The 72089-nt window shown below is 43.1% G+C and overlaps 1 protein-coding gene across 1 annotated transcript; it reads right to left on the bottom strand.

Moving 5' to 3' along the window:
* Positions 1–12811: 12811 nt before the first annotated feature.
* GPR149 (G protein-coupled receptor 149) lies at positions 12812–55098 on the bottom strand. The gene is made up of 4 exons (XM_030576605.1): positions 54133–55098; positions 52883–53075; positions 48668–49140; positions 12812–13704 (listed from the first exon to the last, which is right to left on the bottom strand). The coding sequence occupies exons 1-4, from the start codon at positions 55096–55098 to the stop codon at positions 13132–13134; spliced, it is 2205 nt and encodes a 734-aa protein (XP_030432465.1). The 3' UTR covers positions 12812–13131.
* Positions 55099–72089: the final 16991 nt, after the last annotated feature.

Below are 72089 nucleotides of genomic sequence, written 5' to 3'. Positions count from 1 at the left end.
CTCTGGGAATTAGCTCAGTCCAGTGGAGTGCCCTCTCCTGGTAGTGTCCCGCCTGTTGTCTTGCCCTTGGTTGGCATCTGAGCCCATGTAGCTCCCCAGCTCACGGCGTCCTCTTCCAGACCACTGCCCTCCAGTAGTGCCCCTCAGTCCATCCACACCCCCTTCTGCAGGGGGGGGAGGGGGGTGACTAGCAGTCCTTCTACACCCCAGCCACCATGTCCAATCATGCCCCCAAAGTCTAATCCCTCTTGTCAGGGATCTGGCATAATCTATGATGGCCACTCCCCACGGCCGATGGCTGGGTGTACTGCAAGGAGGGGGGGGAAAGGGGAACCGACCCAGGGACCGTCCGGTATCAGCCTCACTGTCCTCCTCCTCTTCTCTCGTCTGTCCACTTCCCTGGGCTGCTTCCCCTATAGCCCCTTGCACCCACTAGGCCCTTTCCTTCAGGGCCTGTAGCCTGGCAGACTTTGGGCTACAGCTCCCTTCTGCTCCGCGAGCCCAGCCAGCACTGCTCTGTCCACAGTGCAGTCTCCCAGCTCTGGAGACATACTTTCCCCATTGAAGATCTGGGATAGACTGCCTGCTTCCTTCCAGGGCAGCCTTTATATAGGCCTGAGCCTGGCTCTGATTGCCTCCCAACAAGCCCTTTTCTAATTGGCAGTCCATCTGCGCAGGCGCACTGGCCTGCTGCAGCCTACACTCTCAGGGAGTGGGGCAGCTGCCCCAGTACAACAGGAAATAAATGTTAAAATAATGTGAAATAGTAAAAATACCTTACATCATTATGATGTAAAAAACCCAAACATATTCCTCTGAGCTATGTCATACAGGATCTGGTTCTGGTCTTACATGCATCAACTTTACCTTTGCTGTTAACTTACAGTTACTCCCGTTTTAGGCTGGTGTTGTTGGAGAAGAACCTGGCCCAATGGATATACTGTTTATCAGAAATTGCCCTGCATATTCTTTCCTCAGCTTCCAATGCAATGTGCTTTGCATTATTCAATACTTAAAGTTACAAACAGATGCTCAGGAGCTAGACACACGTCATATTCTCCAAGGGATTTTTTTTTCTGTTTCAACTTATTGGGTTTCTGTACAGAGATGGAGCTCTTTGAAGTCACTTTCAAAAGGTCACTTTGACAACCATCCCTCTGCCCACAAATGTCAAGCTGTTGTTGAAACAAGCACGAAAGGTCAGCCGGAAAAAATAATTCAAAGGGAAAGGGGATATGAATATTTTTTACTAGTTATTACAAGAGGGTTTTAAAAAATTAAATCCAACTAGGTTTCTAGAAGTGATAAGTGAGCCCAGTTTACAGTGTTTACTAGGCCATGTCTACGCTACAACCTTTGGTCGATGCACGTGACATCGGCATAAAGCCACCACAGTTAGTATATATACCTTGGGAGCATATATATTTGGTTCCTGACATCACTGCTGTGCATACTCCCTAGGAGTGCTTGTGTCAATGCACAGTGTGGTCCACCATGGGTAGATATCCCATTGTGAAACGCAGCACCATCCAACACACTGTCTTTTGGGAAGTTTTGGCACTACATGGTGAGGCAGAAATGAGTTGTACTGGGATGACTGGGAGCAAGGGGGCCAACTTCCCAGTATGCAACCCATTATGTCATCTATATGCCATAATTTTCATGCCTTTTTTCAAAATCCCATGAACCTGCACAGCCCTCTTCGCTGTCCACCATCCCTGGCAGAAGCATGGTGCCTGCAGAGCTCTCCACTATTGTAATAAGCATTACAAGCACAGGACACATGATCCTCTGGTATTTGCAGAGCCATAAGAAGAACTGACTCAGTGCGTAATGTGATCATTTCTTGGAGGACAGATTCCTTTGGGACATAGGGGGAATCAAGTCAGGGTTGTTGATGGCATTCACAGAGCAGTTGCAGATAGTGGCGCACCACTTCTGGGCCCAAGAAACAAGCACTGATTGGTGGGATAGAATTGTAATGCAGGTTTGGGATGATGAGCAGAGACTGCAGAACTTTCCTGCCATGTTCCTGGATCTGTGTACCGAGTGCACCACATCCCTCCAGCGCAGGGACATCAGAATGAGAGCTGCCATGACAGTGGACAAGCAAGTGGTGAATCACTGTGTGGAAACTTGCAATGCCAGACTGCTACTGGTCAGTGAGAAATCATTTTAGAGCTGGAAAATCTCTTGTGGAATCACCATCATGCAAGTGTGCAGGGGCATTAATTGCCTTCTGATCTGCAGCACTGTGACTCTCAGCAATGTGCAGGACACACTGGACAGATTTGCAGCAATGGGGTTCCCAAACTGTGGTGGAGCAATAGATGTCACATATATCCCTATTTTGGCACAAGACAATCTTGGGACAAAGTACATCAACAGAATGAGCTACTTTTTTATGGTTTTGCACGTGTTGGTGGATCACTGGGGATGCTTCATTGACATCAGTGTTGGCTGGTCAGGGAAGGTGCATGACTCTCACAGCTTTAAGAACACAGGACTGTTCAGAAAACTAAAAGCAGAGACTTTCTTTCCCAACTGGCAGATTACCACTGATGATGTTGAAATGCCAATAGTGATCCTGGGGGAACCTGCCTACTCCCTGCTTCCCTGCTCAAGAAGCTGTACACTGACCACCTTGACATCCCCAAGGAAAGATTCAGCTACTCGTTCAGCAGGTGCAGAATGACAGTTCAATGCACTTTTGGTTGATAGAAGGGACGCTGGCATGGCTTACTCACAAGATTGGATCTCACTGAAAAGAAAACCCATCCTAATGGTTATAGCTCTCTGCTGTGTCCTGCATAATATATATGAAGCAAATGGGGAAAAATTGCTGCTGGGGTGGAGTTGGAATGATTGTCTAAGATTGAACAGCCAGACACAAGTGCTATTAGAAGAGCTCAACTTGGAGCTCAGGGAAACTTTGAAAGAGCATTTTGACAGTGAGCGACAGTACTGCATTGTTGTGGTCTGTGCTCTACCTGGCCCTGCTGTTTTGGGGCCAGTTAGGAACTGTGTGGTGCTTGATGTACATCTATAAACATAACACTGTCAATGCATCTATTAATTTTGTATGCTTGCTGTACATTTATGATTACTACACTGTTTTTTCACTGAGCCGATGAGTTGTCACATTGTACAATAACAAGTGAGTGTTTTCACAACTGCTAAGCACCTTCAGCGTATGTTGTAAACTAATAAAGATGAATTATTTTCCAAATAATAGAATTTCATTCATAATAAAACCAGTGCAAAGAAAAAATGGTATAATTTAAAAGCAAATGCATAAAAAATTTAATATATTAATTTAACAGAAATTTACAAGGAGAGAGAACATTTTACCTACTCATACTGTAACTGTGGCTTTCCTTGGTCAGCGTATGTGAAGCTGTGGTTGTCCTTATTGTCCTCTGGGATGGAGTGGCAGGGGAAGGGATGTGGCCCCTGATGCCATGTGGAATGTTGGGTGGGATGTAGGGAGATGCTATGCTGGAGTTTTCTATGGATTGCCAAGGGAGGCGAGTCCATGATTGTAGAACCTGCAGGTCCACAAGTGTCTGCAGCATCTATATTTGCTGCCGGAGAAGCCCCCTTATGCTCTGGTGTGTCTCCCTCTCCTTTTTCTGCTGGGACTCCTGGGCCTCTCTCCTGTCCACTCTTTCCCTCTCCAGGTTGTCTGCAGTGTTCACCCTCCAGATCTATTTCTCACAGTCTAAGGCAGCACTGGCTTGCACAGTTTCATTGAACATGTCACCCCCAGTCTTCTTCTTTCTCCTTCCCTCCTCCCTCCCCCCGGCTCAGGCGTTCCGTGGTGTGGAGGAGTACCACTCAAGGCTGCAATGAAAGCGGATGCAGATAAAACAGAGGTACCAATGTCGTTATAGACCCATTGGAAAGCAAAAGTTAAGATTCAGAACTCTCTTCCCTTGCTCCTCTATACTGGCACTGTTTACACAGGTGGTGGTGATTTTAGCTGATATCTCACTCTTAAGAGTAACAAAAGCACAGATAGCACAGCTGCTACTCGCATTCCACAGCCATCCAGGCCTATGTGCTGTTAGCCCGTTTATTGCAATGATGTCACCTGAAGTTATCGCTGACTGGCATGGGGAAGTGTCCTACCACAGAGGAAGAAATAAGGTTGCCATTCCTAAAACCCTGAGGGAGAGGATTGCTGAGTAATGAAAGGCTCATTGTGATCTCTCAGGAGGATTCCAGGGACATTTCTGTGCACGTAAACAAAACTCTCCATATGACCTCCCCTGCCTAACTCTATAGAGGCATGAAAAGTGGATAACTCCACCCCTCATTGTTGTATTGCTACCTCTTCTACTATGAGTAAATTAATGAAAAGTCAGCTGTGTCCTGTTGAGTTGGGGGAGATGGGGTTGCACAGTTGCACAGAACAATGGAGACCTGCTATGCTTGCCAGGCTGGAGAATCAGAAAAGGCATTTCAAAAATTCACAGGGCTTTAAAGGAGAGGGAGGGACTTTCAGTGTCAGTGATCTTCTAAGCAGTGGAGTTAACAATTGTGACCAGAGTGATCAGTGTTGGGCATTGTGGGGCAGCTGCTGGAGACTGCTAGGGTCGACAAAGGTAACACCGTATCTACATTTATGCTGTGTCAACCTCACTACATCAACCATTGCTCACTGCTGCACAGGGAGGTGATGTTACTGTAACAGGGAACCTGTATCGATGGCAGACAAATTAAGTGTAGACACATGCACAATGAGGTGTATGCAACGCCGCTTACAGCAACCTAACTTTGTAGTGTAGACCAGTCCTAATACATGAACCAGGAGAAAATGAAGCAAGTTTTCTGGAGCACTTTGCAAATGGCTCGTATCTGTTGAATAATTAAGACATGGGTATTCACGCTGTTTCAAATGTTTAATTGTAGCAACTGTTTTAAAACAAAACATAAAATAGACGTTTAATACATTACCAAATTATTTACAGAATCATCATAAAAGAAAACATATTTATTATAGACCAGTATGACAGTACTTTACAATTAGGTCAAGTTGAGGGCTGCATCTAGATTGCATTTTATTCTCTCCTAAATATAATCAGATGTTAACACACCATCAGTTAATATTCTTCCTACACACAATACTAATCTCTCTTTGGGAGGGGTGGAGGAGGTGGTGAAAACCAACCAATCAACAAAGAAGACTCCAAGGTAATGATGGATTAAGCCTTTTTGGTGCCCTCGGGGAAAAATGTTGCCCCTCTAGCCCACTCCCCCTATGGGTATGTTGCTCCAGTTGGGGTGCTACCTAGGGTATCGGTGCTGAATTTAGCAAAAAAACAAAACTTATATCCAGGAACACATTGGACACATGTTCAAGTAATCAGATGGCATTCAGTGGGCAATAGCAAAACATACCATCAAGTCAAAGCAAAAGGAAAGTAGAGCCACTTTAAGAGGACTCCATCTGTGTATTGCTTTTCAATCTTGGCTACTGGATTTCACCCTTCATTTCCTGTTGTCCTGGGCGTGGGGTAAGTGGCCCATAGATTAATACATCGCTTCTCTGAGGAAAGCGCTTGCTTAAACTTAGTTGGGATTTTTTTCCTGCGCTGAACAAGGCTGTGAGAAAAGTTGCCACCTCATTTTTGAGCCAAGCATTCCAGTTTTAAAGAGTGCCAAGTATTCTTGCTGGGCCCCAAGATTTGTATCTAACAAGATGTTTACAATCCTTTGATCTGGTGCTTTAGACTGGAATTCAACTGAGAAGGGCTTATCAGATCAAGCTGTGCTCCTACACTGCCTTCTACCTGCTTTCTGTAGAAGACAGCAGAAAGCAGTAACTTCAGATATAACAGGGTGCCCATTTACGATTTGTTGAAAAAATATAGATTTTTTTTTTAATGGAATAGATCTTAGAATAGATTTTTCTTGACAATATAGTTTCTAGTTCAATTTGAAATGCAGAAGCAGCTATAGTGTTACCACCCTCAATTTCAGTGCAGAAGAGTGGCACATTAAACCACAACTCCTAGCACAATGTGATCCATCTCCATCTTAGCAACCTCCAGTCTTCGGGCCTCATTCTCCTCAGATTTACACCAGTGTAACCCCAGTGATTTCAATGGAATTATTTCTGATTTACAAACTGAGAGGTGAAACAGGTCATTTGTGTTCACACCTCCATATTAAGGGTTAACTGCAAAGCAAAATAAAGTCAGCCCCGTGTTTTGTTTTGCTTCTTTGTGATCTCTAAAGAAGGGCTGAAAGGGTTTCTGCTTATTTCCCCCCATCCCTTAGAAATTCAGGCCTTTTCTATACTTCTCTCCTTGAAAATTTGGGATCATTATAGCTCTGCAAGAGATTAGGGCATCACATAAACCATGACAATGAAAGCTGATTGACAGGTAATGTGATTTTTGTTTAAAACTCTTAATTTTTTTCATCCCTATTTAACTCAAATGCCTGACAAATAGTTGGAAGAAAAGGGCTTGATGCATCATTTTGCTACAGTCCTTTTGCTAGACTGATACAAAGGGGTCAAGGAACAAGTGTAATCCCTCCCTTCTGGCTCTACCAGCTCGGCAGCAGGCTCCTCCCTCCCATAGCCCTGGGGGTATTCTCAGGCAGGTTGTGGAGGAGAGAGATAACGGATCCCTTGAAGGAGGTTGTGTGGCTGGGACAGACCTGCACCTCAGCCATACTGTGACCCTGCAATGGCATGTAGGGGCTATTGCAATAATGGTGCAAGATAGGGCCACTCTCAGGGTTGTGCCTTGGGTTGCACCATCCCTGGAAGCCTCTGAAGAGGTGGGGTGCACGTCACCCACACTTTCTATGCTAGTGCTTGCATGGGGATGACTCTGGCCTTGATAACCTTTAAAGATGAAGACAGCTGCATTTTATGCAAATTAAGCATGATGGTGTTGTTCCTGGCATGTTCCCAACATGACTTGTTTGGATCAAGTATGGACACCCTGTAAGGTTGGAAAGCTTCTTTTGCTTACATGGAAAGAGAAGGTGGGGGCAGGAAGTGGGTTCCTTAGATTCCATGGGATAAGTAAAGTGAACATTGATACATGTGTACAAAGGAATGTTGAGCGATTAGAACTTTGTTGAAATACATGTTACCATATTTACAGAATGTGCATGCTTACATGTCAGCTACCCAGATTCAAAGTTGATATTATAATGGTTAGTTACTTATGTGGTACATAGGAATTGTGTACATAACAGTGGAAACTTAAAGCACTTAGGCCTCTTTTATCCTGTATTCAGCTTCTGGCTTTAGCTATTTTTTCTGATAAATACTTCAGGCACAAGACAACAGTCATAGCAGAATTGTGACAGAAGGCCAAAAAATGTTAATAATCTTTCCTTAGGTGGGAATGGTTTGATCATTCAGTTTCCACAGGTTTCCATGGGTAGATTGCCCAGTGCCAACAAGCAGCCAAAGCAGCTTCTAAGCTTCTATTCAGAAAAGGTTTTAGAAATTATAGTAACAAAAAACAAAAGGTAAAACACAACAACCACCATCAGTGATGCAATTCTCTAATCAATTGTGACAAAGTTCTTCTTCTACCTTGGTGGGTCCTGCGCTTATTGGCAGATTTGCTCACCTTAGTGATCTTCCCCACAGTCTGGGTCAACTCCTCCTGTGTCTGATCAGGAGTTGGGAGGTTTGGGGGGAACCCGGGCCCGCCCTCTACTCTGGGTTCAGCCCAGGGCCTTGTGGATTGCAGCTGTCTATAATACCTCCTGTAGCAGCTGCATGACAGCTACAACTCCCTGGGCTACTTCCCCATGGCCTCCTCCAAACACCTTCTTTATCCTCACCACAGGATCTTCCTCCTGGTGTCTGATAATGCTTGTACTCCTTAGTCCTCCAGCAGCACACCCTCTCACTCTCAGCTCCTTGTGCCTCTTGCTCCCAGCTCCTCACATGCACTTCCTCTCCTCTGGCTCCTCCTCGCCTGATTGGACTGAGCTCCTTTTAAAACCCAGGTGCCCTGATTAGCCTGCCTTGATTGGCTGCAGGTGTTCTGATTACTCTAGTGCAGCCCCTGCTCTGATCACTCAGGGAACAGAAAACTACTCATCCAGTGACCAGTATATCTGCCCTCTACCAGACTCCTGTACCCCACTGGCCTGGGTCTGTCAGATATCCCTCCCCCCCGCTCAACACCAAGGGGTTGGGCAGCTTGGGATGCCAGACAATGCACACGTGACAAGCCATCAGCATTGCCGTGACAGCTCCCTGCCCTGTGTTGCACACAGAACTGGAAAGGTTGGAGGGATAAGAACCACCTGGTCACCCTTGTGTTTTTCTCCTTGTTCCGCTGCATCCATTGAAGAGGGGCATGGTCGGTAATGAGGACAAATCTGCGCCCGAGCAAGTAGTAGCGCAATGCTTCCATGGCCCATTTTACAGTGAGACACACTCTCTCCACCACTGCATATTTTTGTTCCCTTGGAAGGCGTTTCCTACTGAGGTAGAGAATTGGGTGTTCCTCCTCCCCGACCATCTGTGATAGAACGGCCCCCAACCCTACTTCGGATGCATCTGGCTGCAGGATAAATTCCTTGGTGAAATCAGGGGCTATCAGTACAGGGTACTGCAGAGGGCAGTCCTTAGGTCTGTGAATGCTTCCTCTGCTGCGTCAGACCATCTTACCAGATCAGGTCCACGGGCTTTTACTAGGTCTGTCAGGGGGCTTGCCCTTGTGGCAAAGTGGGGGATAAATCGTCGGTAATACCTCACTACACCTAGGAATGCCCAGACTTGTTTCTTGCGATGTGGACAGGGCCAATTTTAGATGGCCTCCAACTTGTTCACTTGGGGTTTTACCAGATCTTTTTCCCATAATATAGCCAAGATGTTTTGCCTCCGTAAGCTCTACAGTGCACTTGGCAGGGTTTGCTGTAAGACCAGCTCGCCTGAAGGTATCAAGGACTGCCTCCACCTTCTCTAGGTGGGTTTCCCAGTCTGGGGTATGAATGACCACATCGTCCAAGTAGGCAGCAGCATAACTGTTATGCGGGCATAATAGCTTGTCCATGAGGTGATGCTAAGTAGCTGGGGCCCCATATAGTCCAAAAGGGAGAATAGTATATTGAAAAAGACCATTTGGTGTAGAGAATGCAATCTTTTCCTTTGCATCTTCCGCAAGGGGAATCTGCCAGTACCCCTTTGTCAAGTCTAGAGTAGTCAAGTACCGTGCATTACCCAGACGGTCCACTAGTTCATCTATGCGAGGTATGGGGTACGCGTAGAACTGAGATACTTCGTTAAGTCGCCAGAAGTCATTGCAAAACCTTGTGGTGCCATCAGGTTTGGGCACCAGCACGATTGGGCTGGACCACTGACTGGGATTCTTCGATGATCCCCAAGTCCAGCATTTTTTTTACTTCTGTTTTTATTTCCTCCCTTTTTGCTGCTGGCACCCGATAGGGCCTCATTGTTATTCTGGCCCCAGGGTTCGTGACGATGTGGTGATGTGTCTCAGTTGTTCGACCCGGTTTTGTCGAGAACACATCTTGGTTCCAGAAGATCATCTCAGACACCTCATTCTTCTGGTCTGGTGTTAAATCGGGAGACACTATCACCTGTCTGGAAGGCATGTTTTCCTGAGTTAGGTCTTTTTGGACAGTTATGCACGCCTCTTGTGCATGCTAGGGTTTCAGAAGGTTGATGTGATAAATCTGTTCTTGTTTTCGGCGTCCTGGCTGCCGCACCTTGTAGGTTACTTCCCCCACGGGTTCAACCACCTCATAGGGCCTCTGCCATTGGGCCAGAAGCTTGCTTTCTGCTGTGGGTACCAATACCATCACCCGATCCCCTGGTTGGAACTGTCGGACTTTTGCCTGGTGATTGTAATAGGTTCTCTGGGCCTGCTGTGCTTTTTCCAAATGTTCCCATACAACAGAGGTGACACGAGCTATCCGGTCTCGCATCTGTATTACATGTTCTATTATATTTCTCCTCTCATTGGGTTCCTCTTCTCAGATCTCTTTGGCGATATCTAGTATGCCACAGGGGTGACACCTGTATAATAACTCGAAGGGGGAAAACCCAGTTGAGGCCTGAGGTACCTCCTGGATAGCGAACATAAGGTAGGGTAGTAGGGTGTCCCAAGCCTTCCCATCCCGACTTACCACCTTCCTTATCATAGCCTTGAGGGTTGGTTAAACCTTTCTACCAACCCATCAGTCTGCGGATGGTAGACTGAAGTTCTCAGGGTATGTATATGGAGCAGAGTACACAGGTCCTTCATTAGCTTTGACATAAATGGGGTTATTTGGTCTGTTAATATCTCCTTTGGTAGCCCCACTCGGGAAAAGATCCCCACCAGCTCTTTGGCTATCGTTTTAGAGGCTGTGTTCCGAAGGGGAACGGCTTCTGGGTAACGAGTAGCATAGTCCAAAACAACAAGAATATATTGGTGGCTCCAAGCCGTCTTCTCCAGGGGTCCCACTAGGTCCATGGCTATTCGCCCAAAGGGGACCTCTTTGATGGGAAGGGGTACTAAAGGTGCCCTCAGGTGGGGATGGGGACTGTGCAACTGACACTCTGGGCAGGACGCACAGTACCTCCGCACTTCTTCATGTACTCCTGGCCAGAAAAACTGTAGTAGAACTCATGCCAGGGTCTTCTCTACCCCCAAATGCCCCCCAAAAAGATGACTATGAGCAAGACTTAATACAGCGTTCTGGTGTTTTTGATGTACTAGGATCCGCTGTACCTTCTGCCCTTGTACTGGTGCAACCCGGTATAAGAGATTCTTTTTCATTATGAAGTAAGGTCCTGGTCCCTGGGTTTTCCCTTCCATGGGGACCCCATCTATTTCAGTCACCTCCTTCCTAATGTTGTCGTACCTTGGGTCTTCGGCCTGGTCCCATCCAAAATTTCCTCTCCCGGAGCTAATCTGCCCAAGATCTAGGGGCCGAGTCTCTGTTGCCTCTACTGGTTCAGAAGCGTTAGAGTGAGGGTCAGACTCAGGTGCTTCTCCCTCCTGGATGGCCTCCTTTTCAGCTGCTCAGGTCCACCTACCTAAGAGAGCAACCCGCTGGCTTTGAGTCAGTATTCGGGTTCCCAAGGCTTTAGCTGCCCTCCTTTCCCTTTTCGACTTTCTACCCTGTCTGGGAATGGAAAATAAATCTGGGGATATTTCAGAGAAGACAGGGGGTTGACAGTCTACTGTGGAGGCGTCACTAACTTCAGGGTTCCCCTCTTTCTCCAATCCTCCTACTGAGAGTAAGTCTCCAAACCCTGGGAAGTCCCTCCCTATGAGCACCAGGTATGGGAGTTTAGGGACTACATCTGCTGCTAGTTTAACCCGGGATACCTCTTCCTTAACTGGTTGGGTCAGCTCCCTTGCCATCCTTCGCCTCTCTACCAGTGCAACGTAGGTGGAGGGTTCGTTCTGGCTTACCCAGGCATGAAGGTCTGGCAGTAGTCCCCTTATGTATCAGTTGATGACCAGAACCCCTAATATCTCCTTCTGGACTCCAGGACTCCATTCGCAACCACTTTCATGCGAGATGGATGAGGTCATACGACTGGGACCACGGGGTTTTGTTTTCCTGGTACCTCCACTCGTGATACCATGGGGCCCGCACTGCGGTCGTTACCCCAGATTTGGCCAGGATCTCTGCTTTCAGCTGGGGGTAGTCTGCTGCAGCCTCTTCAGGCAGATCATAGTAGGCCTTCTGGGCCTCCCCACACAGGAAGGGGGCAAGGATGCCAGATCACTGATCTCGAGGCCAGGCCTCCCGTAGGGCTGTCCTCTCAAAGGCCAGAAGGTATGCCTCTACATCATCCTCCCGCGTCATTTTCTGCAGCCAATGGCTAGCCAGTATGATCTACGTCCCATCATGGCCACGGTTCAGCTCTGTAAGGGTCTTTACCTGGTTTACCAGTTCCCGCAACAGAGCTCGGTCTTGAGAAGCCTGGTCCATAAGCAGGTGATTAGTCTCTTGCTGCAGAAGCACTGCCTCTTGTTGGGCAGCTGCCTGGACACGGGTAGCCTCCTGCTGGGCCACTGTGGCTTGTATCAATGCCTGAACTAAGTCATCCATTGTGGTGAAAAAAATATAAACCCTCTATCTTTCTTTTTTTTTTTTAAATCACCCTCCTTCTTCTGCCGCACTGTGCACACCAAATCCCAACCCTGGCACCAGTTGTGACAAAGTTCCTCCTCTACCTTGGTGGGTCCTGTGCTTATTGGCAGATTTGCTCACCTCAGTGATCTTCCCCACAGTCTGGATCAACTCCTCCTGTGTCTGATCAGGAGTTGGGAGGTTTGGGGGGAACCTGGGCCCGCCCTCTACTCCGGGTTCCAGCCCAGGGCCCTGTGGATTGTAGCTGTCTATAGTGCCTCTTGTAACAGCTGCATGACAGCTACAACTCCCTGGGCTACTTCCCCATGGCCTCCTCCAAACACCTTCTTTATCCTCACCACAGGATCTTCCTCCTGGTGTCTGATAACACTTGTACTCCTTAGTCCTCCAGCAGCACAGCCTCTTACTCTCAGCTCCTTGTGCCTCTTGCTCCCAGTTCCTCCCATGCACTTCCTCTCCTTTGGCTCCCCCCAGCCTGACTGGAGTGAGCTCCTTTTTAAATCCAGGTGCCCTGATTAGCCTGCCTTGATTGGCTGCAGGTGTTCTGATTACTCTAGTGCAGCCCCTGCTCTGGTCACTCAGGGAACAGAAAACTACTCATCCCGTGACCAGTATATTTGCCCTCTACCAGACTCCTGTACCCCACTGGTTTGGGTCTGTCACACAATATTATAAAAAACTATTAACTATTTGGTGTTTTCCCATCCATACATTTTAAAAAAACCTACTTATTGGTATAGTCCAGTGGTTCTCAGCCTTTTAGCTATTGTGGGCCATGTATGCAGCTCCTTGTTATGTGGGCCAAAACCACACAATGTACCTGTATGGCCCTGAGGATGTCACATGTGCCGCAGCTATGTGTTGATTGAGCCGCAAGTGGCCCATGGGTCGCATGTTGAGAACCATTGCTATAGCCAAACAAAACAAAATTACTTGTTACAGAAGAGAAAAGTCATTGTGTTTGATAGATCAGTTGAAGCAGAAGAGGAGTGTCAGTCAAATCATATTTACTACTCTAAGTGTCTTTTAATTGCTTTTGCCATCTTCTTCCCTTTTTCTGTATGCTTTATTTAACAGTTGTATTTCTTCCTGATAACCATCTCTCTCCATATGCTGCTTTTTACTATTCCGCCTATGAGCTTCAACAGTATCTGGAATTGATATGTTAATATCGCTGTCAGGATTGTTTGATGGTATAAAGAGAGAGTAGGAAGCAGTTTCTCCTAAATCACATGAAACAAACCTGTTTTCTTTCCGTGAATAACGCAAAGATGGGGATCTGACCTGGGTAGACGACTGACTGATATTACTGATGATTGATACAGTATCCATGGCCTCTTCATTGTCGCAAATTTCAAGAACTTCTAAATGAATTTTAACATTTGTGTCTGCAAATGTAGTAGGAGAATCCCCAGGGTTTGGCTCATGACCAACACTCTTTGATCGATATACTTCAATTTTCTTTGATGTGGGTGTTATTTTTTGACCTTCAGTGCTTACCTCGTAGGTAGATAAAGAGAGAGTTTTTCCCGTGGGTGCATGGAGAGATACAGTCCCTTGAAATGCACATAAAGGAATAGCTAAGGCCCCACCTGAGCGCTGGAAAGAAACAGAATTGCCATTATTTAATGTTCATTTCTGAAGTCAGAATCCATTATAAACAAGCCAATTATGCCTAGTTCATTAGCTTGCTTTCACTATTGTACATTTTCTCTAGGAACATTAGAAGCCCGGTATTTAAATCAACAGTATGATTTTTTAAAAGGGTTTAAAGCACCTATTGTTTTCAGTGAGCAAGGCTCTTTATGATGCATTTTAATATAAAAGGCAAGGTTATTATCACAAGAGTGACTATGACTCAGTTATATGCATGGACACAAAGCGACTTTTTTATAAGAATTCATAGGATTTAAATGTAATAAAAGCCTGGCCACATGGGGATCAGGACTGTGCTAGCTATGAACATATTTAAGCACAGTTGGTAATGGGAGATTCTGTCAGTTTCCCAAGCCAGTATGGGATGGGGTGGGACAGGAAGAAGAGGGAATGGTGAAAAGGGTGCTAGATAAACTATGCCAACTGGCACTCTATAGGACAGATTTATCACAGAACTAACTTGGTTGCACAGAAATGGTGTTAGAACCCCGCTAGCAACTACCATGCTTCAATGTGGTTGTATGGTAGCAAGCACTGTTCTGCTCCCAGAGCAAGTCAGGATTTTAAAGGGTTGCAGTCCCCCCTGCAACAGAGGAACAGTCACTATATTAAAACCATTGGAAAGTGAACTCCATTGCAGTCCTGAACTGCCTTGTGTAATGCTGCAGCCAGGAATTCTTAGCATTCGCATTTGAGTTTATACAGAGAAAAGTCTTTCCAAAAGTCACATTTCTCCCCAAAAACACGTTACTAAAGGTACAGGCATTACAAAGACAGTCATTGAAAGGATCTGCGTGAGAAGGACTAGAAGAAATTGAGCACTTCTATATGGACTGCAGTAGCATAACCTCCTGGGGTTAGTCTGTATATTTTGTGTCTCTCCTCGGTGCCTGATCCACAGAGGAGGATTATCGATTACAGCCCCTTGCTACTGAGCTTGGGTCTTTAGCTCAAACTGTGAAGACTCAGTTTTTTAACTCTGGAGGTCTCCAGTTCAATCGCTGGTATTGGCTATGCTGGCAGCTGTTACAATAGTAACTGCAGTCCTTGCAAAACTACAAATGGCTGAGCTACCTGGCACACAGGGATTGGAGAGTTGACCCTGCAGGGCTTCTCTACCTCCTGCTCCCCAGCAGATCTGCTACAGTTTGGGCCTTGAGTGTCCCCAGGGCGGCAGCGGTCAGCATCTCTAATTAGCCTTATTCCAAGGCAGGAGGAGCCTTGCCTAAGGCAGACAAATACTTGCCACCTTTGCAGTGAGCCACCCTGGGAGGAGGTGCCAGAATAGTTAAGAGGAGGGATGCAGGGCAGAGGAGAAAATCACTATGACTTTGGAAAGCTGCACAGCCCAAATCCACACCCCCAGACACTTAGTACATCTACATTGGAGCTGGAAGATACAATTTCCAGCCTAAGCAGATGTACCTGCATCAGCTTTGATGGAGCAAGCACCCTAAAAATAGAAGTATAACCCTGGTGGCATGAGCAGTGGGAGGAACTAGTCACACTGAGTATGTACCTAGTGTCCAGGATGGGATCGTACTTGGGGTGGCTAGTCCCTCTCGCTACAATGGCTACTCCTTCTATTTTTAGCATGCTAGCTCAGTCAGAACCAGTACAGGTATTTTACACCTTCCAGTTGCAGTGCAGACAGACCTTAAGTGTCTGCCACCTCTGCAGGCAAGGCCTCAGGCAGCAATTTGAGAGTCACCCAGATTTCCTCCCTGCTCATGTTATGGATCCAACATATACGGCTACGGGAGCAGCTGCTGTTAAGGTACCAGACAGCAAGTTTGAAAACTTGGGACAGGGGATTGGGGGTCATAGGAGCCTATATAAGAAGAAGTCCCAAATATTGGGACTGTCCCTATAAAATCAGGACATCTGGTCACTCTAGCTGCTGTATACAGGGCTGAAGGTTCAGGAAGCAACCCCCAGCCCCAGTTACTCTTCTCTGGACCCATCTGCTGCTTCCCCATCTGCTGCTTCCCCATCTGCTGCTTCAACACAGTAGTCTTAGCTTTCTGGTAAACTGGGGAATGAAGTAACCAGAAGAGGAAGGGAGAGGAGAAGAATCAGCCAAAAGAGGGCTGGGAATAAACAGAAAGAAAAAGGATGACAAGCAGGGAAAAACCCACAGAAAATCAGGATTGGAGAGAGAAAATGGACAGAAAAAAATAGACAAAAAAAGAGAGACATCAGCAAATTTGTAAAGACACGGTACAAGTTTATAAGGCCGGCAGAGTGGGAGCAGCACCTATTTGCCCTCTAACCCCTCCCAAGAGAGGGCTTTAAAAAGAGGCAAGATGGAAAGTATTTAAGGTCAGCAAAATTTCCCCGATTTGTGATACAACTGTGATGAAGCCACATACAGCTGACAGACATGAATATTGGATAAATCCTACACTGTGGAGAGCTCAGAGTAGAACCCTAGTTCCTCAGTTCCAAAAACTACAGGCCTTCACTGCTTGAGTCAAAGGGACACTCTCTCAGCTAATGCTAGCAGAGGGACCATATTCTCTCTAATGGCTAACTACTAGAAGGGAACCAGGTAAAATAACTGGAAGCAGGGATGTATATTGGGATTACTTGGGAACTGAAAGATGGTTCCTCCATTTTGACTGGCCCTGATTTTCATCTCCTTTCACAGTCAAGCTGAGCAAATCTTTAGTATCAGAGCAGTTTAGCCCACTGACGTGAAAGGTAAATTTGTTCTTGAGAGGGCAAGGAAGGCCATTATTTGCGGGTTATTAAGGAAAAGATCTTGTGATGGAACCTGGTAGAATAAGTCAGGAGTTTTACAGGATTGCCATTCTGCTAATCAAGTTGTATGAATCCTTAACACAGATACTTGCAAAGAAAAGTGGGATCTTATTGTGCAAGAGAATCTTATTAGACTCAGGCCTGTTCAAGCTTGGACAAAGCAACTAGCCTGAAAAGAAGTTGATTAGCCCTGCCAGAAATTGGCCTGCTTTGCTGGAAGGAAATAAAAACAAAATTTGCCTTCTTTACAGATTTGTCAGAGAAAGAATTTGTCAAGAATTCCCCCAGTTTACATTAAGTAACAGAGGCAGCTGATGTTCTGTGTCTGGATCCAACTTTTAGTTCTGTTTATAAGTGTGTGAAAGCCCAATTTAATTCACAGTGTAGCACTGAATTCATACGAAGGGCAGGAATGGTGTGGCTTGCAGCAGTGGAGGATAGTGGGCCAGAGAATGAAGTAGTTCAGAAATTCATTTCCAAGTAAGTGATAAGACCTAGGACTCAATTCTCAGCCCTGGCTCTAGCTGCTTTCTTTGTGCTGTGCAGGCTCCTAGTCTACACCGTTTGAAGTTCTCTGTTCAAGGGTCAGTTAGTGTCCGCATTTCTGGCAGCTAATCTGGTTCAGCGTCTGGAGTACTTCCTAAAAAACACACTTAGGTTCTGAAGGACATCTAGAGTCTATGAAAAAACAAGATCAATAAGGACTGAACATTCTAGCACCTATTAAGCGCAAGGTTAGATTCTTGTTTAAGATATTACAGATTTGTAAAATTGGATGTTTAAAAGACAGAGTATATCCGAGGCCATCAGAGTGAATTCTTTCTTGAACAGAATAAGTAATTGCCACTGCCATAGTTCTCACTGCTCTTTCTGCATCGTTTATTTTTGAGTAAGAGATCAACATCCATCTTAAGTAGCCAAATGTTCATGCCAAATTTATACTTTTCCCAGTGTTCAGTGAACTATCTAATTTCAATAGTTACATTATAATTTAGCTGTGTATTGATGGAAAATAAATATTATTTATCCTCATAGCCATTATAGCTGTAGCAGACACAGAATTTAAAGCATACACTCACAAGTTGCCACTTAAATGTCCAGTAATCTATCCCCTACATGCCTTACAGAGCAAATGTTAATTAAACAAACATGTTAAACAATGCAAAATATTATGACAAAAATCCAAATCAACCTAATACTAAATAAAGATAATGGGCCTTATATTGTCCCATGGTGTTTACTAATAGAGCTGGGGAGAAAATGATTCTCCTGTCCCAGGAACATTTTTGAGATTTCAAACTTTTTTCCCTTTCCCAAATTGGGAAGAAATATTGAAATCTCAAAAATTTTGTAAAGTGAAAAAACTTTAAAATAAATTGGGTTTTGGTCAATTGAAAATATTTCATTTTGATAATTTTGAAACATTTAATTTTGATGTTGACGTTAATTCACTCTATAATTCACTCAAATTTCAAAGTGAAAAGCTATTGTGAACCAAAATCCAGAATTTATTTTGAAATGTTGAAGTGGGATGTTTTGACAGTTTCAAAACTTTTTTCACAATTTTTTCAAAACTGACTCTTTCTCATGAAGTTTCAGTTTTGACAAATTGTCATTTTTTCCCAACAGAACGTAGAAAAATTCTCAGTCAGCTCTGGTTACTAACTGCATCCCAAAGCATTCTGGGCTCTCTCTCCCCCTCTATAATAACACCTGTTATTGCACTAGGAGATGAAGTGAGAGCCAGGACAGAGATCTGAGTATTGATATTCCATGTTCATACTGGCTGACCACATTAAAGAGTCGTGCTTCTGCACTCTACACTAGTGAAACTCGGTCAGCAAGTGTAGCTCTAATCAGAATGTATTACTATAGTCTTGCCTGGAAGGTGCAGGGCCATGAAGGAGAATTGAGTGGTCCCCTGGAGTGGTAGCAGCCTCCTCCTGACTAGCCAGAGATGATGAAAGCTCCCTAAACAGTTGACCTTCTTTGAACACTTGTGGAATCAAGTACTGTTTTAACCTACTGAGTTAGCACAAGGCCATTAGTCCCAGGGTGGCGAAAAATCAATGATTTAATTTTTTTTTTAAAGATTGGATTTTTTTTTAATTTAAATTGGACTTTGATAAAATGCTTTTTGAGGGAAAAAAACCTATCTAAAGACAGTTTTAATTAAGATACATTATAGCTCAAAGATATCTCATCATGGAATAGTGATTCTAATTCTATAGTATGAGACAATATATTCATGTAATGTTTAAGAAAAGTTTTCTAAATGAGTTCCAATAGTTCATGGATTAGGGACCCGATCTTATGGGATTCCAGGGGTTTCTGTACTGATTATTTAGGTTAATATTTCTATCTATCCAATGAGACTCAGTGCTCAGTGTAGAAGATACCATCAGAGATGCTTAGTTTTGTGGTTCTCAAACTGTAGATTTGTGTCTCCAGAGATAACATGCTTGTTAACAGCAAAAATGTTTTAAAATAAATAATATAGAGAGAGAGGTGAGAAATAAGAGACCTCAACCCTATTGTCTCTCTGCAAATTTGTGTACATGGAGTCAATCCCTTACTTCTCTCTAAAAGTGCAAAGTTTCAAAAAGTTAAATGAATAGAAGATTGTTGGGGGCGCAATAGAGCTGGACAAGGAGAAGTCTGGAGATAAATGTGAGAAGGGAGGGACAGGCAGTAGAAACAAAAGTGAAACTGTTTGAGCAGCATATTCCAGAAGTCTTGAGGTCTTTCTGAGTATAGCCTTCATTGATTTGAGACCTACCATAGCATTCTCTCACTAGAAGGGAAAACCTATAATGGCAGCAGGCCACAAAAGAGACCCAGTTTGGGAATATTTTAATGAAGTTCCTCTACCCGTGGGTAAGACAGGCATGTGTGCAAAATGCAAACAGTGCAACAAAGAAATACAAGGCCTGGTTGCCCACATGAAACAACATCATGAGAAGCATTCCTTCTCAGGAGGAAGCTGCATTGAAGATGATTAAAGGAACATGTCTGATCATGTAGGATCTTCAGGTTGGTAAAGTTTTTTATTTCATACTTCTTTCTTAAGGACTGCCTGTCTTCCTTCTGAACTATTCTTCAATTCTCATGTTTAAGCAAAAAATATAGTTGTGACTCTATGGTACTATCATTTAGATGCAGTTGTGATAAAAAATAACTAGCTGAAATAGGTAGATTTTCCTTTTACAATTTCACCTTTAAAGTAGTACTGAGTGTCAGTGAATGCAATGAGTAATACTAAATGAGCAGTATGGTAATAATAATTAAATAACTGCATTGACTTATTTTGTTTAGGAGAATCCATCTTCAACATACAGGACTCTGAAGACTATCCACCTTCAAGATCACCATCATTTTCTATAGTTTCAGAGTTATCTGCCAATGATAGTGTTTCAGTCACATCATGCATGTCACATAGCCACAGTATATCACCTCTTGCAAAAAGAAAAAAAAACTCCACCATTCAGAAACAACCATTGATAAGTTTGTGATAAGAACCAGCAGATTACAAAAGAGATAATTAATGAAAAAAATTGCCTGGTTTGTTTATGCAACAAACTCTCCTTTCCATACGATTGAGAACCCACACTTTATTAACATGGTTCAATTATTAAGACCAGGATACAGTCCACCCAACAGAGCAGATATCACAGGCAAATTGCTGGATAAAGTGTATGAAAAAGAAATTGAGCAGTGTGCAAAAGATCTAGAGGGTGAAATTGTTAACCTGAGTCTTGATGGGTGGAGCAGTGTCCACAATGATCCTGTTGTATGTGCTTGCGTGACAACAGAAGAAGGGAATGTCTTCCTTTCAGAAACAATTGATACATCAGGAAATGCACACACAACAGAATACTTACAAGAAGTAGCAGTAAAAGCTATAACAAACTGGGAAAAAAATGTCAAATGTCTAGTATGCAGCTTGGTCACACTGCAAATGTATCCAGGATGAGAAGAAATTTAGAAGAGAGAGTGAAGAGCATCCCAAGCTAATAACATACAGTTGCAGTGCCCATTTGATGCACCTCCTAGCCAAAGACTTCAGTGTTCCAGAAATAAAGGCTAATGTTGTTGAAATTGCAAAATACTTCCACAACAACCACTTTGCAGCAGCTGCTCTGAAAAAAGTGGGAGGAACCAAGCTAACTCTCCCACAAGATGTGTGATGGAACTCAGCAGTGGACTGTTTTGAGCACTATATCAAGAACTGGCGAAATCTGATGATAGTTTGTGAGCAAAATCATGAAAAAATAGATGGCACTGTCACAGCCAAAGTTCTCAACATTGGGCTTAAGAGAAATGTTGTGCACATGCTGAGTACCCTGAAGCCTATGTCTGTAGCCTTGAACAAAATGCAGAGAAATAGCTGTTTTATTACTGACGCTATTGAAATTTGGAAGGAACTGAATGAGACCTTAAAAAGAGAAATATGCAATGACAGAGTTAAATTACAAGCATTAAAAAAACGAATGAGAGAAGCACCATCTCCAGCTCATTTTCTTGCAAATATTTTCAGAACTCGGTACCAGGGTCAAACTTTAACGCCTGAAGAAGAGGCGTTGACTATGACATGGACATCTAGAATCATAGAATATTAGGGTTGGAAGGGACCTCAGGAGGTCATCTAGTCCAACCCCCTGCTCAAACCAGGACCAATCCCTAACTAAATCATCCCAGCCAGGGCTTTGTCAAGCCTGACCTTTAAACCTTCAAGGAAGGAGATTCTACCACCTCCCTAGGTAACCCATTCCAGTGCTTCACCACCCTCCTAGTTAAAAAGTTTTCCTAATATCCAACCTAAACCTCCCCCATTGCAACTTGAGACCATTACTGCTTGTTCTGTCATCTGCTACCACTGAGAACAGTGGTAGCAGATCTAGCAATCATCTCTCCATAATGCCAACTATAATAAACTTCAGAGCTAAGGGTGAATCATTCAAGAAATATATGTTTGCTGATGATGTTTTAAAGAAAGTCACACCAGTTTACTAGTGGAAGTCACTTAAGCATTTGGATTCAGAGACTGTTGAAGTGATAATCTCACTTTTAACAGCAGTAGCTTCTTCAGCCGGTGTAGAAAGAATATTTTCTTCCTTTGGACTAATTCATTCCAAATTGAGAAATCATTTGGGACCTGAAAAAGTAGGAAAGCTTGTTTTTCTTTTCCAGATTATGAACAAACAGAAAAATGAAGGTGAAGACTACTGAGTTTTTCTGCAGAAGCCAATATTTTAAGTTTCTCATGTTGACCTGGCTGACATAGTCAATTTAATTTATTTTTTAAAATTTCATTTAACTATTTTAGTAAAATAATGTTAACAAAAACAAACTTGATTTTTAAAAATTTGAATGTTTAACTAAATTCAGAAATTCATATGCTTGTTTGTTAAAATATTATATGTTTGCTGTTGAAGAAAAAAATCCAGAAAACATAACGTTGCTGTTTTAGTTAAATAAAACGATTTAAATGTCTGTCTAGTGATTTTCTCCTCCTAATACAAAATGGCAAGAAAATCCTCCAAATATAAATGATTAACCTGTTGCATTAGAAATAGTTCACCTCCCAGTGACTTCATAAATATCTGCTTCAATTACCTTTGGTAAATGAAATAACCAAACAATCATTCATTTTCTGATATAGCTCTAAAACTAATCTGAAAAGTTTTCAAAATAAATCACTTAAAATAATGTATAGCGTGTACTTTCTAGAAATGAAACCTACATCTATCTTTGAGTTGTGAAGAATATGTATTAAGGTCATACCAACCAACAAGAATGCACTTTTATGTATAAATCCATGATTAAATTGAGTCTTTCTGACTAGTTATTTAAATCAAATCCTCCGTGATTAGTCCTCTACTTAGGTAATGGAATAAGATCTGACACTCATTCATGTAGACTTGTTAGTAACTGAAAATGAACAGAACAATGTGAGCCAAAGGTTAAAGTCTATTGTGGATTCACATCTCTTACCTAGGCTGGTTTGCTTGTGTTGCAAATCTCATGCATGAATGAAATAGCCTAAGTAGGAACTGTATCTCACATATCGTATTTAATATAAGGGAGAATAGATATGGAACAGGAAGAACTTTGTTAATTCTGCAAGAGAGAAGACTAGATACTGGTCTTGTCTATACCCATGTAAACTTGAGTAACTCCATTGACTTCTGTGGAGTTACTTTGGATGTAAACTGGTATGAATAAGAGCAAAGTGTGACCTTAGAGTCTATTAAGCTTGATTATCTTTATAAAATAAGGTATTGTTTGCCTACAAGTATGTAACATTAAATAGTGTGTCTTGTCACTGTATGTCTACAAGGTGGTGGTGTTTCAGAGCTGGCTGTTCATTTTATTTATTTAAAGATTTCCATTATGGGTCTACAATTTCTACTTCAGCACCTCTAACTAATCCAATATTAAGTACAGCATTTGGAGTATGACTTCTGTCCCAAAACAAGCCTGATTCTGGTACATTCTGTGAGGCAGAATTTTGCCTTCTATTTCTTTGTAAACCTAATTTTATGTTTTGATTATAAATCTTTTAATGCAATTTTAATTTAAGAACATTAAAAACAGGAAGCTGTCTGAGTAATTCAGTGATGGACTCCCATTTATTCTAGTCAGGTTCATTTACCACTCTCATTGTGTTCTCTAAGTGAAACAATGGTATCTGCAATTGTAGCAGGGATATGATTCTTTTTTAATACAATTAAATTAGAAAGCAAGCCACTGTTCTCTTTTTGAATAATCTACAATGGCACTCTTCACAAGCCCAAAATGTTTTTGGAGGAAGACTCCATCTCTTTGTCTCTTCCAACATTTCTTCCTTCCTGCCCCTTACGTTACAATAGTACACTTAAAAAAAAAGTATGATTTCTAAAATAAATTTAAAATTCAGACTCCTCCCACACAGTATATACTACATCTCCTCTTTTAAAAGCATAATTATAAAGGTTCTTTAACTAAGGAACAGGAAGCCTACTGATAGTCCGATTCTCTAGATCATCTTCAGAGAGGCAGAATTTTATGTCTTGACTTAATGCATCATCCATTTGAATGCAGCAGGGAATTATGCATTTGCATAGGGGCGAACAGCTATTAGAAATAAAAAAAAGCTTCCTCTTTCTAGTGAAAATGCTTTTTAGTATCCAAGATATATAGGCAGTCTAGTTGCATATTAGATTCACATATTAAAGAGCATAATCTGCTAGAGTAAGATTTAGAAAATTACTTACAAATTCTTTAAGTCTAACATTGTGTTGGTTCTACCATGAGTTGTTATAGTTTCATGGAGGCAGGCCACAGAAGTCTGATCTGCATGTGTTCTTAACAAAATGCTGCCACTACCAGTTTTTTTTTATTGTAACTCTTCAGGCCAAATGGACACTTGAATTCATTTTAGAAAACCTAGTCCTGTGTGGTAACGAGTAGCTCTTTCACCTTCAGCTCCCACTGTAACTGGTGGGAGCAAAGAATGCTCAGGCCTTTGAGGATCAGACACATACAGCGTAGTGTCTCATGAGAGCTGTAGAATGGGCCCTAGGATCTGGTCCTTGCTTCACAAAGAACAATTTAACTAGCAGTATGTACAGTGCACCTTACATCGGTCAAGTTTGTTTTCCACTAAAATGTAAGTGCTTCAATCTGAAAAAAATAAAAAATTGTTCATATTTTAAAAGCTGTTTAAATGTATTATTTCTGCATCTGTGATGCCATGCCAGAATTGCAATTTAGTAAAAAGTAAAGATTTGGGTCCCAATTCCATGTGCACAAGTTGCACTAACTTCCCTAAGAGTTCCTTGCACACAGTGTGTATGCAGAATCAAGCCCTTTATTTTCTATTTTTACAGTGTGAACAGTGTGCATTTCCATCATGTCTCACCACAGGGCTTTTCATCTGCATGAATTCCTGTCTGGATAGCTGTAGGCAATCCTGTCTGTTGGAATCTAGGACATTGTTTTCACTGGAGGACTACATATATCAGTACATTCATTTTTTAACAAGAAGAAACGAAAAGTTACAGTGGAATAAATGACAGTTATATTCATACCTCACATACATCATTCATACCTCGGTGGCAAGGTCATTCCAAGCAAAGGAATCTCTGCAGAATCACTGCAGCAAATCCTTTTTTGTTACTGTAAGCAGGGCCGGCCTTAGGATTTATGGTGCTCTAGGCAAGATTATTAAACTGGTGCCCCTGTGCCTGATCTGCTCTTAGCAACACAAACATAAGCTTATAGTATTGGAAAACTTGCCACATTCACATTATTAAAACCAGTTTAACTTAGTTAAGCACACTGTAATGCTGATGGACTAGCACTAAAGAAGCAGCACTATAGAAAAAATTCTGATATGACAGAATGATGCAAATAATATATATTTTTTAATTTATCAAAATTTTATTGGAAATTTATATGAAGAGGTATTGAAACAAAGATTTGTTTTTAATTAAAAGCAATCTTTCTGGCTTTTTTGGCTGCAAAATCAATAATAATGTCATCATATGACAAAGACAAAGTCGTGTCTTGTTCGATCGCAAGAATAGCAAGACCAGTCAAGCGTTCCTGACTCATTGTAGAGCGGAGATAGTTTTTAATGAGCTTTAGTTTTGAGAAACTCCGTTCCTCTGATGCTACTGTTACAGGAATTGTCAGTAGAATACGAGTGGCAATGTACACATTAGGATATATGTCAACAAGTTTGCGGGTATGAATAAACTGTACAATGTCCATCACCGATTTTGCATGTGGCAACATTGATGACAGTGTACTCAATTCTTCGTACAGTTCAAGTCCATTTAAATCAAAAGTATCACCGTGCTTCAGGAGGCTCTCTAGATTCTTGCACTTTGTCATTAGTTGCTCTTGTTTTCCTATTTCGTTGAATTTAGTTATGTCATACAAAAATCCAAACTGTTCATGGTGTACTTGCAAGGTATTAAACCTTTCATCAACAGCAGATACTGCTTTATCAATCACAACATTAAAAAATTCAACCTCAAATTTCTTTTCTGGATCATCTATGGGTATGATCTGCTGTACAGATTCTTCATAAAGAAGTGTTCCTGGCCTTTTTAACTCATATTAACTATGTATTTACTTTATGAAAGTTGGAGAAAACATTGTGAAAATGTAAAACATTGGCTGCCCAACTTCTGGGCTGGCAAAAGTTATACTGACTCACAGGGAAAAAAAAAAAGCAGGAGAATCTTAGTACAACATATGGTCACTGTATACCAGGGGTTGGCAACCTTTCAGAAGTGGTGTGCCAAGTTCACTGTAATTTAAGGTTTCTCGTGCCAGTAATACATTTTAATGTTTGCAGAAGGTTTCTCTCTATGTCTATATTATATAAATAAACTATTGTTATGATCTGAGGTCTTGGCCACTGGTCCTGCTCAGGCCACTGCCAGCTGAGTAAATGAAACCCCAAACCGGCAGCGGGCTGGTGGCTGGAACCCTAGACAAGGATCCCAGGCCCTGCTCAGCCCGCTGCTGGTCTGGGGTTCTGACCACCAACTCCTGCCAGCCAGGATCCCGGCCGCCAACCCCCCCTCAGCCCGCTACCAGCCTGGGATTCTGCTCACCCAGGCTGGCAGGAGGAAGAGTGGGGCTGGCGGCTGAGCTCCTGACTGGCAAGGGGCCGGCAGCCGGAACCCCGGAGTAGCAGTAGGCTGAGTGCTGCTGGCACCCCAGACTGGCAGCAGACTGAGCCACTCAACCCCCCACCGGCCCTGCTCAGCCCGCCACCAGCCCGCTCAGCCCACCACCAGCCCACTCAGCCCGCTGCTGGCTGAGTGAATGGAACCCCAGGCTGACAGCAGGTTGAGTGGTTCAACTGGCCTGCTCAGCCCACTGCCAGCCTGGGGTTCTTTGGGGGTCCCCAGGCCAGCAGCAGGTGCTTAGTGGGGCCGATGGCTGGTATTCCAGCTGGCAATAGGGCAGCAGCCGGAACCCCAGAGCAGTGATGGGCTGAGCCACTCAGCCTGCTGCTGCATACCATCAAAAATCAGCTCACCTGCCATCTTTGACACGTGTGCCGTAGGTTGCCGACCCCTGCTTTATACACTAGTAAGGAGATGAGCATATTACAGTTGTTGGAGGGCTCTTATCAGGAGTAACAGGCTATAGGAAAGTCAGTCAACATTTTTTGTTTCTCTGATGAAAACTGACCCACTCCCTGCCTCAAACCAAACCTGTCACTAATAATTGTCAACAACTTAATTTTCTGTTTTTGGCTAAGATATTGATTTTTAAAAAAAAATATTGAAATTGGATTCAGGATTGTTAGCAAGAATTTTTGGCAAATGAAGTTGTTAAATGACAATCTAAATGGCAACACAGTACTGCTTTCATGCTTGGCTCACCCCCCAGCCTGCTGGTCCAACAGCTGCAGTAGAGGAGGAGATAGGTGGAAAACTGCAGGACCCCAAAATCCACCTCTTGGGGTGCAGAGTGGCAACAGCAGCAGCAAACCCTCAGGTCCAATCACACGCCAATGGGCACCGCCGCCAGCTCAACAGACCATGGTGAAGTTAGCACGGCATCTGATCTCAGGGACAGGGCACCCATGCAGCCACAGCAGCTCGTCCTGCCCTGTGCAGCTCCCCCCGGATGAGATCGCTGGCAGCTGCCAGCCCGGGGAAGAGGCGCTCCCCAGCTAGGGTGGCCAGATCCAGATGTCCTGATTTTATAGGGCCAGTCCTGATATTTGGGGCTTTGTCTTATATAGGCACCAATTACCCCCACCTAGAGTGACCAGACAGCAAGTGTGTAAAATCAGGACAGGGATGGGTGGGTGGGTGGTGGGGTGAAAGAAGCCTATATAAGAAAAAGACCCCAAAATTGGGACTGTCCCTATAAAATAGGGATATCTGCTCACCCTACCCCAATCCCCTATCCTGATTTTTCACACATCTGGCTAACCCCAGCCAAGCCCTGTGTGACATTCCAATTCTGGCTGCCTGCCGAGGAAGTGAGTTACTTTCACTTTCATTCCTCAGCAGGCAGCCAGCCAGCCCTCCCCCCACCTATCCCCCAGCACCTCACCCAACCCAGCCCTGACGGAGGGGAGGGAGGAGAGAGAGAGGGGTGCTGCTGGGGAGGAGGGAGAAAGGAGGGGGTGCTCCGTGGGGCGGAGGGGAGGTGAGCTCCTTTCCCAATCTCTACCCCCTTCCCTTCCCAGAGACCCCAGCAGCCAATCCCATTCCTCAGACTGTGCTGCTTTCGGCTCTCTCTAGGACCCAGCAGCCCTGCTTCTACACTGTCTGGGCTGCCTGGAGAGTGGTGCCCCCAGGGAGAGTGAGGCCCTAGGCGGCTGCCTATTCTGCCTATGCCTAAGGAGGGCCCTGACTTTAAGTCTCACACTGTAGCCTATTATGTTTGTGGAGAATTGAAAATACTTATCCCTGTATGAGGTAGTATGACCCTCCCCCCACTCATACATACAGAGTGAGCTAGATTCTCCCTCCTCTTCTGGCTACTTTGTGCTGCTTAGGCAGAATCTGAGCCCAGCTCACTAGCTGAGAATTCCCCCATGTTGTGGAGCTCTTAGCTGGTGCAGAGAGGCATAGCCAGCTCCTATGCCCACCTGGCCAAGGAGCCATGGCAGAGGGAGCGAAAAAGCAGGGCAGCTGTGGTCTATCGATATAGTCAACTGGCACATGGCCAAGCTGTTGGTGTAAGTTAGAGCTGCTGTAACACCAACAGTGTAGGACTGCTTCAGATTCACCATGAGAAACACAGAGGCATAGCTCGCTCTCTGATGGCTTCCTCTTGCTCCTGTGCAAGCAGATCACAGTGCAGGAAAGAGTCCAGGGCCGTGTCTTATCTGTAAGATTTCATATCCAAGGGAGGCCAAGATAGAAAGAATGCTGGTTGTGTGCAGCATATAGCTTGTTTACAGTAAAGTAAAATGGGAAGTTCTGCTGCCAGACACATAAGTAACTTCACTGAAATCAATGGCACTGCTCACAAGAGAAAGGGCTGCAGTGTAAGCCCCAGAGTCTCAGATTGTTTGAATGCATCCGGATGCGTAAACTGCAATTCTTGTTATAATCAAGCTCTATTTATGGAGCCTAATCTGGTAGTCTCTCTGCAGTCCGAACTCACTAGAAATGTTGCCTGAGTAGAAACTGACGGATCTGACCCATAATAAAGGTGTTTTGTGGGGGGAAAAAGTTTTAGAATCTTCTTCTGCATTTCCCTTTGTAAACTGGCAAAAACTTCTTGATCTAGTTTTGCAAGAAATGTTGGTTATGCACCCATGAAAGAATAATAAAGTGATTGTAACTTGCAAGTACATAGTTAAGGGAAGTCATAACATCACCACCTGCTGAAATAGGGCTTGCTCCTGCAAAGTGTCAGGCGCCAGCTAAAAAGGTACCGTATGCCTTTAACTCCCATTGATTTCAATAGGTGTTGCTGAGCACCCTCATAGTGAAGCAATTAATGTGCTCCTCAGTTAAATCTCACTATAATCAATTATGTATTCTGCTTCTTGTGGGAATTATATTGCAGGTGCAAAATATTTTTGTTTAGAAGTGTGGGCTGGGAGGAGATGAAGTATTTATTTCGCTAGCGGGAGCCTAGAAAATGAGGCAAAAAGTGTTGTTTGAGAAGGATTTATTAGTATACCTTAATTTCACCAGGGAAACTTTTCTATGCATATTTGACATTTTGTACGGAACACAACTGACCTTTTTCTGTTCACACATGAGGAACACGAACTCAGTGGTTATGAGTCTCCAATGCCTTGCACCCTGTGCAGTCATTTAAGCACATGTTTAACTCCTACTAAGAAGCATTTAAGGAAAGATTTGTTAGCAGGAACCACATAGTGGCAAAGGAAGAAATCCAGCTCCAATCTCTGAATGTCCTTATTGATTATTAATAGGGCCGGTGCAAGGAAGTTTCGTGCCCTAGGTGAAACTTCCACCTTGCACCCCCCCACAGCTAACCCTACCCCCCCCCCCAGCAGCTAACTCAGCCCCCTATGTGGGGAGACCCCCCCGCAGCATCTATCCCCACCACCACGACAGCTAACTCCGTTCGCCCATGGCAGCTAACCCCGCCTGGAGGGACTCCCCCCCCAGCAGCTAACCCTGCCTGGGGAGACTTCCCTCCCCCCCGGCAGCTAACCCTGCCTGGGGAGACTTCCCTCCCCCCTGGACGCTAACCCTGCCTGGGGAGACTTCCCCACCACCCGGCAGCTAACCCTGCCCGGGGAGACTTCTCTCCCCCCTGGACGCTAACCCTGCCTGGGGAGACTTCCTCCCTTCCCCCCCACCCGGCAGCTAACCCTGCCTGGGGAGACTTCCCCCTTCCCCCGGCAGCTAACCCTGCCTGGGGAGACCTCTTGCGGAACCAAACCCTGCCCCAGCTCACCTCGGCTCCACCTCCTCCACTGAGCACACGGTGTCGCTCTAATTCTCCACCCCGCCCAGACTTGCGGGGCTAATTGGAGGAGACTTAGAGCTGGGCTGTGTAGTCAGCGGAGGAGGCAGAGTGGAGGTGAGCTGGAGCAGGGAGTAGTTCCCCTGTGTGCCCCCCTCCCCGTTATTGCGGGCAACCATCTCCACGCGCCCTCCCACTCAGCTCACCTCCACCTCCTCACCTGAGAGGGCTTTTAGGCGCCCCCAACCACTAGGTGCCCTAGGCGGCTGCCTAGTTTGCCTAAATGGTTGCACCGGCCCTGATTATTAATATACTCTATCCAGAGAACAGAATCAAATCTGCTCCCAGAGTATGTCTTCAGCCTGATAATACTTGTGTTAGCATCTGCCTTGTGCTAAAAGTAGAGAAAAAGTGCTCTGCAACAAAACAGAGGTTGAACGATAGTTCAAGTAATTTCCGACACAGTGAAATAGTGAGACAAAAATGACTGCAGCTATATTGCCAGCCCCAAGCATTCAAAAAATCATGAATTATTCCTCCCTCCAATCATGATGTTTGCATAAGAATCTGAGATTAAGAAAAATACTTTCTGGATTCTTCTTATTTTTCTTCTGGTTTGGGAACCTTTAGGTTCATGTTTTCAAGCTTTTTCTCTACAACCTTGAGGGCTGCAATTTGTTTAGAAACAGAAGAAGACATCAAAATATTAAAGGCAAAAATTATTCAGCATTAAGAATGAAATTGTTTTATCCTCATTATGTACTGTGCATCTATGGTCTGCATTTATCATCTTCATTCTGAGGACCTTTGCACATCTACGCACAATAGGAGGTGAGAAGGCCTGGCTACCATAAATATTTATTCACACAACTGTAAACACTGGGGAACCAGGGACATTGCTTCACACTGGATCAGAGATCACATCACAGTTTGTCAGTCCAGTGTTTGATTTCTGCAGAAAGCAGGAGCACTGCAAGTATGAAGATTCTCAACCCGGAGAGGTGGGAGTGCTCTGTACCATACTTATCAGCATGGGTGTGAATAACTGTTTCTGACTGGAGAATCATGCAATGAGACAGGAGGATACCAAACAGGGTATCCTCTTTAGAAGTGGCTTCATGTAGAACTAGACTAAGATCTCAGTTACACAAATGTAAATCTACAGCAACTCCACCAACTTCAGCTAAATTAGAATGGTTTCTCATCAATACTTTATCACATTACAAACCAACATTCTCCTCTGGAGAAGGCCACATATGAGCCATTTCTTGTGATCTACCCTGTTCTTTGACATCCTAGTCTCATATCTAAATAGCCCCTGGGATTTGTTTCCTACAAGATCACTTCCTCTCTCTCTTCAAAGCCACATGAACAGAGTAAAGTTTGTAGCTAGCCTGCAGACAGCCACAGTCAAAATAACGTAGGAAGATTTTCACCTATGGCCAGCATTAAGTAACTTGGGAATAGCAAGATGCTAGAAAACAGCCTGGTAGAGATCCTTTATTCCTCAAAACAAAAAATAAAGCCAGACTTCAAAGCACACTTGTTAGGAACACTTCTCTGGTGTTCCTTCTCCTCCTTCAAGAAAAGATCTGAGGCATGCTACAAGAAACTCAAAATCTTTTAACTGTGGAAGTAAATTAGGCTTAATTGAATTTAATGCCACTTTAATTCTGAATAAGAACAACCACACAAACACTTAATGCAGTTTAAGTAATCCACTTTAAATTTGCACCCTTAATTTATTCGGATTAATTTTCTGACTAACCCTGTGTAGACAAGTCCATAGAAGCAGTATCCTTGTGAGAAATAGAGCTCAGCTTGGCCTGTCATCCCAAATTGCTTCCTCACTTTCAACAGCTGTTGTTGACTTGTACTTCCTTGTATACAGTTGTTTCCTAGCTCTGCTGGTTAACCCTTGCTTTGCTGGTCTGGAGCACCAGGGCTTTCTGACCCTGTCACCTTTGCTCCTCTTCGGACCTAGACAGGTACTATACCCTGACAGAGGGCTAAAAAGAGGTTTTCAACAAAAAGCTAGTTCTAAACTTAAACACAGAGGGTGAAATCCTTGCCCCATTGAAGTCCATAGCAAAACCCAAAGAGTCTACTCCTTAATAATAAAAGCTATGTAGTGCTTTTTCTTCCTGGATGTCAGAACACTTTATAAAGGAGATCACTCTTATCCCCATTTTACAGATGGAAAAACTGAGGCACACAAAGGTGAAGCGACACACCCAACATTACCCAGCAGCAAAGCCAGGAATAGAACCCTGATCTCCTAGGCCAGTGCCCTGTCTGCTTCCCCTAGTGGCAAAATAACAATAAAATTGAGTAAACCTCTAAGACAGGGGCAGGCAAACTTTTTGGCCTGAGAGCCACATCAGGTTTCCGAAATTGTATGGAGGGCCAGTTAGTGGAGGCTGTGCCTTCCCAAACAGCCAGGCGTGGCCTGGCCCCTGCCCCCTATCCGCCCCCCCCGCTTCTCACCTGACGGCCCCCGTGGGACTTCTGCCCCATCCAACTCCCCCGTTCCTTGATGACCCTCCTGGGACCCCTACCCCATCCACCCCCATTCCTTGTCCCCTGACGGCCCCAGAACCCTACCCCCATTCAACTCCCCTGTTCCCCACCCCGACCCCTATCCACACCCCCACCCCCGACCACCACCCCTGAACTCCCCTGCCCTCTATCCACCCCACCTCTTTCCTGCACTGCCTGGAGCACCGGTGGCTTGCGCCGCCTGGCTGGAGCCAAAGCCACGCTGCCTGGCTGGAGCCAGCTATGCCACCGCACAGCACAGAGCACCGTATCAGGCTGAGCTCTGCAGCTGCAGTGCCCCAGGAGCTCGCAGCCCCGCTGCCCAGAGCATTGCGCTGGCAGCAGGGTGAGCTGAGGCTGTGGAGAAGGAGGAACAGTGGAGGATGGGCCGGGGGCGAGCCTCCCGGGCCAGGAGCTCGGGGGTCGGGCAGGAGGGTCCCGCAGGCCGGATGGCCTGTGGGCCGTAGTTTTGCCCATCTCTGCTCTAAGGGGTTTGTGCGCCTAATAACTTTAAAGGAATGCAGACTATAGCTGAACTATATTTTTAGAATGTTTCCACTGATGCCTTCATTGTTGCTTTTCATGGACAATGTTTTTTCTGTTTACTTTAAAATAGACAGTCTTCAAATCCCCTAAAATAAAAATTAACTGCAGTAACATATATTACTGAAGTAATTTGGCCTTTGGAAGGCTGACTGCAGTAAATTTAGAGGCTGGTAGTTAAAGGAAGAGATGAGGTCACCCCAAGTGACTTGGAAACCAGTAATTGGGTAGGACAATGGCAATTTGTCCAGATCTATACTTGGAGCAAATTCATACAAAAAGGAGCAACAGATACTGTTCAAAAGAAGTGCCTTGCATGGTGTCAGGTTTCAGACTGGTAGTTGTGTTAGTCTGTATCTGCAAAAATGACAAGCAGTCCTTGTGGCATCTTAACAAATGTATTTGGGCATAAGTTTTTGTGGGCTAGAACCCACTTCATCAGATGCATGGAGTGAAAATACAGGAGCAGGTATAAATACATGAAAGGATAGGGGTGATTTACCAAGTGTGAGGTCAGTCTAACAAGATAAATCAATTAACAGAAGGATACCCAGGGAGGAAAAATAACTATTGAAGTGGTACGAGAATGGCCCATTACAGACAGTTGACAAGAAGGTGTGAGTAACAGTAGGGAGAAATCAGTATTGGGGAAATTAGGTTTAGGTTTTGTAATGACACTTCCAGTCTTTATTCAGGCCTAATCTGATGGTATCCAGTTTGCAAATTAATTCCAGTTCTGCAGCTTCAAGTTGGCATCTGTTTTCGAAGATTTTTTGTTGAAGAATTGCCACTTTTAGGTCTGTTATTGAGTGACCAGAGACAGGGCCGGCTCCAGGGTTTTTGCCACCCCAAACGGCGAAAAAAAAAAAGCAAAAAAATAAAAGTCGCGATCTCGATCGGTGGCAGCTCCACCACGCTGTTTTCTTCTTCGACGGTAATTCGGCGGCAGGTCCCTCCCTCTGAGAGGGACCGAGGGACCTGTCCCCAAAGAGCCCGACGTGCCACCCCTTCCCCTTGGCTGTCCCACGCACCTGCTTGCTGAGCTGGTGCCTGGAGCCAGCCCTGACCAGAGAGGTTGAAGTGTTCTCCTACTGGTTTTTGAATGTTATGATTCCTGATGTCAGAGCTGTGTCCATTTATTCTTTTGCTTAGACACTGTTCGGTTTGGCCAATGTACATGGCAGAGGGGCATTGCTGGCACATGATGGCATATATCACATTGTGAGATGTGCAGGTGAACAAGCCCCTGATGGTGTGGCTGATGTGGTTAGGTCCTACAATACGTGGACAGAGTTGGCACCGGGGTTTGTAGCAGGGCTTGGTTCTTGGGTTGGTGTTTTTGTTGTGTAGTTGCTGGTGAGTATTTGCTTCAGGTTAGGGAGCTGTCTGGCAGCAAGGACAGGCCTGTCTCCCAAGGTCTGTGAGAGTGAGGGATCGTCCTTCAGGATAGGTTGTAGAACCTTGATGATGCGCTGGAGAGGTTTTAGTTGGGGGCTAGTCATAACGGTTAGTGGCATTCTATTACTTTCTTTGTTGGGCCTGTCTTGTAGTTGGTGACTTCTGGGAATCCTCCTGTCTCTGTCAATCTGTTTCTTCACTTCACCAGGTGGGTATTGTAGTTTTAAGAATGCTTGATAGAGATCCTGTAGGTGTTTGTCTCTGTCTTAGGGATCAGAGCAAATGCAGTTGTCTTAGAGCTTGGCTGTAGACCAGGGGTAGGCAACCTATGGCACGTGTGATTCTATGCAGAGATCACTATCTAATTCTGTATTTATCACCATGAACAGGGCTGGCTCCAGGCATCAGCAAAGAAAGCAGGTGCTTGGGGCAGCCAATGGATAGGGGTGGCACGTCTGGGTCTTTGGCAGAAATTCGGTGGCAGGTCCCTCAGCCCCTTGGGGCGGTAAAAAAGTTGGAGCCAGCCCTGACTATGAGTCAGTGTGAAACATCTTCAACTGTAAACAGGTGAGCTGATATAACATTCAGTCCAGCTAAGCAAAATAAACTACAAATCCTTTCATTCCTTCTATTTGCAGTGCACATAAATGAGACCTATATATGTAAGAGCCTCTTGAAAGAGTTTGCTTCAGGCAGCCAGTACATGAGATATCAAGTCAGGAGAAAAATCAGTAAAGCCAATAAAGTAATATATTAGATTCTCAGGGTTCTGACAGATTTCTGCTGCCTAAAGGCACCTAGCTGGAGGGAAAAGTGATACATTATCACATAGGCACCCACTGTGCTTTCTAAGAGAGAAAAAAAACTACAAGGTTTCATAAAATGTTAAAGATATTTCTTTTAATTGCAGCTGAGAAGTTAGCAAGTGACAAATAAAATTTTTCTAAGCCTTTTTTGTTTTGAGCACTTCTCTTTTCCAATACCCATTTACAGGAGCTAGTGTGTGAGTATATAAGACAGAGGGCCTCATTACCCTATGACTCCAGTTTTATAGTGGAGTAACTCAGGGTTGCCCAAAAGATTCAGGGGGCTTGGGGCAAAGCAGTTTCAGGGGCCGCTTCCATAAAAAAATTCCAATACTATAGAATACTATATTCCCATGGGGGCCCCTGCGGGCCTGGGGCAAATTGCCCCACTTGCCCCCCCGGCCCAGGCAGCCCTGGAGTAACTCGTTGACATCAGTGGAGTTATTTTTGATTCATTACATTTAAAAAGTGAGAAAACAATCAGGCAACAGACTCCTACATATCCAAGGCTCCAACATACTGTCTAGACGTCCAACATACAGACTCTTGGAACCTATTTCTTGAAAACGTTAAATGAAAATGATTGGTGCCCTTTAAATTTTTCTTTAAGGGTCTTAAAATAACAAAAAAGGACAATGCTGCTTTCTAAGATACAAATTAAAATGGGCACCCTTACATGTGCATCGCTGGATAATGAAGAGTGAGTCAGCAAGCAAGGTGAGGAGGCAGTTGTAAGAGAGGATTATTCATGCCTTTCCTATTTTCTTGAATTATTGCAGGTAAGTGAGCATTACACACAGTCTGAGACCCTACCCCGGAATGATCTACCTTGGGGAACAGTAGAGTACCCTGAAGAATGTTCAGTCTCTTTACAAGTTATGTCCACATGAAGCAGTACTAGAATTTTTCCCAAACTCTGACCAAGAATAAAGTAAGCAATGACCGTTCTAACTGTGAAAGCTTTGGGATGAATCCTTTACTGAGACAAAATTACTGCTAGGTAACATGGGAGTTTTGCCTGGCCAAGGACTGCAAAATTTGGACCTTAGTTGTTTTTTGGCAGACTGTCATTATTCACCAGCTTCAGTAAAATAATTTTTCTAATTTTGAAAAAGTTTGCATTGTTCAGAGCTGCCTAAGCAGATCAGAAATCTCGACAGGTGCTGGAACTAGGGGTGCTGCCGCACGCTCACCTTGAAGAGGTGTCGCTCATATACAGGGTTTACAGTTTGGTTCAATGGCTCTCAGCACCCTGACTATACAAATTGTTCCAACATCCCTGGAAATCTCTGACCTTCAAACCCCCACCACTACCCCAAACTACTTATCCTCAGCTACTGGATTATTGCATTTGTTCCCTTGAGCCAGTTTTACTTTTTAGCATTATTTATTTTTAAGTTTTGCTTCCCCTCTCTTCTTTCCCCCAGTATTTTCAGAACAAGGTCAGACAGTCTAACTCTCAACCTTCAAACCTGTATGACACAAAATGTGACAAAAGGACTGAAATGCCCTTAACATCTGTACCATACGCAATGACAGATAATAGCGTGCAACCATAAAAAGGATGCCGTCTCATTGTGTGAATTAGCTTTTTAAAAAAACTAGAAAGCCAAATTCCATCATGTGCAGAAATAAGAATTCCCTCATAGGGGTTATCAGCTGAGTTTGAACTCCATATTCTGAGATCTCCAGCACACATATTTACTAGCTAAGCTAAAGGAGCAATTGTTATCGCCTAAGTGGACCACTCTGTGGAGGGGAACTCAACACAAACTTGACTAGTGGATTACAAAACTATTTGGTAGACAATAGTAGTCTACTGGAGATCCGGAATCCCGGGTTTTACATCCGTCTTTGGGAGGGACTGTGTCCAATGGGTAGCACAATGACTATAGACAGGATATCCATAGATTTTGCACATTCATTCTGAGATGCAATGTAGCTGAATGGATAAAACTTGGTTCTGTCATGTCAGAGACCCAGGTGCTATTCTCAGCTGTGCCTGAAGAGACACCGAGGTGAGATCAGAACTCATGGCTCCCATCCCAGTGCACTTTCCCTACAGGGTTTTTAGACAGAGAATCTGGCAGTACAGAAGAACAACTTTCCCAATATCTGGAAGTTTGATGATGAGGGAAAGGTACACTGTGTCTCATAAAATGAATTATTTTCCTGTCAAAAAGGAAGATTTTAGAATGTATGAGACTGGAGTTACCTAGTGACTAAGCGAATACTGCATATAACCACCAACATGAGCTTTGAACACACATTGTGTTGGAACAGACCTGGAAGAAAATGTACTAGACAGTTTTAGAAGTACCGTGTGTGGATTTAGCCACTTACTGCCATTAACATTAATGAGAGAAGCAAAATATCCCTCGATAGCTTTGATTCATCTACACTGTGATTTAGTACAAAACACTGCATCTGTTAATTCTGCCTCTACCCACATCTTTTCAGCAGAGACCTTGCTTGCTCTGCAGAAAAAAAAAATACAGCAGCTTTATTTTTGTGTTAATATTTTACCATAGTCAAAAACAGAGGCATAAACGTAGCTCTTGAGGCAACAAGATAGTCAAGCAAATCTACTAGATGGGGACAGAAGAACAAGGAAGGAACTTGAGGAGGAAGGGAGAAGAGGATAGAGAGGTGTCAGAGTATATAAATAGATGAGAAGTGACAAATAGAAGCACATGCCAATCTAAAGATAGATAAAATATGAACTAGTGTTACAAGATATGCATGTTCTCATTAATCAGTTTAGCATTTAGTTTACCATGCTAATAACTTCCACTCATTTCTTAACCACAGTGAGCCACATTCTGATCTCCCCACTCATTCTGTATAGTTCCTTGCTCCTCAGTAGTTCCACTGAGGTCAATGGGTCACTCAGAGTAGGGTGTTTCCAGAAATGGAGCTCTGTATAAATATGGCATTTAAAGAAACCAGAAGAATGGCCAAGGAAATTGTTCTATTTCTCTCTATTGTGACTGAATAAAAAATTAATTTTTAAAAATTAAATCTGTGGTTAAATTTCCTGACAGGGAAATCTGTGAGTAGGACTGCCCACAGGTCTCTGAGCCAGAGCCAGCAGTAGATTTAATTTTGAGTCCTCCTCTGCTTGCCTCTCAGGGGACCAGCTATGCCACTTGGTGCTGATTTGACCAAAAAGGAGCAAGTGAATATTGTATTACTGTTATTTATATGGCACCAACAGGGTGCTGGATCTTTTACAAACAGATGAGACTATCCTGTTGCAGATACCCACATGCTAAACAGGCACAATACAGAAAAAGGAGAGGAGCAGGTGCTATCTATAGCTTCTAAAAGATTGCATTCCTGCAGGATTTAGGTGTTCTACAACAGAAGTTTGCTGCCCTAAGTCTATTTTACCCTCATTTATTGAAAATACGAAGGTATTTTAAAATTATTTTGATGATGTGCATCTTAGGGACAAATTCTGCTCCTCTTCCTCCTTAATTCCAAAAGTGATTCAGTTCTGATATGCAAGTCAGGGGCAAGGAAATGCAGTAGGCTCACATCTCCTGTGCAGTATGGAACTGAGAACCAGGGTGACTCCCTATTTGCCAGCATGCAGCATATGGGTCAGACTGGGATTATGACAACTCAGAGACTCCAAAGTATCTGCCACTACATAGCTCCTCTCACCCTCCCTTTGCAGAGAGGGCACATTATAGCCACTCCAGCTTCTGTAATCCTGCCCCCCCTCCAGGCTGAGGCTAAAGCTCTTCTCCCTTCCCATCACAGCAACTTGGATCTGGATCTCCAACTCTAAGTGTTTGTGTCCTATATCTTACATTTTTGTACAGCTGGAGATCTTTAACTTTCCAACACCTGTATTTTGCCTGGCAGAAGCATAACTGACTACTTCATTCTCAGCCTATAGCTATCAAGGCTGCCACACTAAGTGGGGAAATCTTCTTGTCAAATAGCTCAATTTACACCAGCTAAGGAGCTGACCTCGTGTTTGCCAGACCTTGCATTCTGCCTCCCAACGACTCTGACATTCCAGGGTTTCACAAACTTTATCAAGCAGTTACTAAACAAAGTGGCAAGTAAATAGGAACTGCTTCCTACCTTAATTTCCCAATTTTATTTTTAAAGTAACCATTGTGATTTATTGTATTTATGATTTCCAATACAGAGCTAGACCTGGTCTGCTTCTTAGTCATAACTACGTCATTGACAAGATAGGCTCTTTTAATATGGTACTATTTCTGCTCCGTGACTGGTCAAGGGGAACTTTCAAAGCAAGAAAATAATGAGTGATGAGTACCCAATAGTGAAAGCCTTGTTCAGATATGCATCCAAATATTTGGAGGGAAAACAGCCATTCCCTGAACGTTTGTACAAACAAACATGGACATGATCAAAATAAACACTATGGGGAACATTTGTAAATATTGTTTTTAAAGAACCATCTATCAGAGAATCAGAGAAAACACAATTCCACTGAGATTTTCAAAGCTGCCCACGGATTTAGGTGGGCAACGTCCATCTGTTTCAATAGGAACCGTGCATCTACATCCCATAGATAGCTTTGAAATCTCAACCTTCATGATTAGATTTAAAGTAACAAAAATTCACAATAATTCAGGCAGCCTGCAAATCTAATTCCCAATATACCAGAACTAAACCCTATAAAGAGGAAGAGTGGCTTTGACTGGAAATGGGAGCCTATTATACTTTTCATAAAAAAGCAATGATGAGTTTAGTTCTAGCTGAAACTGTCTGTTCTGGAAGGCTTAGAAATGGAAGAAGCAGCTTTTCATGTTCTGTCAGACATTTTCATTCCCTGCTCTCTCAGACTTGCTTCCTTGCACCCAGCAAGTAGTGTTAAGCTAAGTAAGGGGCCCAAACCTGCAGTCTTACACGAATACTAACAGTGACTACTTGACTTCATGAGGACTATTTGTGCCATGACTGCTCGTAAAAAATATCACAGGGTAGGGCCCAAAGAGCTGATAGCCTACACATGCAGTAAAGAGAATTGTTGAAGCTCAACCCATAGTTCTAGCAGCATTATGTTGATTCTATAATTCTGTGAATGTTGCTCAAAGAACAATAATCCTCACACAAAATGGCATAGAAAATGCATGCAGCAAACATAGCTGTGACAATGAGAAATAAGTGGAGTTACAGCAATATAAAGCTGTTGCAATGCACTGGTGAAATGCACCCATCAGTCCCTGAGGTAACTGCACTGAAGAGAAAATGAGTTACACCAGAGAGGTGTTTGGTCTAACATCTGGACTAGGCTCTGACTAGAATACTATATATTAGACCAGGGGAGCGCAAACTATGGCCTGCAGGCCATATCCGGCCCATCAGGGCTTTCAATCTGGCATGTGGGATTGGCAGCCCTGGGGCGCAGCAGGGCTATGGCAGGCTCCCTGCCTACCCTGGCCCCATGCTGCTTTCAGAAGTGGCCGGCCCCATGTCCCTCTGGCCCCAGGAGGGGAGGTTAGAGAGGGCTCCATGCGCTGCCCTCACTTGCAGGTACTGCCCCACAGCTCCCACTGGCTGGAAACGGGGAACCTCAGCCAATGGGAGCTTCAGGGTGGTACCCGCAGGTGAGGGCAGTGCATGGGGGAGCTGCCTGCCCCACTCCACCCCCAGGAGCTACTGCCGGACATGCGGGCCGCTTCCGGGAGTGGTGCGGGGCCAGGACAGGCAGGGAGTTGCTGCCACCCTGGAGCCACTCGAAGTAAGCCATGCCGGGCCAGAGCACGCACACTGAACCCCTTCTGCATCCCTCACTCCAGCTCCCTGCCCTGATCCCTCAACCCCTGCCTTCAGCCCCCTGCTGCAACCCTCCTGCACCCCAACCCCCTGCCCTGAGCCCCTTCCTGCACACCGCGCCCCCTCCCACACCCTGCATTCCAACCCCCCCAGACCTACATTCATGGCCCTGCATACAATTTCTCCATCCAGATGTGGCCCTCTGGCCAAAAAGTTTGCCCACCCCTGTATTAGACCCCAAACTGGTACAGTAGCATGTGGGTCAACTCTCAAAGACAGAGTGAGACAACAGTCTGTGAAGGGACCCAGTCAAATCTACTCCACGTTCATTTTGATGGGAGTCCATATAAAACGTACTGCAATACATAATCAGCAGGGCTAGCCCAAAACATTAGAGATTACGATAGAGTGACCACAGGGTTTTGAACCTGGGTATGAAAACAGAACACTTCATACTCTGCTCCTTTGTAGTAATCATTTATTTCTGTGCTGTTAAAGAGCAGTTATGTAATCACTAGGACCGGCTGACTGCAATTAATTGGGTGAAGGAGAATGAGGGTGGGAGATTAATTACTGATCTCCCTAAAAGGTAGACTGGAAAAAGAAGTTATGTTCGGTTAGAGAAGTGAGTTCTTGATTTCTATGCTGCATTTAAATAGTGCTTTTTTAACTGGTTCCTGAGAGTTGCCATTTAACAAAGTGGACTTAAAACTATTTTGCTCTAAGTAACGTGTATGTGAGTGTACTCCCCTTTCCCTCTCTCTCCCATGTTGCTTTTCTCTCATATTGTATCCAGATCTTGAAACTGGTGCATAGCATTGACCTGTCATAAGGAAAACAATATGACAGAACCGATAGCATTCTTGTCTGATAACATGCACTTAAATGGTGGAAATGGGACCCCTTCCACTCTCAGACAGGAAGCAATATGGCAAAACATGCTCCTTCCTAGCACAAAGGCATCAAGACCAGTTGCAATGCACCTCCTGAACGTAAGTTAGCCAGTATAAAGCTAAAGGAGTGTTGATCATTCCCCTTGCCAAAGAACATTACATGATTTTGAAAGTTCTACCATTATTGTTTTTCAGAACCTTTGGAAACAGCTATTCAAAAAAACCTTTACAACTAGATGACACCTGTCCTCATCCTTATGGTTCAGGTCCATTGCTCCAATGAGTATAACCCGCAGAATACTGGATATTTAGTTTTTGAAAAGTTAGCCCAAAACTAGTTTTTAGGCTGAGTGTCCCAGGTCCTTTGCTATTTGGATATTCAACACATAAAAATGTATGTTCACTTAGTTGGTTGCAACAATATTTAAAGTTCACTTTTAAGTTTATGTCCCTCGTACTAAGTTATTAAAATTCCTCTTTACAGATCTGAGAGCTGATCCCATTGCACTGAAGTCAATGAACTTATGCAGATTTATACTAGCTGAGGACTTGGCCCAATATTGCTTAGCACTTATACTGTATCTTGCTTTTTCAAAGCATTTTGCAAACATTAATTAACCCACATGTATTATTAATCACGTACAATCCTTTTTGCTGTTGAATTCATCTACCAAGTCAGCCCAAGATCCCAGCAGTTTAATTCTGCTTTTAATCCTGGTGGGAATCTCTCTATCTTGCCCTTCTCAGCAATGGGGCAAATGTCAGCATTGTGGAGATCTGCAAGTTAGAGTTGAATGTCAGAAACAAAGAGATCCTGTAACTAGCATCTTGAACTTTAGACCTTCGAAGCACAATAGCCTGACAACCACACATTGTGTTAGAATTTGGAAATGTCAGTAAAGCACCAATTGGGATTCTGGGCAATGGCAAGTCGTGAAGTAGTCTGTCTAAGAGGTGACGAACACAGTCTTTAGGGCAAAGGAAGCCAGCCACATGCAGTCACTGCTAGCTGCTTCACAGAGAGATGCTGGCATTAGCTATAAGCAGAAGTCACAACAGGACTAGTAATTTGAAAGGACAGCCAAAGAACATGGTAGAGGAGTTCTTGTTGAAAAAGTGACTGGAGGCTACTGCAAAGACAGTCACAGTTAGTGATAAACCTACAACAGCATAATCTGACTTTGTCAGTTAGATTATACAAGATATGTGAGCAAAGGCCAATACATTAAAACTGCTGAATAATCATTTACTTTTTGCTAAGAGCACAACTGTTGACCACTGCAGGCTGTAAGTGACCAAACACTTGCATTTTTTTAAAAAGGGAGAGTAAATCCAACATATTCAAATGGTCTCTTTTATTTTATGAACAGGTAGGAGCCATCCAGCCCCAAATATCTGCCCCTATTGATTTAACTTGAGCTCACTGTGGTAGCTCCAGCAGGGTTTCAGGTGACATCAGGGTTCAAACAAACGATGGCACACCCCTCCACTTGTAGGTCCTGATAAAAGCCTTTCAGACACAGACTTTAAGGCCATCATGATTATTTAGTCTGACCTCTTGCACATCGCAGGCCATAGAACTTCACCCATGTATTCTTGTAATACATCCATAACCTCTGGCTGAGTTACCGAAGTCCTCAAATCTTGGTTTAAAAACTTCATCATTTACTCTAGTTAAAGCCAGCAAGTGACTCGTGCCCCACACTGCAGAGGAAGGCGAAAACCCCCAAGGTTCCTGCCAATCTGACCTGAGTGGAAATTCCTTCCTGACCCCAATGTTGCTCTCAGTTAGACTCTGACCCTTTGGAAAACACAACTCGCACCACATTCCCCATTCTGCAGGGAATGCTACACAAATAGGACAAGGAATCCCAAACAGTCCAAGATCAATGTCTCACCCATCATGCTCTTGAGCACTGGCTCCTATAGGTGTGGTTCTCATAGGAAAGGCAAATTCCACCCTGGGAGCTATGACCACACCCATGATCTAATCCTGCCTTTTTCAAAAGCCTACTTTCTTAATCAGACCCAGCTGTTATCTCCTCCCCTCATACCTAAGCAGTTTAGATATTTCCTGTGGGGTGTGGCAGGTACTTTTCCTCTCTTCCCAGGAAGCTTATTAACCCCTTTTTCCTGCTTTCTGGCACCTCCCCTGGAAATGTGTTCCAGGAGCTTACAGAATCTTCCACTTTTTCCTACCACTTGGATAGGCAACTGATTGTTTTTTATGTGTGACCACTGGAGGGCAGTGGACCTATAACAATTCACACAGCCCAGCTATAATGTCACTGATGCAGTAACACAGCTTTTTTAATTTTAACCATCTTTCTTGAGCAGTCTAGTCTTCCATTTTATGTGTAATATTTTCCTTGTTCATTTAGGAAAAAAGAGAGAGATTATTGTTTTTCTTCAGTGTTACAATCCTGTATAAAAGCCAGTAGGAGACTACTATATTGACGAAATGGCATTTTTCCTATGGCCAAGGAACTAATTAAACACTCTTCAGTGTCAAATGCAATCAGAATCAAGGTCAGAAATTTTATTTACAAAATAAGTGACCTGATTCCTGAGGTTTCAATCAAATAAAATGAAGGATCAAATTGACCACTAATTCAACAATCAAGAAAGCTCTGTATTCGTGTCTGCATTACAATCTTTTGCCTGTGCGCCCCTGTTTGTTCTTGGACATCTCATTTTCAGATCACATCCTTCAGAATTTAACCGAAGGAGCCTGGTGACATCTGAAAGTGCGTAGGCAAAACTGATATTTAAAAGCATCTCAGAACCAATTTACAGCAATGATTAGACTATCAGACACAGAACAAAGTAGGCAATGCTCCCCTCAAAGAGTCTCCATGGGGTTTAACTTGAAAAGGGGCACACATTCATGCTTATTAAAATAGAATTATTGGCATTATTTAAGGCAAGCCAAAAATCGTGTGCAGAAGCATGAACACTCTGAGCTAGAGAAGGCATATGCAAGCTATGGGCAGATCATAGGGCTCTGCAATAACAACACATGCATTACCCTTTATCACTCCTAAAACAAGTCCTGGAATGTTTTCCACAGCTCAGCACATAAAGAGTCTCTGGACTGTAAACTCAACAGTCATGGGGGAGACAGGATTGAGGCGTGACACTTGCTCGCTACAGGTTCCATTCTAGATATAGCTGAGGGTTGTATGTATCCTGAAGCCAATATTTGGCCTTTAGTTCATAATCATTAACTTTTAGGAGGCAGAAAATCCAAGTGCTCATTGACTGCATTACCAACAATCTTTGCATTCAATACAGATGAGCTCAGCTAACAATATTTTCTCCCTTCTGTTAGGCACAACATGATTTTCCTTAGCATCACTTCTTGTTAGGCCTTTCCACCCCCCTAAAATAAACACATTAATTATGGAAAATCAAATAGTCGTACCCATTTCTGTTTGAGGTTTGCTGTGTCCTTGATATAGTACACAAGACATTAATGTGGCGTAGGTTTGTTCTATACCCATGCTTATTTTTTTTAATCCCATTTCAAATTATCAGTGCCATTGTTACAAATCACCAGTAACAGTAATTCTTTTAGGTACTGAACTCAATTATAGTCAGAAATCAATGTAAAAACTCCCGTGTCCCCAACACCCAAGAATGTGCAGTGGCATTAGGAATGGAGCTCTCAGAGCAAAATGTCACCAGGTTAAGGAGATCAGTATTCATTTTATGTCACAACAGTTCTTGATATGTCATCAGCATGGTAGAGAGTACACGAATGAGTGCTGGGGCCTGTGGAAGAGGGAGTATGTAGGCCCCAGTCATGCAAACTGATACCCATGGGCAGATCCCAGTCACCATGCAGAAACTAGAATGACTTCAGTAGGACTCTCTGCAGTCATATGAGTCAGTCCAGATTGCAGGATCAGGACCAGCCCAGTTTTACATGACATACATCCTATGCCCTTGACACCCCTGTTACTCTGGTCTAAGCCATAATTAACTACATCAAAGTCAATGAAATTAAACCACTGTAAATTGAGTGTGAGAACAGAATCAGGCCCTATGCCAATAGGACAATAAGAGACCAGTTTACAGACACCTAGTAGATCATTAAACTAAAATGACATATATAAGGCGTTTATCTTGAACTAGTTATTCCACAGTGCTCTGGAAGACTAACCAGTTCCTGAGCACTGCTTATTGTTAGTAACCATCCAAGTTATAAAGCAAACAAAGTGATAATGATAACTTGCAACGTTTTGGGTCAAAAAGAATGGTAATCTTGATACCCATACTGAAATCCACAGTCAACTGCATTTCACTCAGTTGTATGTATGGATAAATACCTGGCATGTCATCCAAAGGATGTCACGTTTCATTTGGGTTTTCTGCTAAAACATCTACCATGAGAGAGATTCCCATCTGACAGTCTGCGATGAGTAAAAACAACTCATGTCAGAGTCACAGTTCAGTCCCTTTCCTCTCTTTCTCCATGGGGAAAGTAAAGTGCCAGCCCTTTTACTGGGACAGCTTACTTCTCCCTCTGTGCCAGCTCAGATGCACTGGCTGGCATGTTGAGGGGGGGAATCCAAGGCTCCATGCACTCCCTGCCCATCTGAGTGGGAGGAGACTGATGGCAGCTGTTCTCCTCAATATGGGTAGCAAGCAGGGCCGGCTCCAGGCACCAGCGAACAAAGCAGGTGCTTGGGGCGGCCAATGGGAATGGGCGGAATGTCTGGGTTTTCAGTGTCAAGTCCCTCTGGCCCTCTCGGATCAAAGGACCCACCGCCGAATTGCCGCTGAGGAATGAAACAGTGCGGTTGAGCAGCTGCCGAAGTGTCGCCGATCATAGCTTTTTTTCCCCTCCTTCACCGCTTGGGGCAGCAAAAAAGCCTGAGCTGGCCCTAGTAGCAAAGGCAGGAGAAAAAGAGGGCTCTTTATATCCTTTACTCCCCTGTACAAGCATACAGCAAGGGCCATAATCTTGCCCTGTGTGGTTAATGCATCCATTTTTACACACACAAGAGTCTCATAGGAAAAGCTACACATGCAAAAGCTCAAAACATTAAAGCATCTATATATTGTTTAATTATGAAATGCAGAATGTATTAATGCTTATTTTAGAGATTTCAGATATGTTTGATTTTGTTTTCCTTTTTAGAGAACTAACACATCAGAGGTGAATCAACTAAGATCACTGTTATATTTTATAGCTACAGTAACTCCTCACTTAACGTTGTAGTTATGTTCCTAAAAAATGCGACAATGTTAAGCAAATCCAATTTCCCCATAAGAATTAATTAATGTAAATGAGGGAGTTAGGTTCCAGGGAAATTTTTTTCACCAGACAAAAGACTATAATATATATTATATATTAATATAGTCTTTTGTCTGGTGAAAAAAAAATTTCCTGGAACCTAACCCCCAACATACACACACAATATAAGTTTTAAACAAACAGTTTAATACTGGTGCACAGCGATGATGATTGTGAAGCTTGGTTGAGGTAGAGGAGTCAGAAGGTGGGATATTTCCCAGCGAATGCCTTACACCTAAATGAACAAGCAATTGGCTGAGCCCTCAAGGGTTAACTCTCACACTCTATAAGGCAGCAGGAATGGAAGGAGGGGAGACAGCATCACCGACAGAGACACACACCGTGTGTGTGTGAGAAAGAGATGTGCATTTCCCCTTTACTTACGCTGACTCTACTCTTAAGTACACTGCCTTGTTAATTAGATCAGCTTGCTGAAGCTGCAGCTGCTGCCAGAAAGCTCCCTCCGTCCTGAGCCCTGTTGTGTGTCCCCCCTGCTCTATGGAAGATGGGGTAAGTGGGGTGCAGGAGCAAGGGAGAGGGGAACATCCTGACATTAGCCCCCTTCTTCCTCCTTTTCCCACCACAGCAAGCAGGAGTCTCAGGGAGCAGCTCCAAGGCAGAGGGCAGGAGCAGCACATGCCAGTGGGAAGAAGGACAGCTGAACTGCCGACAACTGATAGCCTGCTGGGCAGCTACTGCACAGGGAACTTAGGGGAGCGGGGAGCTGATAGGGAGACTGATAGTGGGGCTGCGGGTCCACCCTGGTTCTAAGCCCCCACCAGCTAGCTGCAACGGGCTGATCTTCCTGCAAGCAGTGGACAAAGCAGGCGACTGCCAAACTACATTAGAAGGGAGCATTGCACAACTTTAAACAAGCATGTTCTCTAATTGATCAGCAACGTAATGATAGTAACTGGGATGACTTTAAGTTAGGCGTTACTGTATTTTGAACTTCTACAATTAGGCACACCCATTTCTGCACATATGTTCTTCACTCCTGTATTTCTACATATTCATTTTTTCATGCTTACACATTTTTGCCCATCCAAAATTTAGGCATGAAAAAGTGTTGGCATACATTTAAAAACTGCTTTTGAAACTGATCTTTAGTTTAATAGATGCATTGTGTCACAATGTAAACTTTAAACCATTTTAAACCCTTCACACTGAACTTTTTATTATAGTGAACCACCTCAACACATGTAGCACTTTACATAAGGAAAATCCATGACTACCGGTTCAAATGGGACACAATTCCAAGAGCAGAATTAGAAAATAGATGGGAAGTGAGTAGAGGTTGCCAAAATATACGGCTTTATATGTCTGGAATTAGAACCTGTTTAGCATTTTTATTACAAATAATTGAGCTGGAGGGAATTTTTCAACAAAATCAGAAATGTATTTTACGACGATTTTATATAAGAACTCTTTAAACTCTTCAAAAGAAGAAAAAAGGAATGAAGAACAAAACCATGCTCTACCTGACGAGGAGTCCTTTCAGATTTGCTCCTGCACCACTCCCAATCTGAGAGTTCTGGTTTACGGCTCTCCTCGTGAGACAGCCTTCTTTCCTGCGCTTCAAAAAATGTTGATTTGTCAAAGTTTCTGACCTCCTCTCTTTTAAAGGCTTCTAGTTTGTCTGAAAGAAGACAGTCCATGCTTTTGTCCTTGCCAAGTTCTTGTTTAGTCTCCATATTTTTGCCCTTGTTGAAATCTTTAAACATGGAGCTATCCTCTGTGGGAATGGTGCTGAACTCAATTTTGGCAGATTTAAGGATTTTGTTGGTATCTTTCTGAGATTCTTGTGTGTTTTCACAGTCATAGTTCATCAGATTGTGATATGATATAGAGTTATCATCACCATCATCTTCATGGTGGTGGTTTTCATGGGATATCTTGTAGATTCCATAACCTTGTTGGAATGATAGATTGAATTCAAAACCTCTCCTTTTTGCTAAACAGAAAGAGAAAAGCTTCTATAATTAAAATATTAAAAAGTTACATACAAGAAACACAATTAGAAAATATATTTTAAAAAAGAACTAATTTTATCTGTAAATTTAAAACTAAAATACAAGTTCGTTACTTTTAATAACAGACTTTTTGGTATCTATAATGTATAAATTATTATGGAAAATTAAATATTAACCATAGCATTATATACACACAGATAATTAGCTTATTTATTCCTTTGTCAAAACATACTGGAATTTCTATGTCTTGAAGGTGGTTGTTTGCCAGAAAATAGGAATAGTTTCACCCATCATTTTTAAAGAACGGGATTTGAAAAGCCTTATAAAAGTTATACTAGAAGTAAATAACCAAATGGCTCATTTTGCAGTATATCAGCTAATGTGAAATTCCTCAAACCCCAAAAAGATAACATAACATGCTTTCAAAAAAATATGCTTAGAATAATAGAAATGTAGGATTGGAAGGGACCTCAATAGGTTATCTAGTCTGGTTCCCTGCACTGAGGCAGGACTAAGTATTATCTAGACAATCCCTGACAGGTGTTTGTCTAACCTATTCTTAAAAACCTCCAGCGATTACACAGCCTCCCTACATTCTACTTCTGAGAATCAATCAGAACTGTACTTCAGTGCCAAGAGGCAAATAAGAAAAATACATTCCTACATTAGAAGACAATCATGTAGGTGAACTAATTCCATAATCATCTTATCTTCATACACAGACGATATATACACTCCACATATAAAATTATATCCCAACATCAGTACTCTGGCTAATTATTTTAGATGGTATAATAGTTCAGGAATTAAGGTAAGAGTGCTTTACTGACACATATTCCCTTAATTACTTCTTTCCCCTACCATAAACTCCCTCCATTCCCATTTTCTTATTACTAGATACAGTAATTAAAGGTATGTCTCTTATCAAATCATGAAAGCAAATCTACCTAAGAACATTTTAAGACACAAAGTACAGAGAACCATTTATAAATTAGTGTCTTTATTCAGCATACAGATTCTGTTTCTCAAAAGATAGCACTAAGTGTGAAATTACAAACTCAACAATTATTCTATTAAAAATTCAGAATAGCCTTTAGTATGAACATCCTAAAAAAACCCATTTCTATTTATTAGGACTGTTGATTAATCACAGTTAACTCATATGATTAATTAAAAAAATTAATCGCAATTAATCACACTGTTAAACAATAGAATACCAATTGAAATTTATTAAATATTTTGGATGATTTTCTGCATTTTCGTATATATTGTATTCTGTGTTGTAATTGAAATCAAAGTGTAAATTATTTTTTATTACAAATATCTGCACTGTAAAAATGATAAACAAAAGAAATATTTTTCAATTCACTTCATATAAGTACTGTAGTGTAATCTCTTTGTCGCGAAAGCGCAATTTACAAATGTAGATTTTTTTTTAGATAACTGTACTCAAAACCAAAACAATATAAAACTTCAGAGCCTACAGGTCCACTCAGTCCTACTTCCTGTTCAGCTAATCGCTAAAACTAACAAGTTCGTTTACATTTACAGGAGATAATGCTGCCCTCTTCTTATTTACAATGTCACCAGAAAGCAAGAACAAGCATTTGCATGGCACTTTTGTAGCTGGCATTGCAAGGTATTTTACATGCCAGATATGCTAAACATTTGTATGCCCCTTCATTCTTTGGCCACCATTCCAGAAGACATTCTTCCGTGCTGATGACACTCATTAAAAAATATACATTAATTAAATTTGTGACTGAACTCTTTGGGGGAGAATTATATGTCCCCAGCTCTGTTTTACTTGCATTCTGCCATATATTTCATGATACAGCAGTCTCGAGTGATGACCCAGCACATGTTGTTCATTTTAAGAACACTTTCACTGCAGATTTGACAAAACACAAAGAAGGTACCAATGTGAGACTTAGGTTTAAGAATCTGAAGTGCCTTCCAAAATCTGAGAGGGATGAGGTGTGGAGCAGGCTTTCAGAAGTCTTAAAAGAGCAACGCTCCGATGCAGAAACTACAGAACCTGAACCACCAAAACAGAAAATCAACCTTCTGCCGGTGGCACCTGACTCAGATAATGAAAATGAACATGCGTCGGTCCACACTGCTTTGGTTTATTATCAAGCAGAACCCGTCATCAGCCTGGATGCATGTCCCTTGGAATGATGGTTGAAGCATGAAGGGATATATGAATCTTTAGTGCATCTGGCATGTAAATATCCCGCGACACCAGCTACAACAGTACCATGCGAGTGCCTGTTCTCACTTTCAGGTGCCATTGTAAACAAGAAGCAGGCACCATTATCTCCTGCAAATATAAATAAACTTGTTTTTCTGAGTGATTGGCTGAATAAGAAGTAGGACTGAATGGATATGCAGGCTCTAAAATTTTACATTGTTTTATTTTTAAATGCAGTTTTTTTATAATAATTCTATATTTGTAAGTTCACCTTTCATGATAAAGTGATTGCACTATAGTACTTGTATTAGATGAACTGAAACATACTATTCCTTTCAGATTTTTTACAGTGCAAATACTTGTAATTAAAAATAAATAAAAAGTGATCACTGTACACTTTGTATTCTGTGTTGTAATTAAAATCAATATATTTTAAAATATAGAAAACATCCAAAAAATTTAAATAAATGGTATTCTATTATTGCTTAACAGTGCAATTAATCACGATTAATTTTTTTAATTGCTTGACAGCCCTACTATTTACATTATCATTCAATTGTTTCTTTACCATCATCATAAGTTTACCTCTGTAAGTATTAGACTAGATTCAGAGCAAAGCTGTATCTGGAATGAATAGTTTTCTTGACAAACTGCAGTCACTCTCCTTGGGATAGTGGTTAAAAGTTCATGGTCTGGATTTGAAAGACGAATCCAATTCAGAGAGAACAAATGACTTGACCCAAAAAGTACTTTTCTGAAGATCGTGAACCTTGTTCTCCTCTCATTTACTCCCATGAGATTCAGGAGTAAACCCACTGAAGTCAATGGAGTTACACCAGTATAACTAGGGAACTGATTTAAATTTTCTATGGGTCACTGCTGAATGGCTAATACAGAAAACTATTATAATTATTATATTTGAAAGTAATTGCAACACCTTGCCGTGGCTATGAGGTCCTGTCGACACCGAAGGCCTCTCAGTGGATGGATGTGTGAGCAGTAGGATGCGAAGGGCTTTTTCTCTCATTGACAAAATTCCTGTAATTCAGGGGCATGGTCACTCAGAATTCAGAGGTGTTTTTGCCTGTCTTTCCAATTTATTTAGCACAGTCAATGTATTTTCTTAATGCATGTCATTGTGGCAGATGTGCTTTTCTAGGGAGGGAGTATTGTCCAGAGGCTAGAGGAGGAGTGAGTTGAACCCATAGTTTCTGTTAAAAGGTTTGACAATGATTCGCTGTGTGGTCTTGGGCAAGTCACTTAACTTCTCTGTGCCTCAATTTCCCTGACTGTAAAATGGGATAATAATACTCTCTAGCCTCTCTTATAGGTATGTTGTTAGGCTTATTTAATTAATGTCCATGAAAACCTTTCAGATCCTCAAATGAAATATGCTACAGGAGTGCAGAGTATTATTACTGTTGCAGACAACTTTCTATGCAATCTACTATAAAATTTACTCTAACAGTCTGTTGCCATATGGAACATCACTTAAGATAATATCCCATCCTTCAACCTCCCGCACTTACTCTTCCTTTCTTCTGAAGAAATGGCATATGCATTCCTCCTGCAGTTAATGATGCAGCCACAGGGCAGGTGGATCCAGCGTTCTGACAAAACAAACACAGGGGTGACCGTGGCAGCTAGTAAAGTCAGCAGAAAACTGAATGTCTCAAAGGAAAGGCTTTGAAAACCCACTATGTGCTGGACAGCCATCTGTATCTGAAAAGCAGAACATTAAGAAATTAAATCACTTCAGTCACATACTGAATTTCCAGGAATAACAAAAGCATCACATTGTTAATGTGACAAAAATAGAGGTCACAGATTTTCATTGATTTCCCGCTAGGCTTTGTGATTTTGACAGACGCTAGAAGACAAATGTCCTTATACAGTCCCTCTCCCTCTCTCTCTATTTCTCAGAATGCCTTATACTGAAAATGAAATGATAAATATTGATGCCTGAGGTCTGCCAAAGAAGCAGCTCAGATTCCAAGCAATTCTTAGGGATTACTGAGCCAATCCGGTGAGGTGCTGAGCATCCTCCACTCCCAAAGTCAATGGGGTTTGAGGGCCCTCAGTGCCAGGCAGGATTGGGCTTCATGCACATTATAATTCTCATTCTTTATGGAAAGAAGCTGAGAGGCTGACTCCATACACATCCATAGGACAAGGATGACACTGAACAATTCCCAACATGTTCACATGCCCAGCAAAGGACTCACTTGTAAGTATCCTTTGTTATATTTATCCTTCCCATACATTGCATCAAAATGTAGTAACGCTTCAACAATTACAAAAATACAAACATTCTTCATCACTTTTCAGACAAGCTTCAGTTTCTTACCCAGAGATGACTGGCAAAGGGTGTGACTCAGAACTGTGAGGATGGAGGGAAAAAAAATCTGCCTTAGTAAAACTCACAGATCTCAGAGTCAACCTAATGCCTGCCAGGCTGCTTGAAACACAAAACCTGATTCACCCCTACCTTTAGCCTAGCTCTCTGCTGGGTTCAGTGGAGTTACACTGATGTAAAACTGGAAAAACAATGATGAATCTGGCTTTTCATTTTTAAAATGCACTTTTTTTGTATGAATGTATCAATCCTGAAGAAAGCAAGATAAATACATACACAAACACAGCTCTGTTTGAAATGAATTCTATGGATATGATTTATGCAGCTCATAATTGCTGGATGACTGTTTCAATTAATATCACATAAACTCGGTCCCTGTGTAAATCAATCATTACAAATATGCAAAGAAGTCTGACTTTTTACCATTGTTGGAAGCCAGAGAATGACTTTTGTCAATGCAAGAATCAGCGAGAATCGTTTCTGAGCAAACTCCACAGTGTAGCTCCTGCTCTGCACACTGTTTGTGCAATGGGAGTCCAGCCCACAGCTCTCAGCTGGGCTTTGCCTGAATGCCATCTCCGAGCTGGAGCAGGTGTTTCGGAAATGCTTCAAGGTTTTATCCACGGGGTCCTCCGGAGAAAGGGATAGGGCGGTGCTACAGACTGGGGGCGTCCCAGGAGTGAAATAGCCTTGGGTGATTTCCTGGTAATCGACATAAAGACGCTGTTGCTCATCTGAGCACAACAGTTGGTAAGTTAGAGGGACAGAAAGCACAGTGAGGAGGCAGAAGCACAGCGAGTAGAAAATGAATAAAAACAGGACGTAGGAACTGGTGTAGTCTGTGAGGCAACCCCAAGAGGTGGGGACATAGGTGCCCCAACCACAGAGAGGCAAAATGCACACCAGCAAGCTGACAATCCAGATAGTGAGAATGGCCCATATCATGCTCACTGGCTGTTTGGAGGTCCGCTGACTCCACATCACAGTTTTGTTGATCGTGTAGAAGTTGTAAGAAACTATAAGAGTACCTTTCAGATTGCTAGAAATGCCCTGAAATAAATAAAGCAGCGCTGATGTGGTGCACAGAGGCTGGGGGAGCGCCTCGCTTGACCACTGCATGAGCATAAAGATAGTCACTGGCACCACGCTTATCAAATCATCCACAGATAAGGAAGTCACGATCATTGAAAGTGTGGTTTTGTTTTGAATTTTCAGTAAGGAAACTAGTGAATAAATGCTGCCCAGCAGGGTAGTGAGCGTAATTATAAATGTCAAGCAAAAAAGAAAGATATTCAAAGTTCTTTGTCCATTGGTTATATCCATAATGCCATGATTTTCAGCAAAGAGGCTTGTCCCATTCAGTGGGAAATGACTAGGTGTTACCGACATGGTTGTTAGGGATTTTATTTTGCCTTCTCACCGACTCCGCAAGTTTTTGTCAGATGAATCGGAACTGCTCGACATCAGAAGTTTCTTCTTTGTTTTCATAGACTCTCCTTTTGGATACTTGATCAGGATACATTCAGGTGTGTGTGTCCTCTATGCCCAGGATAACTCACACACAAAAAGCAAACTCCATCAAAGGAAACATTTACACATGTACCAAAGAGCACATGATGCAGATAAAAAAGCAATTCCTCCTTAAAACACACTTTGGGGTTTGAGCTGGTTCTTTATAATCCTTCCAAGTACAAGAGGATGATTAAATTGGGCTCTTGCAGGAATAAAATACCATTCACTTTTGACAGATAGCAGACAATGTGCCTTACTCGAGAGTTCAGTTGAAATGAAGGCAGAATGTCAGGTATGCTCAAGCCCTACTGGTTCAGGGAGAAACATAGTAGAGAATGAGAGGCTCTTTGATTCAGCCTGCGCTGTTCAGCGCTGCAGAAGGGAGGAGTCAGATCCAAGCAGGATAGCAGAAAGGGGGGAAATTAGTATCTTTCCAGGCAGAGCTGCCTCTTAGCTAGATCAGAAACACAAAACAGAGTCCTTGGTAAGCCCCACCTCCAATGCTGACACTAAAATCCAATGCAAATACTCAGACCTGATGTCAGCCATAAATGTCATCCCTGAAAGCCCAGGGCTGCTCCACAGCTGTGCATCACAAGCTGGAGAGCTGCTTTTATTCCTACTATATTGTCTGTACTCTGAGCACGGAGATGGGGAAAGCTGCAAAAGCCTTTTATAACAGATGAAACAGACGGTGCATCCTGTTTTCCCTTTTTATTCTTACTCCAAATGTATGTGTGTGTGTAACTATAATACATACATATCTACATTGACAACAGTGACAAAAGGTTGCTACAAACAGAAAGCAATCAGCAGCACAAATTGGCAAGTTGTGTACTAGCTTTGTGATGGATTAGCATCTGTCTGGGAGGGGCACATAAACTTTTATTCCATAGAAGAACGTTCAAACACAAAGAGCATAAAGTACTGAATGAATACTGTCTTTTGACTAAACACAGGCAAACCAGCACATAGTGTGCCTTTGCATATGTACAGATTCTCTGCACCTGGAAGTCTTTAAACCACAAGTTGAGGACTTCAATAGCTCAGACATAGGTCAGGGGTTTGTTGCAGGAGTGGGTGGGTGTGATTCTGTGGCCTGCATTGTACAGGAGCTCAGACTAGATGATCATAATGGTCCCTTCTGACCTTAAAGTCTATGAGATATTTTACATTTAGTAAATGTGATGCTGGTCAAACTGATAAATTAACAGTATTGGCAAGAGCCTGGCATTATGCAGGCAGGGAGGTGGAATGCAACCTTTTTGCAAAGCTCTGCCTCTCCACTCTGATCAGGAACAGTGCTGCTATTCAAATACTGGCTTTGGGTGTATCCACAGCACGACAGACAGTCTCTGTTTAATTGTATTATTGTTTAAGGCTAGGACTGCTGTAGACTGGCACTAAAATGTGATTGACACCTCCACATTCATTTCATTTGTGATGTATGCCAGCAAAGACCTGATCTTGACCCCTATTCTAGAGGTTTTGTATTGCTCTAGCAGTGCAAAACAGATGAAAAGACAACTTGACTGGCCAGTTGATGATCTGCTCATCATAGGAAGGCATGGCTGGGAGAAAGGAGTATTGCTGCTGTCCACTGATTCCCCAGATACTGAACAGCCCCTTGAGGGCTACAACAACTCAGAACAACCTTGAGACTACTCTAAGGCCTTGTCCACACCAGCAGTGGCATGTAGGTTACATGTAGCTACACACTGCAGTGAAGAGCGGTGGGAGGCACTGCTTGGGCATGTAAAGAGACATGTAGGGGACATACTCTAAGGTTCTGGCATGGCTTTATTTGCCTAAATCGTGCCTCTCCATCTACACTGCTATTAATACCCATGCCAGGGGGTAAGTGCAGTGAACGTACTTGACATGCCACCATAAGGAATGTAGACAGACCCTAAGCTGCTCCTCAGGACTGAACTGGCACTCCAAGGATCAGAAAGCTGCAAAAAGTGGCTAAAAGACACCTCACTCTACAATCTTCAAGTTGTGTCAGGCACAGCTCTAGATCTGCCCCATACACCCTGCTTTTGTCCTAGTATGGGATTGCAACTTATCTGTCCTCCGTGGGCTGCTCCTACTAAAAGCTAGGGCTCATTTCCTTAAAGTGTATTTAAAAATCACAATTGCCTCTACCCTGAATCTACTTTAAGTCAACCACAGTTCTCTAAACCTTGAGATTAACAGGCCAAGCCTGTCTGGGATTACTGTCAAGAGACAGGAGGAGAAATAGGCACCACTCACCCTTGTATGGGCCATCATTTTTATTTCAGCTGATACACCCTCAATATCCTTCATCCTTTTGCAACCTATGTAGAGGGCAGGTAGGTCAATTCACTTATCAATTCTGTGCTACAGGACTTCTCTAGCTGACAAAGTCTTTGCATAGAACATGATTCCTATCCTTGCAAGAGACCACAGCTGGGATCCACAGCTGGATTTTCTATAGAAAGCCTCCAAATACTAAAAGTGGAAATTATAACAGAATTCACTTTCATTCTCTCCTTAGGAATCCAGTACCAGTCTTTATCATGAATAAGGCTGCAAGTCTTTCACAGAGGTCATGGATTCCATGACTTTCTGGTACCTCTGTGACTTCTGCAAAGGCCTGTGTGGCTGACCCCAGGCCAGCTGAGCAGCTGGGCACCGGCCACTGCTCAGGTCATCCCAGGCAGTTGGTCCCAGGCTTCCCCAGAGCAGAAGTCTGGGAGCAGCACTGGTGGGGCCCCAGGTCACCCTCCCCGCCTGAAGCAGCAGGAGGAGCAGCAGCAGAGGTGTTGGAGGAGCAGCAGCGACAACGGTGGGGCAAGAGTGGCAGCAGGAGCAGCGGGGCAGGGAGAGCGGCGGGGGTGGCAGTAGCAGTGGTGGTGGGGGCAGTGGCAGCAGCAAGGCAGCAGCAGCCATGCCCCAGTGTGCTGTCCGCCTGCCCAGAGCATCAGCAGGGCCCCCGGGGTGCCACCCCCACCACCAAAAGCTGCAGCAGCAGCAGTGCTCTAGGGATCTCCACCCGGAGCCACATCAGCAGGGACCAAGGGTGCTGTCCCCCTGCACAGAGCAGCAGCAGTGGTGGGGCTCTGGAGTCCTCCCCAGGAGCAGCAGCATCCAAGGGAGCATCCCCAAGTCCCTAAGATTTAGATAGGGGTATTTTTAGTAAAAGTCATGGACAGCTCAGTGGCTGGGACTTCTTTTTTTATTGCCCCTGACCTGTCCAAGACTTTTACTAAAAATACTCATCACTAAATCGTAGCCTTAATCACAAGACAGTTGATAATTTCAAATTCCTTTTATGAATAACACTAAAAAATACACCCCTGTTACAGCACAGCAGTTACAATGTACCCTAACTAGAAATGTATTTTCCTTTAAAATGAAGAATATAGCACCAGGCCTAGACACTAAATAAATACAGGGACTTCTGACAATGGGGGATCTTCTGCTTTAACGTGAGTTCACCCAGGGTATTACACTGACAATTAAATAAAACATTTGATTGTACTATATAGCCAGTTGTTTCAGCATCCCCAATGTTGGGCACAAACAACACTTCAAATAAGAAAGAAAGAAAAATTGACAATGACTGTAGCTGTTAGGCTCACACACAGTCTTTGGTTTAATGATGTAGTGCAGCTGCTGAAGACATTTGGCATCAGGTCTGCGATCGCTCCTTTATGGTTCAGTCCCAGTCTCAATCCCACTGACTTCTTTAAAATTACAGGCAGCTGCATTAAGATCCAGCCCAGAGATTCAGTCTGGGTTACCCCTAACAGCTCTACCTTCTCCCTGCAGGGCTGGGCTGGATCTGACCAGTGCTTACCAAGGTTGTCAGTTTTGTGCCCCTGGCATAACTCACTACTGATTGGACAGGAGCTTCCAGCTTCTCTCTGGGAGTACGCGTGTACATGCAGGAAAGTCTGCCCTTAATGAAGCTTCTACACCAGCTTCAAAACAACTACTGAGGATGGTTAACAATTTCCCGCACTCCCTGTAGCAACTACTTCTTTGCAGCCATTCAAGGCTCTTTACTGCCAGTTTGTTTGAGAGCAAATAGAAACAGCAGCTGTAATTACAGCAGTAAGTGTTTTTGGCTGACCACCATGAAATAATAAAAAGAAATGGGGGTTACACTTACATTCTCTGCACATGCTCCCGCTGGCTGGGTGGACTTCATCTGCACTCTTCTCTCTTGTCACGTTTCTGTTAAGGGACCTCAGTGTTTTTAAGAGGCTTTCTTGATGGCACTTCCCTTTTTTCTCCTGGGAAATTTTTCTTTGCTACTTCTTGCATCATGCTTCTACTATGTGAATTTACAGTAGGTGTGATAGCTGTTCCAGAGCTAGCTCAGCTATCAACTTCAATTTTTTGGAGTTCCTTGTTTAAAATCTCACCTACCAAACAATCTCATATGTGGATTTCTTTACTGAATGCAAAGTCACACGGTTTTGTTTGTTCAAAGGGGGCCTTCCCACTATCTCCGGCTATCTGGACCCTTTGTTAAAATCACTCCCACTCATGCATTCCATTCCTGTTTGGAATGAAACGCTCATTAGACTCATTCAGAACAATGTCAAGGTATTTTTTAATCCCCTTCCTCAGCAAAGACAAACAACTTATACGTATTTTCAGCCTCACTCACCTCTCAGTAAATTAAATGAGCTGATATGTACCCCGCCACTCTGGGATAAACTTTATTGCAATTTGAAATATGGTGAAGCACTTCTTCCACTCAGGTCATTCCATGGCTTTATAAAGCAAAGTCATATGGAAGGATGAACATTAGCATTTTCTTTTCCTCTTATTTATGTTAGTTCAAAATGAGTCAACCTTTGACACTATGTCAAAGTGGAACAACAGTACAATGGTAAAGAAAATGGTAAAGACTCCCAGGAAGAGTCACTTTTTTGTAACATTGAAGAAGGAACTTTGTTGGAACAAGAAAAACAGTATTATTCCTGAAACTGCACTCTTACTCTTTCAGCTTCATTGTAGAGCTTCTGCTCCACCTCCTGGCTTCCTTTTATGGTTTTAAACAAACAGTACACATCTTCACACCACCCACATCTCTTTCTTAACTTCTAAATGGCATCTGTGTGTATCAGAGTGCAGGTCCCTTGGGAGATGCATCATATACTTACAGAGCTCCTAGTAGTGTGAAGCAGGCTCAATGAGGTGGTCCTTTGGCATCCATTTTAGGACAAGCTTCTGGATGGTAGACACCAAAAGAAAAAGCTGGACTGAGAAGTCACACTGTGGGTGCACTGGCACAACCAGTCCTCATTCACCTCTGAAGGGACTGCTGACATTCTGTTCCACAGTATAGCAAAGAGAAGCCCTAGCTGAAGATCTTCCTGTGCTCTAAAAACACAGTAGCAAGAAGGCAAATTCACCTGCTGCTAAGCCATCACTGGATGTGCTGTGGATTCAGACTACTTTCAGGCAAGGGCTGTTTCTGTAAGTTGCTTAAGACATTTACTATTTAATTTATGGCATGCATTACTTAACTTCCCAAATTGCAAGTTCTTTATCACTTTCCCTATACACATGCCACCTTGTGGGATATTATTTGGTAGTTTTCAGAGTGGTAGCTATGTTAGTCTGTATCAGCAAAAACAATGAGGCATACTTGTGGCACTTACTAACAAATTTATTTGGGCATAAGCTTTTGTGGGCTAATACCCACTTCATCAGATGCATGGAGTGGAACATTCACTAGGGAGGTATAAATACATAGCATATGAAAAGATGGGAGTTGCCTTACTAAGTGGGAGGTCAGTGCTTACGAGCTAATTCAATGTACATTGGAAGTTCTTCGTCAACTGTTGAGAATTGCCTACTTCCAACTTACATTGAATTGTCTCCTTAGCATTGACTCCCCACTTGGTAAGGGAACTCCCATCTTTTCATATGCTGTGTTAGGGTGCCCAGACAGCAAGTGTGAAAGATCGGGACAGGGAGTGGGAGGTAATAGGAGCCGTATAAGAAAAAGACCCAAAAATCGGGAGTATCTCTATAAAACCAGGACATCTGGTCACCCTATGCTGTGTATTTATACCCCCCTACTGTATGTTCCATTCCATGCACCTGATGAAGTGGGTGTTAGCCTATGAAAGCTTATGCCCACATACATTTGTTAGTCTCTAAAGTGCCACAAGGACTCCTCGTTGTTTTTAGCTGGTAGTTTATAAATTCCAATCTGCCTATTAAGTGTTACTTATGTTGCAGCTTCCCTGGGTTGGATAGATGTTGGTTATTGGAGGAAGCACCAGGTGCTGGTTTGGAATGAACAAAAGGATCATTTGTACCAAGGCCTCAAATCCTGGAGCATGATGATTTGGGTGTGAGGGTCACTCTACTTTCCAGCACTGGATGCTCACTACTGTAATAAAATCAGAGCTGCGTCAGGAATCAAGTCCTCTGTACTCATTGGTAACAGATACTGCAGTATTGTGCAGACCTATAAAGTATCAGATATATGCAGGATCCATGACTTGACTGCAGAATATCAGCAGGCCAGTTTAAAATGGGTGTCTCATGTTTGCTGAACCACTGAATTACACAAATATAAAGAAAGATAGAAAGAATAACACAGATAACACAGCGTGCATCTGTCTTTCAGTGCTTTCAGCCTTATTGTGCTTAATCCAATTATAAAATGTGCAATAACTCATATTTATAAACACATACCTGGAATATAAAAGCATTACATCTTCACTCAGAATATGAACGATAATGCCTAGTTTAGCACGTACAAGACCCTCAAGGTTAGGGAGTCTGTGCTCTCTGCATTATTTATACACACTCTTTTTTAATGGTGTAAACTCTTGTTGTTAACAAATGGTCTCAGAAAGGCAATATATTAAACATGGAAATCTCATTTATGGTCTGATTTCAAGCAGTGCTGCAAAGCAATGCCTCTATTTAAAGAAAGAGTCAGCAGCACTTGACACTCCATAGGATTTCTACCAGGCACAGAGCATCTAGCAATTCAAAACATATGTAAAGAAAATCAAATGTTCACCTATCATTCATAAAACTCAGTCAACAAATAAGTTACTAAAAATGCATCACTTTTAGGGTGAGTTACACATCTTCTTTTCAGTCATTACAGTGGTCTTGTCACTGACTTATGGTTTTGTTTCTCTTTGTCACTCAAGATGAATAGGGTTATTATGCTATGAAAATTGAAAGCATTTCACTTTAAGAGGTGATATATTCTCTCTGGCTATAGTTACATGTTATGTATAAACACAGAATCATAGAGTCTCAGAGTTGGAAGGGACCTCGGGAGGTCACGTAGTCCAACCCCCGGCTCAAAGCCAGACCAATCCCCATCTTTGCAATCTAGTCTGCAAACTAATATGCGATAGACAATTTCTTACTAGTCCTAGCTATTGGTTTAATAGGTTTAAAAAGTGTACATATTTAAGCTTTCTTTAAAAAATATGTGTCATACTTGGTCTGTTGGGAACAGCATCCATATAGAATATATAAAATGTTTAGAAGCTGCAGCTTCTGTTTAATCCAATTACTTGCCCCTGAAGATTTAAATTGAGGGTGACTTCTAATACAAAGACAGCTTCTAATAAATTTAATTATTTTCCCTCTGTGGTTTACATGGTATTATTGCCTAAGAAAGAGGTGACTGCTAGATAAAGGGTGGCTACTGATCAAGAGTAATTAGAGCAGTATAAATCAGGAGTAAATGTTTAAATTAAAGAATTGAGCTTAATTCAGGGACCCTTTATTCCCTTTGGGTTAGACTGCAGGATCTTTAATTTACATTGAATAGTAGCTAACTTCACACATGGTCCTATTGAAGTCAATGGGGCCATTTGTGGAGCAATGTTCTACTCACTGAGAGGAAAAGTGTCATAACCTCACCCATATATAGATACTTCTATTTGCAGCTGACTTGAGGTCAGAACCAGGCCCATAATGCCCCTGGTTTGACAAACAGCCCACCTGTGTGTTGTGATTGTGAGGACAGTTGTGAAATAAATTTTCTTTTCCAGGCACCTTCACAAGTCAGCAAAAGAGAATGTCAGGAAAGGAAGTGCCAGCACTTTTGTCAACTTGGCGTCAAACAAGATGGCTGTGAGGTGCGTATGATTCAATTTAGGCTAAGTAAGCACAGAGGTCAATATTGTTCTTCCTCAGGAAACATCAGCAGTAGCAGGATAAACAGAAGGGATGACAGGCAGAGGCAGCAGACACGTGGTTGATTCTGGGGGCGGCCATTGCGAAAGGGGAGGAGAGGGAATTGAATCTGGGTGGGCAAGTAGGGGGAGAAAAAGTCATTTGGGTTTAGGGAGATGTGTCTTCCAACAAGCGACATGAAAGGGATGAGAGCAGAGCTGGTGGCTCAGGGCAGGGGATTAGTCTGAATGCTAGGCAGTAGGGAGGGATCGCAGGTTCTAGAGGTTGCTGGGGTAGAATGGCTGAGCAGTCAGGGCAGCGCTGCTGAGAAGCTCACAACACCACTTAGAAAGCTGACAAGGGAGGCACGGGCAACATTTGGAGAGGCCCTGCCTCCACGCACCTCCTCACAGTCAGGGGCGGCTCCAGGCACCAGCGCTCCAAGTGTGTGCCTGGGGCGGCAAGCCGCGGGGTGGGGGGCGCTCTGCCAGTCGCCGCTAGGGCGGCAGGCAGGGTGCCTTTGGCAGCTTGTCTGCGGAGGGTCCACTGGTCCTGCGGCTTCGGTGGACCTCCTGCAGGCGTGCCTGCGGACGGTCCACTGGTCCTGCACCTTCAGCGGATCTCCCGCAGGCACGCCTGCGGAGGTCCGCCGAAGCCACAGGACCAACAGACCCTCTGCACTTGGGGAGGCAAAATGTCTAGAGCCGCCCCTGCTCATAGTGACTGTTTCTAAAGAAAGTTGGTTGCAGCTGTAACTATGGAGAAGCAACCAGCCCTTATCATTCTACCCTGGGCACTGTACGCACACCATCACATGCATTCCTCCCCTTGCTGCTGCTTCTTGGGCATCACACAGGGATGATATGGCGATAACAGGAATCAAGAAAAAGATGTGGCAGTAGCAGTCTTGCACACATGGGGCTGCTGCAGCAAATACTCTGCCTTCCTGGTAGGTGGGGCCTTTGCCCTGCCACATCCCACTCAGATGAAATGGTTTTTCCTCCGTTATATTAGTTACATTCCTAAACTGTGTCCTACAATGTAGTATCCACCTCCCCATTATAAATGCTTCATGGTCATTAACTCCTCAGTACCTTTCTGATCCTCCTTCTCATTACTACTCCTGGGTCCTGGAGCATACTCATCTATTTCCCAAGAACTGACACATGGAAGAAATCCTGCTCTCAAAATGTGGCATCATCAATATGGCCTCTGTGGATAGCCTACACCTCTGCCTTATCCCCCATTTCTTGGTTCTCCAGGCTAAGGTTTAATAAATTAGAAATGTGGTGTGTTGGGAGGGAAACATTGGGAAAACTGCACTGAGACAAGGAACTTTATTCTGATATCCATAATAGCAGTGTAAATTAAATTAACTGCACAGGCTTCACTCCCATCTACACTGGTATTACTTGGATCAAAGCCTGGACTCTTTTCAAAAAAATGTATTTTTATGGTTCACAGAGAGCAATTTAACTAAAATCTTTCCTTCAAAGAGTCAGAGCCCAAATGGCTTCTGCAGGCCCTCCTAGTCACACTACCTACTCTTTAAAAAAATATCCCTCCAACTCAAGGAGCAGCATCTCATGAACGTTTTAAATTTTGCCACACACATTTCATACAGCTCTATTAATAGGATCATATCTAAGCACAGGCCAGAGCTATTTTGGTCTATGGGGTTGTCTCATTGTTTCCTTGACCTCCTTTGTCTGTTTGTATCCATCTTTGTTTCTTGTCTTATAATTACATTGTAAGATCTTTGGGGCAGGGACCATTTTTATCCTGCGTTTGTTCAGCATCTAGCACAATAGGATCCTCTAGGATTCCTAGGTGCTTTGCTAATACAAATAATAATATAAAAGTAGGTAGAGAATTAGACTTTTTAAAATGTGCAGTGTACAGGACAAAAATCACATCAGTTGCTGAGCAATCTAGGTGGCTTGCCTGGACATCAGCACTGCACAGGTACCATGCTGCATTCTGACAGAGCGTGGAAAATGAAGTGGAATGCAGCAATCAGAGGGTAACTGAATGACCCAAACAGTTTGAAAGGAACAATCACTTCTTTTGTGAGGAAACAAAACTGAAAAAGTCATCTGCCCTGGAATGACCTAGCTGTGACCCCGTCTGAAAATCGCAGGAAAACCAACTTTAAGGCAGCACTGGTTTTGCTAGTAATAAAATTAAAAGTAACTATGTATATAACTCTCTTTGCTCATTTCACTGACTGTCATATAGCCCTGCCATGTCCTCTGCCTTTTTTGGCACTTTATTTCTCTTTTACTTTCTTCCCCTCACATTCTTTTCTCGTTACCTATTAAGGAAGGCTGAATCAGTACAGATGGGAATTAAACACTGGGATTTACAACAGCTACAACGAGCGGGATTTAAAATCAAGGGGCACTTTGAAAGATGTAAAACTCTAGGAACCAAATTCTGTGTATACAGAGTTTGGAATGTGTGTATCTTTGCTGTGATAGGTGAGCTCTTCACTCTCATGTCAGTCTCATAAGAGGTCACTCCCACTTTAGAGTATTTTCCCTCTAAGTATGACCTACTTCCTGAGGGAAAACTGGTATTCACTATAAATACATTTGCAGCGAAGCCTGGGGAGGGGTACTTTGTGGTCTAAGTACCATGTTTGGAATACCTACTTTCCAGAGACCATAAAATTAAATCCCTTCGGGGTGACTTGGCCTTTCATTGTGGATAAAGTGTATGTCATAAGGCTTACTGCACATGGCATTTACAATAAGATCTTAAAAAATGAGGTCCTGCCTGTTCTACTTGTATAAAAGATTACTTAATATATCACTCATAAAAGTGGGGGATTACCTTGGTGTTCAAAGCCAAAATTTCACCTATATGTGAGCAGAGAATAGCACAAACCTGCAGATCTGGTCCAAAATTCATGGAGGGGAGAAGATGACTGCCAGCTCTGCAGCAACTTGTCTCTTCCCTGCAAACATATGGCAGGCCCTCTGGATATGGGCTCAGTGGACATGGAGGGCACCAACTGGGATGGAGGCACAGAGAGTTTCCATACTATCGTTCCCTCCCAACCTGTGGAACAGGCAAGCAGATTAATTCTAAGGGGGAGTTCCTGGGGCAGGGGCTTGGTGGTGGAATCCCTAGCAGCATGGCTCCATCACCATGACTCCTAATTAAAGACAATCTTTCTCAGGGAAAGAAGGAGCATCAGGGCCTGAGCAGGGGTATAACATTTTATTGACACCTCTTTGGGACAACTTGTATAAATTACTCCTGGTTTTGCTGTGACAATCTATTGGAGACTTCACCCAGTGAACACCTTTAGCCCCTCTGATTCTGCACACAACACTTGCTGGATTCACTGATATTTTAATAACTAAACTCAGTTTGTACTGTTTAAAAGAATCAATCCTTAGTAGAGGTCATTGAAAAAAAAAGGGGGAGGGGGGGCAAATCAAAATTGTGTGTGGAAATTCCCCCCGGAAATTTACTAACTTCGATAAGGTCAGTTTTAATTTTAAAATAAAATTAAAGAGAGCCAAAAACAAAAGGTAAAAATGGAAACAAACAAAGTAAACCCAGAAAATAAAATAGGAGACATGGAAAGTTAGGTTGATTTTATTTTACAGATTCTGTAATGGACAATCTAAAATTAAAAGAAAACCCAATGAATTTCTTTTAGCTCTATTTTTGCTTCTCTAGCCTAAGTTAGTTTGAAAGGGTGTTAAAAATTATTTGGGGCTGAAAAAGTGTATGCCAGCTGATAATCTTTATATCTGTGTTCTAAATCCCTAAAAACTGTGCATCCTAACATAACAGAATCTTCAAAACCTTCCTGAAAGAACCTTTGTGCATACCTTAGAAAAGTATTTTTCAGAGTCCATGGAACATGCTTGATAAGGAAAGGGCTACTAATTAATTTTGATTGACAGGAAAAGGGTCTATTAACTCTGCTGATGTAAAGCATGCCTAGGCTGGAACTAGAAAGGATGAGAAAGGCAGCAAAAGAGTAGCTGAGAGTAAATGAAATTTTTCCACTTGCAGAATAAAAAGAAAAAAAGAGCAATGAGTCTAAAGATTTAATTAAAAGTATGTGTTTCATCAAAAGGAAAGTGTATTCATGAAATCTGAAGCACTGGAAGGAAGTGGCACTGAAAACTGGCAAAAGGCCAGGTGTACTTTCCTATTATCCCTCACTAGGCGCGTGTACGTGTGCGTGAGAGAACACTCTCTTTTCACAATATGGTATCTTTCAGTTGTAAATTTTTCTAAGTGGCTCTCACTTGCTCAAGGTTTGCAATACTTTTTTTTAAAATAATATTTGCAAACATCCTCCTTGAAGGCATCGAGTACACCTATCAAAGCGCAGAGCATCCTGAGTTCCATTGACTCCGGTGGGAGCTCTTGGTCCTTAGCATCTCTCGGAATCAGGCCCTTATTACTCAAGTCTTTTTCTGCAGTAGGCACTTCTGTTGGATTCAAAACTGAAATGAATGCGAGGCTCCATTCTACAGTTATGGTTGGGTGCAAAACAAACATTTGAGATAGTAGGAGCTGGTGGCCACCCCAATATTTAGAATGCTTAATGCTTTCCATTATAAAAGAGTCTTCAAACTTTTTCTTTCAGAAGCTCTCACATTATCCTTTGTTTGCAACAGGTCTTTGCTATTCAGCAGAGGGAATATCCTCAGACTACAGAACTGTCTTTTCTTTGCCCCATGAAATTTCATCCAGCTTTTTCAGGGATATAAACTGTTAAAACTACTCTCTCTCCTTCATTCCTCAGTCTGCCAAAATAATAGCTGAACATGACCGTTCTAAGGCTGAGCTGATGTTACTCAAAACATCAGCAGTAACACACTGTATTGGGAACATCGGGGAGATGCCAAGCAGCTGTAGGGGTGAGGTGGGAGAAGACAGCTAGGCTGAGCTCCTCAACAACCCTGAACCCAGCATACAGTTCCAGTGGCCCATGCCTTGCTTTGGGGGCATCACATTGGGCAGAACACCCCTTTCCACATCTCCTGCTGGGTGCAAGGGAGACAGTCAGGCTGAGCTCCCTACTATAAATCCCCTTCGCCCCTCGGGGCACCATATCCAGCTGGAGATCCTCAATTCCCACGGAATACGGAGCGAGCAAGGAGGCTGGCTGGTCTCAGGTCTCCCTACCCCAACTAATCCCTAGTGGTCCATTCCCCATCTGGGAAACAGCCTTTTTCTATTACCAGTTAATGCTGTTAGTTCTGTAGCTGAAGTGGTAACAAGCTGGGCTGCAGGCTCAGGGTCGCACTCCTGCTGCTGATACACGGTGAGTGCACTGATACACTCGCAAGGAGCAACATTTTTTACACCTTTTTCCTTTATTAAAAATCCTAGAAAATTACATAAAAAATAAACATTTAGGTGGCAAAGTTAAGCACTCAAATGATAGAAAATGTAAGGTTTATGGTTCAATTCTGTCCTTTTGTGTGTATGTATTATGATACAGTCCCTAATTACATGATCACATATTCTTTCCACAGGACTCCTGCCACATTCAGTGCACAGCTCAGACACACACAAGGGTAGAATTAAGGCTGCATTAGAAACCATACATCTGATATTTCCTAACTTACAAATGCTTGACTTTGACATCTAAATAACATTCTTTTAATGTAGTTTATTTTTGATGTAATAATATCTACTCTGGATTATTTGTGGCTTTTTATTTCATTTTTTGAAATAAACAAAGTATGCTGATATAGAGCAGGACATGAAAGGCAGCTATTTCATCGCAGTATATACAATGATTGGAATGAAATTGGAATGCTAAAGTGGGTACTGACGCACAGGCAAATTGGTGAGATTATTGTGGTCCTTTCTGTAATGTGGTAACCAATGAGAGAGGACTGAGACTTCTGGAGTTTGCCAGCTATAACAAACTGGTTCTTGAAAACACATTAGGAGCACTTTAAGCATCCAGACAATCAACATGGCATGCACCTAATGGTCTACATCACAGCCAGATCGACTACATCATGGTGCAAAACCAATTTCGTTCTGGGATTAACAGAGCTAAAACAGGAGCTTCCCTGGTGCTGATATTGGAAGTGATCATGACCTTGTGATGCTAAATTTTTGGCTGCGGCTATGGAAAATCATCAGGCCAAAGTTCACCAGAACCAAGTTTGACTTAGAAAGACTCAGAGACTGAAACATTGAAGAGTCATTCAAAGCAAGGATTGGTGGAAAATTTGTCCCACTGCTTGCTCTAGAGGAAGATGTAGAACCAATGACCAACAATTGCGATGCTGTAATGAATGAGGCAGCAATGGACATCCTTGGGAAACATCGTAAGAAGACAAAAACATGGGTCAGAAATGAAATACTAAAAATGTGTGACATTAGAAGAGAACTTAAGAGAGACAAGAACAGCACTGAGTGAGCTGATAAATACAGAGTGATTGGCAGAAAGATCAAGAAAGGAATGAAGGTGGCCAAGGAGCTATGGACTGAAAAACAATGCTCTAAAATTGAAGAGTGTGTCAATAATAAAAAATAGCAAACAAGCCTTTCAGGTTGTAAAAGATCTGATGACGGAAAGATGGACCAAAGTTAATGCAATCCAAGACAAAGAAGGGAACAGTCTTGCAGAAGAAAGGACATCATCAATAGGTGGAAAAACTACTGCTCTAATCTATAAGAACATAAGAACATAATCTATAAGAACATAAGAACGGCCGTACTGGCTCAGACCAAAGGTCCATCCAGCCCAGTATCTGTCTACCGACAGTGGCCAATGCCAGCTGCCCCAGAGGGAGTGAAGCTAACAGGCAATGATCAAGTGATCTCTCTCCTGCCATCCACCTCCATCCTCTGATGAACAGAGGCTAGGGACCAACCACCAGACAAATGGAGATCCTAGTGTCTTAGACAGCCCAGATTCAACAGAGGAGGATGACTTTCCAATACTACATGAAGAAGTGGAGGCAGCTGTGAAATCACTCCGATGACCTTCGGAGGAGAAATAGTAATAGATGTACTCACCAAGATCTGGCAGACTGGTGAGTGGCCTTCCACGTGGACACAGTCACTGATCATCACTTTGCCAAAGGAAGGCAACCTGCAATTGTGTCAAAATTACTGGACCATACGTTTAATTAGCCATCCCAGCAAAGTAATGTTGAAAGTCATATTGAAGAGATTGAAACCACAAGCGGAGAATATCGTTGCTGAAGAACAGGCTGGTTTTCATGCTGGAAGAAGCGTCACAGAACAGATTTTCAACCTTCTATGTGAGAAGTACTTACAACACCAGCAGGACATCTACCATGTCTTTGTTGACTTCAAGAAGGCGTTTGACAGAGTATGGCACGAAGCTCTCTGGGCAACCATGAAGAAGTACAATGTTTGTCGTAAGCTTATTCTTACCATTAATCAACTGTATGCCAAGGCCAGCAGTGCAGTTCTTGTCAACGGCACAATAGGAGAGTGGTTTCGCACCACTGTTGGAGTCCGACAAGGCTGTCTTCCTTTGCCCACATTGTTCAACATCTACTTGGCGCACATAATGACTGATGCCCTAGAAAATCAATATGCACAGTCAGCATTGGGGGGGGTGAACAATCTCAAATCTTTAGTTTGCTGATGACATTGATGGCCTGGCAGGCAGTGAAGATGAACTTGCCAACCTTGTGAAATGATTGGATGAAACCTCTGCAAAATATGGCATTGAAATCAGTGCAGAGAAAAGCAATCTGATGACAAACGTGATGAGCTCAGCTCACTTATAACTGTCAGTGGACAAGATCTGGAGACAGTGAAACTGTTCAAGTATTTGGGGGTGTCGCGGTTCCTTCCCCACTCTGAACTTTAGGGTACAGATGTGAGGACCTGCATGGCCACTTCTAAGCTTAATTACTAGCTTAGATCTAGTACACTGCCACCATCCAGAATTCCAGTGTCTGGAGCACTCTCTGTCCCCCCAAAACTTTCCCCTCCCTAGGTTGCCTTGAGGGACTTTATCAATTCCCTGGTGAACACAGATCCAAACCCCTTGGATCTTAAAACAAGGAGAAATTAACCATCCCCTCTCCTTTCCCCCCACCAATCCATGGTGAGTCCAGATCCAATCCCCTTGGATCTTAAAACAAGGAAAAATCAATCAGGTTCTTAAAAAGAAAGCTTTTAATTAAAGAAAGAAAAGTAAAAATCATCTCTGTAAAATCAGGATGGAAAATACTTTACAGGGTAATCAGATTCATATAGCCCAGAGGAACCCCCTCTAGCCTTAGGTTCAAAGTTACAGCAAACAGAGGTAAAATCCTCTCCGCAAAAAAGGAACATTTACAAGTTAAGAAAACAATAATAAGACTAACACACCTTGCCTGGCTATTACTTACAAGTTTGAAACATGAGAGACTGATTCAGAAAGATTTGGAGAGCCTGGATGGACGTCTGGTCCCTCTTAGTTCCAAGAGTAAACAACCCCCAAAACAAAGAGCACAAACAAAAGACTTCCCTCCACCAAGATTTGAAAGTATCTTGTCCCCCTATTGGTCCTCTGGTCAGGTGTCAGCCAGGATTACTGAGCTTCTTAACCCTTTACAGGTAAAAGAGACATTAACCCTTAACTATCTGTTTATGACAGGGGGCAATCACCATTGATGAAGGATCCAAGGCAGAAATTCAGGCAAGAACTGTGCAAACAGCAGCAGCAGTGGCAAAGCTAAAGCGAATGTGGAGGAATAAGA

The sequence above is a fragment of the Gopherus evgoodei genome, chromosome 9, assembly GCF_007399415.2.
Source record: "Gopherus evgoodei ecotype Sinaloan lineage chromosome 9, rGopEvg1_v1.p, whole genome shotgun sequence".
Lineage (NCBI taxonomy): Eukaryota > Metazoa > Chordata > Testudines > Testudinidae > Gopherus > Gopherus evgoodei.
The sequence above is the reverse complement of the archived record's forward strand: the minus strand, read 5'-3'. Positions and strand labels throughout refer to the sequence as shown.

Excerpts from the sequence above, each read along its gene's own strand:
- GPR149 (XM_030576605.1), bottom strand. The coding sequence starts at position 55,098 with ATGTCGGTAACACCTAGTCATTTCCCACTGAATGGGACAAGCCTCTTT. Across the intron at positions 53,076-54,132 it reads TTCTCTGGCTTCCAACAATG|ATACAGATGGCTGTCCAGCA; the intron begins GTAAAAAGTCAG and ends TCTGCTTTTCAG. Across the intron at positions 13,705-48,667 it reads CTGAAAGGACTCCTCGTCAG|CGCTCAGGTGGGGCCTTAGC; the intron begins GTAGAGCATGGT and ends GTTTCTTTCCAG.